Below are 72,089 nucleotides of genomic sequence, written 5' to 3' on the forward strand. Positions count from 1 at the left end.
TGCATCTAGGCTATGTGCTGGGAAATGAAGACAGGGAGGCTGCCTCCTGCCCCTGTAAACCCACACACATAGCAGCAGGAAGACGATAGGGAGGAGAGTCCCGCCCAGAGTATACAGACATACCTTGCAGATATTCTGGGTTCCAGTTCCCGACCACTGCAGTGAAGCAAGTCACAAGAATTTTTTTGGTTTCTCCCTTCACAGGTGAATGAACTGCAGAACTTAACCAGTGCAGAAGTCATTGTGCCTCGTGACCAAACGCCAGATGAAAATGAGGAAGTGATTGTCCGAATTATCGGGCATTTCTTTGCCAGCCAGGTACCTGTGCTGTGAGGGTCCAGTCTCTCCTGCTAATCTCTTTGCAAGTCTCTAAGTTCTTGGTGACCTGTCCGGTGGCCCCAGGCCGTGCACACACACCCCCACCCTGACCCCCATGCACAGATGGAACAGGACAGGGGCGACTGTTCCTTGGCTCACCACTGCTCTCCCAGGTCTGCTGGAGGAGCCTGAGGAAGGGTATAGAGCTTTGGAGTCAAGCCAGCACAGTTCAAGCCTCTGAAATGCTGAACTGCGGGCTCTCCTGTTCCCTCGTCCTCCCGCTCAGGCCTCAGTCACAGCCTTCCCCTGCTGGGAGCCATATACCAGGCAAGGGCCACCCTTGGGCCCTGAGGACCGGCCTAGGTGCCAGAATTCCACTATTATGGGTTAAACGCTCATGTCAGGAGACCCTTGTTTCTCTTTCGTCTCCTCTGCTTCACTGTGACAACCCCCATTAGGACTCAGGGCCCCACACAGCTGCTTCTCTTCCAGTCAGAAGGGCTAGTGACTAAGAATCACGTGACCTGGTTCTTTTTGATGCTTTTTTGTTGTTGGGGGAGGGGTTGGGTGTGGGGATAGAGCAGTCCAGTCCCTGTCCCAAAGGAGCAGAGGCAGTCTAAGCCAACACTGCAGGTTTGTCTGAGCGTCAGCCTGCTCTCTCAGTGCCGTGCCTTTGCCAGGACCTGCCACGCTGCTGTGCCCTGCACCCCACCAGCACCCTCTGAGACCATGCCTGGGGCTCTCCCATCCCAGCTCCTCCAGTGTTCCGGGCGTGGGTCTCAATGGCTGGGCTCCTGTAGGCGTTCAGTCTGCAGGGTTCTCCCTGCAGTGGGAGCAGCAGGGTGGGTGAGGGGACAGGTTTGGGTTCATGTGTTTTCTCCACTTGTTCAGGGTAGAGTGTCTGGCCCGTTTCTCACTTTCTCCCCATCCCATTGACTGTCCATCTTCCCTTGCCATACACCACTGTCTCTGCAGTAACTCTAGGAAAGCAGGGAGGAGGCGAAGCGTTGGACGTTGGAGCATGTGTTAGCTGGGAGGGAGGATGCCATCTGACCTCTGCAGGTTCCCTAGTCACTAATGCCCTGGTTCTGCTTCCTGGGGTCCCACCCTCTTACCCTCCACCCAGCAGCCTCGGCAGGGTGGGGGGTGGGGAACTCTGCCACTTTACTTCCAGGCAGAAAAGGCCTGGAGTCAGGGCCTCAGTAGGTAGATGACACTTTTCTGAGTTTACCGCCTCCTTCCCCCAAGTCCCAGCCCTGCTTCCCCACACCCCACTGCTTGTCCTCAGAACTGGGTTCCTTTTCTCCCCTGTCCCCCTCCTCTCCCTTGCTGCAGACTGCACAGCGCAAGATCAGGGAAATTGTACAACAGGTGAAGCAGCAGGAGCAGAAATATCCTCAGGGAGTTGCCTCACAACGCAGCAAGTGAGGCTCCCACAGGCACCAGCAAACAACGGATGAATGTAGCCCTTCCAACACCTGACAGAATGAGACCAAACACAGCCAGCCAGATCGGGAGCAAACCAAAGACCATCCTGAGGAATGAGAAGTCTGCGGAGGCGCCAGGGGCTCTGCAGAGGCCCTGAGAATCCGGGGGGCCAGGGAGGAGGCGGGAGGGCAGCCGTGCCAGGGCCCGGCCTCCCAGCTCCCCCAGGGCCTCTGCAGGCTTCCCAGCCATCCACTTCACCATCCACTCGGGTCTCTCCTAACCCCACCACGCTATCCCTTCTAGTTGAACTAACATAGGTGAATGCGTTCAAATCAAAGCAAAATTCACACCCTTTTCTTTTTGCGGAAAATTGTCTCTGTACATGTATGTACATATTAGAAGGGAAAGATGTTAAGATATGTGGCCTGTGGGTTACACAGGGTGCCTGCGGCGTTAATATATTTTAGAAATAATATATCAGATAACTCAACTAACTCCAATTTTTAATCAGTTATTCTTTTTTCTTTTTAAAGAGAAAGCAGGCTTTTCTAGACTTTAAAGAATAAAGTCGTGCTTTGGGAGTTCTAACGGTTTAGTAAGGAGCTTCAAGGCCACCCACACAAAATTCACCCGGAGGGAAATCTCGTCGAAAGGACACTCACAGCAGTTCTGGATCACCTGTGTATGTCAACAGAAGGGATACCGTCTCTCTGAAGAGGAAACTCTGTCTCTCTTCATCCCTGTCTAGCTCACACATCCATTTCTCTTTGCTTCACAGGTTTTAAACTGGTTTTTGCATACTGCTATATAATTCTCTGTCTCTCTCTGTTTATCTCTCCCCTACCCCCTCTCTCCCTCCCCATCCTCTCCATCCCCATTCTTGTTAATTCCCTCATCCCTCTGTCTCAATTCCCGTATCTACGCACCCCCCAGGCAAAGCAGTGCTCTGAGTATCACATCACACAAAGGAACAAAAGCGAAACACACAAACCAGCCTCAACTTACACTTGGTTACTCAAAAGAACAAGAGTCAATGGTACTTGTCCTAGCATTTTGGAAGAGGAAAAACAGTAACCCATCAAACCAACCAACCAAACAAAGAAAAATTCCACAAAGAAAGAATGTATTTTGTCTTTTTACATTTTGGTGTATAAGCCATCAATATTCAGCAAAATTATTTCTTTCTTTTAAAAAAAAATATGGAGGAACATAGCAATTTACACGAGGTCGTTGGCCCAGGGCGTTAAATTTACAGATTTTTTTAACGAGAAAAACACACAAAAAAAAGCTACCTCAGGTGTTTTTTACCTCAGCACCTTGCTCTTGTGTTTCCCTTAGAGATTTTGTAAAACTGATAGTTGGAGCATTTTTTTATTTTTTTAATAAAAATGAGTTGGAAAAAAATAAGATATCAGCTGCCAGCCTGGAGAAGGTAACAGTCCAAGTGTGCAACAGCCGTTCTGAATTGTCTTCCGCTAGCCAAGAACCTATATGGCCTTCTTTTGGACAAACCTTGAAAATGTTTATTTAAAAAAAAAAAGTGACAAAGAAAAACAGAGAGAGAATATTGGAGATGTCCTGAATTTCAATAGGGTACGCGCCATTAGGGCTTTTTGCGCTAAAGGATGAACATGTACTGGTTTATGTGAACAAGCCATTTTACCACCAGACTGCAATGCCAGTTTCCTCTACTGCAAACAGTGTTCTGTGACAAAAACAAAAACAAACAAAAAGAAATATATCCAGCTAACAAGATCCTGGTGTCTTGGTCTCTTATTTTACTAAGTATCACCCATCCCAAAGTGTCAGCTGAATTCCACCTCTGAGGGGACTTCAGGGAAATGGGTGGCATATACCGTCAGGTCTGGGAAGCTACACTGAGGAGGCTGGCTTCTCCAGGCAGGTCTTTGGGAGAGAAGCTAAACTAGGTCAGTGGTGCTCAGACAGTGCTCCTCAGACCAGCAGCACCAGTATCACCTGGGAACGTGTTAGATATGCAGGTTCTCAGGGTCCACCTTGGGACACAGATTCTAAGGGTGGAGGGTGGACCCCTGAGCAGTCTCCGTCAGTGAGCCCTCTGGGTGATTCTGATGTACACTGAGGTTTGAGAACCACAGAACTAGAGGGCTGGATACTGCACAGTAACTAGGTAAGGCCATCCCCTATCTTAAGAAACTTTAAGCCTGGCCAGGGAAGGAGCTTGCTTTTATGTGGGGGGAAGGAAGAGGACAATATGCCTGACAATTTACGGGAAGAGGTACTTCCTTCACCCCTCCCCAGAAGCCCAGTTGTAAGTATGTCAGGAGATGTGGTGAGTAGGCCTGGACATCCCTTCTATCCTGGTTAGTTTCCCTCCAAATTTGCCTCAAGACAATCTCGTTTTCTCAAACATGGAGCTATGGAAAGGAAGACGTTGTTTGCAAATTGGAAGACGATTCCAGCATAGAGAACTTAAAAACATGAGAAAAAGGATCGATAGAATAGAAATTTGGAGGGGTTTCAACAAAAGAGAGGAAATGATTAGCCCTAGACAGAAGTCATCTTGACAAGTAGCAAGGGTAGAAGAAAACACTGGATTTCTAAGGGAAGCAGGGGAAAATTGATTACCTGGCGTCAGCTAGGATGTGAATGACTCGGTGACTGAGTAGACAGAGATAGGATGAGGACTTACGGAGTATGAAAGCATTTGGCCTAGTCTTATTCCTGTATCCCTGGGGAAGGACATGGGCAACGGGTATCCCCATGTGAATGACGATGAGGGAAGCCCACAACTGTAGAAATTCAGAGACCAGCCTAAATTGTACACGCATCCAAATCTTTCACTGTCTTAAAGCCTAATGGAAATATCTTTGACCTGCTACCGCTAATGTCTAATACCACTGCTAGCAAATCTCCTGATGTTTACTGTCAGCTGTTGCCACCTTTTATTTCTTCTCTACATTCCCCTTAAGGTGCTGGTGAATTAAAATGAGACTTACCCCATATGCATGTTAATTTTCTATTCTAGCTCACATCAGCCACATAAGTCACTGTCTCTCTAGAAGCCATGAGTGCTCTTAATAGCTCTTGCTCTCACAGAAACAGCCAACATGAGGAGAAACCTCATGGAACAACTATATTCTAACTTGACCTCGATTCTCCTGCGTTCTCTTGTAAAAGCAGGGATCCAAGGTACTTGGTTTGTTCCCATTTTAAGAGCTAACCTAATCTCAGATGTGGCTGACAATAAACAGTGAAGAATATTCCCTTTTGTCTCCAGTAACCTCTAGTGATCAGGGCAAACTCTGAATGAAAAACCAAACTCAAACGGATCCCTGTATCAGTTTATCTGTAATTGCAACAATTCCTAATATGAAAGATTCCCGACTTCTGTGACTCCTGAATGTCCCTGATTCTCGATAGCTACAAAACTGCTTCCAGTCACCCTCACTGAACCTGGCAAAACCTTTTCTCAACTCTTAAGTTCACAGAACAGCAGCATTGGGAAAGGATTTTCGAGGTCATTTGGTCCACTTTCCTAATATGGGATAATGTCCTCTAAACTCTCTCCAAAGTCTGGCCACCACCTCCTCCCCCGGCGAGGAGAAACGCGGCTCCTAAGGCAGACAGTTCTGTCGTCACACAGTCCAGCCTCCTAGATCTTCCTTCCACTGATCTGAAATCCGCTCACCCCACAACCACCACACACTGAATCTGCTACATGTTACTTAGGACAACACCCCTAATGTTTGAAGACAGTTGTCTAGTTCTCCCTTTACTCAGTTCCTCCAGTCATCCCTCATCGCTGGGACTTGCTTTCCCTCGGCTGTGAAAAATCATTGTGGTGGAATACAGCTCCACCTCCTGCATCCGGCACCTTCAAAACCCCAGTAACTGGCTGTCAGCATGGGAGGCCTTGCTCAGCAAACAGAGCAAGGGGCTGTGAAGGGAACTTAACCAGGGCATAGCTCAGCTTTGCCCTAGGGCAGGCGTGAAGGCAGGGATGGGTGCCTCTTTCCCTGTACCAGATCTCTATCAGTCTCACTTTCTCATCAGGAGAATAAGAAAGCCCAGGCCCAGACGTTTTCTCCCTGGTTGCCTGTACACTAGCTAAATAACCTTGTGCATATCACAGCCTCCTGGAGGCCTGTCTCCTCATCTGTAAAATAAAAGTTTGAACACAACAAAGTCTTTGATTCTAACTGATGTATAAGAAGGGACTTTCAAGTCAAAAATGGCTTCTGGTTAGCAGCCTTCAATGTTCCTTCTTACAATTTCTCATTAAACATCAAGAAAGAGGATTTACTGGTGGCGCAGTGGTTAAGAATCTGCCTGCCAAAGCAGGGGACACGGGTTCGACCCCTGGTCTGGGAAGATCCCACATGCCACAGAGTAACTAAGCCTGCGCGCCACAACTACCGAGCCTGCGCGCCACAACTACTGAGCCTGTGCGCCACAACTACTGAAGCCTGCACGCCTAGAGCCCGTGCTCCACAACAAGAGAAGCCACCGCAATGAGAAGCCTGCGCACTGCAAACGAAGAGTAGCGCCCAGGGCTTCCCTGGTGGCGCAGTGGTTGAGAGTCTGCCTGCCGATGCAGGGGACACAGGTTCGTGCCCTGGTCCGGGAAGATCCCACATGCTGCGGAGCGGCTGGGCCCATGAGCCATGGCCGCTGAGCCTGCGCGTCCGGAGCCTGTGCTCCGCAACGGGAGAGGCCACAACAATGAGAGGCTTGCGTACCGCAAAAATATAAATAAAAATACAAAATAAAAATAAAAAAAATAAAGTGGGATATTTAAAAAAAAAAAAAAAAAAGTAGCGCCCAGCTCACTGCAACTAGAGAAAGCCCACACACAGCAATGAAGACCCAACGCAACCAAAAACAAATAAATTTATATATTTAAAAAAAAGAAAACATCATAGGGCTGGGCCAAGGAGGAGTAGGAAGACCGTGAGCTCACCTTCTCTCATGGGCACAGCAAAATTACAACCATTTACAGAGCAGCTATCAATGAGAAAACCCAGAAGACTAGCAGAAAAGATCTACAACTAATAAGGAACCAGAAAAAGATGGGTAGGAAGGGTGGAGTTGCAATATTGTCAAGACCCACACCCCTGGGGGGGTAACCTACAAATGGGAAGATAATTACAATTGCAGAGGTTCTCCCCAAGGAGCAAGTGGTCTGAGCCCCACGTCAGGCTCCCCAACACAGGGGTGCACTACAAAGATGAGCCCCCAGAACATTTGGCTTTGAAGGCTAGTGGGGCTTACTTTTGGGAGATCCAGAGAGACGCTACTCTTAAAGGGTGCACACAAAATCTCACATGCTCTGGGACTCCGTGCAGAAGCAGTAATTTGAAAGTAGCCTGGGTCAGACCTACCTGCTGAACTTGGAAAGTCTCCTGGAGAGGCAGGGAGCAAGCAGAGCTCACCCTGGGGACAGACACTGACAGCAGCCATTTTTGAGAGTTCCTTCTACCATGGGGACGCTGGTGCTGGCAACTGCCATTTTGGAATCCTCCCTCTAGCTTGTTAGCCTCAGGACCCAGCCCTACCCCCTCCCACCAGCCTGTAGGCCCAAGTACTGGGTCCCCTCAGGCCAAGCCACGTGGGGACACAGTCCCACCCATGAGCAGCCAGGCTGCCTTAAGACCCCCATAGCCCAGAGCCATCCCTGAAAACAGCTCTGTCCACCAGAGGACCCAGGACCTGAGACACTTAGTACACAGGCACTGCACTCAGGACTTCCAAGACCCTGCAGCCAGAGACCCTGGGAGCCAGCTCTGCCCACCAGTGGGCCAACACCGCAGGACCTCCTGGGCACTGACCCCACCCACCAGTGGGTAGACAGCAGGAACAGAACCACCATGCCCCACAGCCTGCCTTGTCAGGACTCAACTCAGACAATACACCAGTAGGACAGCACCACCCTCAGGAGCCCCAAGCTCCAGCCCTTTCCATCAGCAGGCCAACATCTCCTCTGGGACACCTTGGGCACCTCAGCCAGAGGCCTGTGGATCCAGCCCCACCCACCAGTGAGCTGGCAATAGCTCTGGGAGCCCCTGGGCTCTGGCCCCATGCATCAGCAGGCCAATACCACCTCTGAGATACCATGCACTATTCAACCAGCCACCCCGGGATCCAGCCCCACACACCACTGGGCCAGCACCGGCTCTGAGACACCCTGGAACCTACAGTGAGCCATTTCAGGAACTGGCCCCAACCACCAGCAGGCCAACACTATATCCAGGAATGCTAGCTCTGCAACCACCCACCCCAGAACCCAGTTCTGCCCAAGAGTGAGCCACCACTAGCCCCAGGGCCCTCCAGGCTTCTGTAGCCAGCCACATGACCTGGCCCTGCCAAACAGTGGCTGGCAGCCTGCACACAAGGCAGACCCTGGCAACCAACCAGACCAGGGGTCAGCCACTCCTACCAGACAGCCCACAATAACCAGCCCTCTATAATAAAAGGGCCCACACAGCCCACATAGGTTAGGAGCACATCTAGAGCATACAGTACTGGTGACCAGAGGAGAGTACACTTCTGGGATGCATAGGATGTCTTCTACAAAAGGCCACTTCTCCAAGGTCAGGAAACGTAACCAATCTACCAGACACATAGAAATAAAAACAAATTCAGAAAAGTTAGGTGACAAAGGAACATGTTATAAAAGAAGGAACAGGATAAAACCCCAAGAAGAACTAAATGAAGTGGAGGTAGGCAACCTATCAGATAAAGAGTTAAATTTTTACAATCATAAAGATGATCAAAGAACTCAGGAGAAGAATAGATGAACAGAGTGAGAAGTTAGAAATTGCTGGGAATTCCCTGGCGGTCCAGTAGTTAGGCCCTGGTTCAATCCGTGGTCAGGGAACTAAGATCCTGCAAGCTATGTGGCATGGCCGAAAAAAAAAAATTAGAAGTTTTAAACAAAGACTTAGAAAATATAAAGAAGAACCAATCAGAGATGGAGAATACAATAACAAATGACTGAAATGAAAAACACACTAGAAGGAATCAACAGATTGAATGATACAGAAAAATGGATCAATAAGCTGGAAGGCAGAGAAGCAGAAATCACTGATGCTGAACAGAAAATAGAGAAAAGAATAAAAGGAAATGAAGTCAGCTTACAAGACCTCTGAGACAATATCAAAATGTTATAGGTGGCACCTCCCTGGTGGCACAGTGGTTAAGAATCCACCTGCCAATGCAAGGGACACAGGTTCAAGCCCTGGTCCAGGAAGATCCCACATGCCACGGAGCAACTAAGCCCATGTGCCACAACTACTGAGCCTGCACTCTAGAGGCCACAAGCCACAACTACTGAGCCTGCGTGCAACAACTACCGAGCCTGTGTGCGACAACTACCAAAGTCCGCACACCTAGAGCCCGTGCTCCACAACAAGAGAAGCCACTGCAATGAGAAGAAGCCTGTGCACCGCAACGAAGAGGAGCCCCGCTTGCTGCAACTAGAGAGCCCAAGCGCAGCAACAAAGACCCAACACAGCCAAAATTTTTTTAAATAAATAAGTAAAATAAATTTATTAAAAAAAAAAAAAGTTATAGGTGCCCCAAAAGGAGAAGAGAGAAAGGGGCAAAAACATATTTGACAACACAATAGCTGAAAACTCCCCAAACCTGGGAAAGGAAACAGACATCCATGCCCAGGAACTACAGAGAGTCCCAAACAGGATCAACCCAAAGAGGACCACACCAAGACACACCGTAATTAAAATGCCAAAAATTAAAGATAAAGAGAGAATATTAAAAGCAGCAAGTGAAAAGCAATGAGTTACATGCAAGGGAGCTCCCATATGGCTGACTTTCCAGCAGAAACTCTGCAGGCCAGAAGGGAGTGTCATGATATATTTAAAGTAATGAAAGAGAAAAACCTACAACCAAAACTACCCAGCAAGGCTTTCATTCAGATTTGATGGAGAGATCAAAAGTTTTACAGACAAGCAAAAGCTAGAAGACTTCAGCACCACCAGATCAACTTTACAAGAAATGTGAAAGGGACTCTCTACATGAAAAAGAAAAGACCATTAGAAACATGAAAATTATGAAAGGAAGAAAAGCACAGTGGTAAAGACAAATATACAGTAATGATAGTAAACCAACTATGTAAAAAGCTAGTAGAAAGGTTAAAAGACAAAAGTAATAAAATCATCTGTATCCACAATAAGAAAGGGATACACAAAACAAAAAAATGTAAAATATGATGCCCAAAACAGTAATCACTAGGTGAGGGGAGTAAACATGCAGGGTTGTTAAAATGCATTTGAAGTTAAGAGATCAGCAACTTAAAATAATCACACATATATAGATGGTTATATATAAATCTCATGGTAACTACAAATGAAAAATCTATAATAGGTAAACAAACCCAAAAGAGAAAGGAATCCAAACATAATACTAAAGATAGGGGTTTCCCTGGCAAGGTTAAGGCTCCATGCTTCCACTGCAGGGGATGCAGGTTCGATCCCTGGTCGGGGAACTAAGATCCCACATGCTGTGCGGTGTGGCAAAAAACAAACAAAAAAACCCTCCAAAAAACTAAAGATAGTCATCACATCACAAGGGGGAAAGAGAGCAAAAGAAGAAGAAAGGAACAAAAGTGAACTACAAAAACAACCCCAAAACAATTAACAAAATGGCAATAAGTATATACCTATCAATAGTCACCTTAAATGTAAATGGACTAAATGCTCCAACCAAAAGACAGAGTGTGGCTGAACAGATACAAAAATAAGACCCATATATATGTTGCCTATAAGAGACTCACTTCAGATCTAGAGGCACATACAGACTGAAAGTAAGGGGATTAAAAAAAAAGGTGGACAGATCATCCAAACAGAAAATTGGTCTTAAATGACATGTTAGACCAAATGGACTTAATAGATATATATAGAACATTCTATCCAAAAGCAGCAGAATACACATTCTTTTCAAGTGCAACATGGAACATTCCCCAGGACAGATCACCTGCTAGGCCACAAAACAAGCCTCAGTAACCATATCAGGCATTTTTTCCAACACAACATTAAGAAACTAGAAATTAAATACAAGGAAAAAACTGCAAAAAAACCCACAACACATGGAGACTAAACAATACACTACTAAACAACCAACAGATCACTGAAGAAATCTAAGAGATCAAAAAATACCTGGAGACAAATTAAAATGAAAACACAACGCTCCAAAATCAATAGGACACAGCAAGAGCAGTTCTAAGAAAGAAGTTTATAGTGATACAAACCTACCTCAGGAAACAAGAAAACGCTCAAATAAACAACCTAACCTTATACCTAAAGGAACCAAAAAAAGAACAGAGAAAACACAAAGTTAACAGAAGGAAAGAATCATAAAGATCAGAGCAGAAATAAATGAAAGAGACCAAAACAAACACCAACAACAAAAAAAACATTTAAAAAAATCAGTGAAACTAAGAGCTGGTTCTCTGAAAAGGTAAAATTGACAAGCCTTAGCCAGACACATCAAGAAAAAAGAGGGCCCAAATCAATAAAATCAGAAATAAAAAAGAAGTTACAACTAACACCACAGAAATACAAAGTACTGCAAACAACTATATACCAATAAAACAAAAAACCTAGAAGAAATGGATAAATTCCTAGAAATGTACACTCTCCCAAGACTGAACCAGGAAGAAGTAGAAAATATGAAGAAACCAATTACCAGTAATGAAGTTGAATCAGTAATTTTAAAACCCCCAACAAACAAAACTACAGGACCAGAGGGCTTCACAGGTGAATTCTACCAAACACTTAAAGAAGCATTAACACCTATCCTTCTGAAACTATTCCAAAAAACTGCACAGGAAAGAACGCTTCCAAATTCATTCTACAAGCCCAGCATCACCATGATACCGAAACCAGGCAAAGATATCACAAAAAAGAGAAAATTACAGGCAGATATCACTGATGAACATAGATGCAATAATCCTCAACAAAATATTAGCAAACTAATCCAACAATTCATTAAAAGGATCATATAACATGATTAAGTGGGATTTATCCCAGGGATGCAGGTTCAATATCTGCAAATCAATCAAAATGTGATACACTATATGAACAAACTGAAGAATAAAAGTCATATGATCATGTCAATAGATGCAGGAAAAGCTTTTGACAAAATTCAACATCCATTTACGATAAGAAAAACTCTCCAGTAAGTGGGTATAGAGGGAACATACCTCAACATAATAAAGGCCATATATGACAAACCTACAGCTAACATCATACTCAACAGTGAAAAGCTGAAAGCATTTCCTCTAAGATCAAGAACAAGACAGGGATGTCCACTCTCATCACTTTTATTCAATATAATATTGGAAGTTTTAGCCACAGCAATCAGACAAGAAAAAGAAATAAAGGAATCCAAACTGGAAAGGAAGAAATAAAACTGTCACTGTTTGCAAGATGACATGCCACTATACATGGAAAATCCTAAAGACACCACTAAAAAAACTACTAGAGCTCATCAATGAATTCAGTAAAGTTGCAGAATACAAAATTAATATACAGAAATCTGATGCATTTGTATACACTAACAATGAACTATCAGAAACAAATTAAGAAAACAATTCCATTTACCATCACATTTTATTCCTAGAATAAAATACCTAGGAATAAAACTAACTAAGGAGGTAAAAGACCTGTACTCAGAGAACTTAAGACACTGATGAAAGAAATCAAAGATGACACAAACAGATGGAGAGATATACCATGTTCTTGGATTGGAAGAATCAATATTGTTAAAATGACTATACTACCCAAGGCAATCTTCAGAATCAATGCAGTCCCTATCAAAATACCCACAGCACTGTTCACAGAACAAGCAAATAATTTTAAATTTATATGGAAACCCCAAAAATGCAAAACAATCTTGAGAAAGAACAGAGCTGGAGGTAACTTGCTCCCTGACTTCAGACTATACACAAAGCTACGGTAATCAAAGCAGTATGGTACTGGCACAAAACCAGACACATAGACCAGTGGAACAGAAAAGAGAGCCCAGAAATAAACCCACACACCTCTGGTCAATTAATCTACAACAAAGGAGGCAAGAGTATACAATGGAGAAAAGACAATCTCTTCAATAAATGGTGCTGGGAAAACTGGACAGCTAAATGTAAAAGAACGAAATTAGAACATTTTCTCACACCATATATAAAAATAAACTCAAAATTGATTGAAGACCTAAATGTAAGACTGGAAACCATAAAACTCCCAAAAGAAAACATAGGCAGAACACTCTTTGACATAAATCAGAGCAGTGTTATTTTGGATCTGCCTCCTAAGGCAAAGGAAACAAAAGCAAAAATAAACAAATAGGACCTAATTAAACTTAAAAGCTTTTGCACAGCAAAGGAAACCATCAACAAAACAAAAAAGACAACCTACATAATGGGAGAATATATTTGCTAATGATATGACTGATAAGGGGCTAATATCCAAAATACATAAACAGCTCAAACAACTCACATCAAAAAAACAGATAAGCTGATTAAAAAATGGGCAGAAGACCTGAATAGACACTTCTGCAAAGAAGACATACAGATGGCCAATGGGCACATGAAAAGCTCAACATCAGAGAAATGTGAATCAGAACCATAATGAGATATCACCTCACACCTGTCAGAATGGCTATCATCAAAAAGAACACAAATAACAAATGTTGGTGAGGATGTGGAGAAAAGGGAACCCTCATACTCTATTGCCACGAATGTAAACTGGTGCAACCACTGTGGAAAACAGTATGGAGGTTCCTAAAAGAACTAAAAATAGAACTGCCATATGACCCAGGAACTCCACTCTGGAATAAAAGAGAACACTAATTCAAAAAGATACATACACCACAATGTTCACGGCATTATTTACAATAGCCAAGACATGGAAGCAACCTAAGTCCATCAACAGATAAAGGGATAAAGAAGACACACACACACACACACACACACACAGGAATATTACTCAGCCATTTAAAAAAAGAATGAAATTTTGCCGTTTGCAACAACATGGATGGACCTAGAGGGTATCATCCTTAGTGAAGTAAGTCAGAGAAAGACAAATACTCCATGTTATCACTCATATGTGGAATCTAAAAAATAAAACAAATGAATATAACAGATACAGACTGAGATATAAAGAACAAACCAGTGGGGAGAGGGAAGGGGGGGAGAGGGACAAGATAGGGGTAGGGGATTAAGACTTACAAATTACTATGTATAAAATAAATAAGCTACAAGGATATATTGTACAGCACAGGGAATAGCCAATATTTTATATAATAATTTTAAATGGAGTATAATCTATAAAAATTTTAAATCACTGTGTTATACACTTGAAACTAATATAATATTGTAAATCAACTATATTTCAATAAAATAAGTTTTTAAAAGTCATATTTTTTCCTAGTTGCAGTGCATTTCAGGGTAACCAAATTAGTTGAAAAGAAGTTTTTCTTTTATAGAAGAATTCAAGGTAATTAACATAGAGAAATGATAGAATTAGAAAATCACCATTTTGTACCTCTTAATAATGGATCATCAATTAAATTTAAAACCAAGAAGAGAAAGATGAATAGGAACTCTGACAGCCTGAATTACAGATCAATCTTAGCACCAGTAAGTGGAACAAGTAGACATTATGCATCATGTGATACACTACAGTATGACCACTAATGAAGTATCCTTGCCTAATAAATTCAACCTGAATCTGATCAAGCCTCTAGATCAAGCTTACCAGTTTACATGAAATACAAGGGATAGAGGAAGTAGTTAAAAACCACCAAGGAGTTGTAAGCCAAATTTAGAAGTAGGATTTTCCGCAGGAACACCCGGTTTCTCTAATAAATAATAGTACAAGGAAGGAGACTACTGTTGAATAAAAGAGCCTCAAGAGATATAATAACCAATGGCAACGTGTACATTTTACTGGATCCCATACTACTGTTCTGAGACTGCTGTAACTACCACAGATTTGATGGACTTAAACAGTAGAAATTTATTCTCTCACAGTTTTGGAGCCAGAAGCCTGAACTCAAGGTGTCATCAGGGCCAGGTTCCCTCTGAAGGCTCTTCCAGCTCTGGTGGCTCCAGGCTTCCTTGGCTTGTGGTAGCATCACTCCAGTCTTGCTTCTGTAGTCTCATTGCCTCTTCCTTTTTTTTTTTTAACTCCAAACACAAATTTATAAATTAGAAAGCAACAGGGCTTCCCTGGTGGTGCAGTGGTTGAGAGTCCACCTGCCGATGCAGGGGACACGGGTTCGTGCCCCGGTCTGGGAAGATCCCACATGCCGCGGAGCGGCTAGGCCCGTGAGCCATGGCCGCTGAGCCTGCGCGTCCAGAGCCTGTGCTCCGCAACGGGAGAGGCCATAACAGTGAGAGGCCCGCGTACCGCAAAAAAAAAAAAAAAAAAAAATAGAAAGCAACAGAGCCTGTCCAGCCAATCATTAACACTTGGGTGTCTTTTTCCAGATTTTGTTTATACCTAAAACTGGGTATAAAAATAAACACTGCCTAGGCCCATTTCAACGCCTCCGCCTTATCCATCTCAAAACTGTCTGCTTCTTTCTTATATGTCATGCGATTGCATTTACGGCGCACCCAGACAATCCAGGATAAATTCCTTTTCTCAAGATCTTTAATCACATCTTTTGCCAAAGAAAGAAATACAGGTTCCAAGGATAAGGATGCGGACATATGTTTTGGGGGGACACCATTCAACCCACTATATATCCTGATTAGAAGAATGTAATAAAACGTTTTAATCATCAGGGAAACTTGAATGTGAACTATTAGATGGTACTGGCAAATTCTTACTAATTTTGTTATGTGTAAAAATGATAAAGGCTTTTTGTTAAGTTATTATATGTTAGGGAGACATTCTTAAGTGTTTAGGTAGAAAGACATGTCTGGATTTTGCTTTAATATACTCCAGACTCTCCCCCTCCCATGAAAAAAAGGTGAATCAAGATTAGCCACATTTTAGTATAACTGCTGAAAGGTGGTGATGATTGTTTATGTCTTAAAATTTCCATAATAAAAAGTTTTTTGTAAAGTAGTTGAATAAAGATAAAATTGTCCACTAAAATGAGACATTAAGTCCTTCAGAATGAACTTATCCAGAAGACCTACACATGAAAAATATTATAAAACTTAAATCAATAGAGGTAGAAGTCATCAGCCTGTGCCAGTCAAAATACTAATGGGTGGATTTTTATCTCTGATTTTTAAAAAAATACATGTAACTCTAATTTAGAAATTTTAATTCTAAGAACTTCTCCTAAGGGAATAACTGAAAACACTGCAAGACAGTATGTCTAACAATACTGATTAAATAAATTATGTTATAACCATATGCTGGAACACTACACGGCAATTAAGATGTCAATATTTATTGCCGTGAAAATATGTTCAACATAAATTAAGTGGAAAGGGGGTTATATAGTCACATAGTGTGATTCCATATTTGTTAATAACAAAAAAATATATATACTTGCACAAGCGTGCACAACACACTTATTAATACACACGTGACAGAGTATATACCAAAGGCTAGGATATATACCAGAATGTTAATGTTAAGAGTTATTAACTCTGGGTGGTGAGTTTACAGAACTCTTATCTTTAACTTCTATCAGTATTTTATTTTTCTACTATGAACACCTATTACTGATACAATTAAAGAAAAATATAAGTGGCACCACAGACTATGATCACCACATGCCCTTAAGGAGGCAGTGTGTGTGCTTGGCGGGGGGGCTGAGATGGGGAGAGGGGATACTTCCCCAATGTATATTTGAAGCATATGCTTCCAAGAGTTCTATGTTGCTTCTCCTGGCACGTGCCAAACTGTATTTCACAAAACAGTTCCACAGGTGTCAACACAGAGGGCTCAACGTCCAAGTTTTTAGACATACTAGGTTAAGACAGTAATTTATTACATTTGCCATGCCTCCCCAGGAGGAAAAGACATGGTACACACATTCACTGGGCCATAGAACCCTTTGTTTTACATCCTACGTAGAAGTAATAGGACTTCTACTGAACATATTTCATGAAATTCCAATGTAAAAACCTGAAGAACAAGGATTGTTTAACCACGTATTTCCATTGAGGGTCTGAAAACTTCTGGCCCGTTTTCCTAGATTTAGATTGATTCATTTCAAAACAACCCCACATTTGTTGTATTTTTGTGGTCTCAAGCATTATAGTTTTGAACATAATTTGCATTTTGCTGTCAGTTCATTTAGAGCAGTGTTTTTCAAACTGGATTTCTATCCATTAGTGGGTTGAGAAATCAATGTGGTGGTCACAACTCACCTTAAAAAAATTTTTGTTTAAAGAAAACTATCAGTGTAGTAACGATAAGTAATATTTTTTGTAAAACTTTTGTGTCCATATATAATCACATAATATATGCATGTGTGTATTGGTCACAATACATTTATTACTATGAGTTGCAATCAAAAATATTTGAAAGCCACTGAATTAAAGAGATCAATTTATTGATAGATAAAATCAACACCTATTTCAAAACCCAAACCCTTCCTTGTATATATTAAATTAAAAAAAAAAAATCACCAAAGCAATAGACACCTAGATCCCCAACTTACAAACAATTACCAAAAATTTGTTTGAATATGGGTACCTAGAGCTTTTCTTAAAGAAACTATCATAAAGAGATTAGGTTCCCAATTAGTTCACGAAAGCCAATTTTTTAAAAAAAATTTTATTTATTTTTTTGGCTGTGCTGCTTGGCTTGTGGGATCTTAGTTCCCCAGCCAGGGATTGAACCCATGCCCTCGGCAGTGAAAGCGCAGAGTCCTAACCACTGGACCACCAGGGAATTCCCTCACAAAAGCCAATTTAAACTGTGTAGCTTAACTATAGTACTAAGGTTGTTACAAACTTAAATTTCTCCACCATATTTACTTATTTATATCTGAAGTTCAATATATATTCAAGGACACATTCTCCCTGCACCCACACCTTGGTCCCAGCACCAAGCAACGCCTCACAGTGCAGGCAAACATCCACCATTCAACATGGCATTCCCCAAGCTGTGCTTAGGAGGAAAAGATCAGAAGTTCTAACAGCCTTAGGTAACTGAGGTAGAATAAGGGGCTCTCCAGACATCTTCCACATGCCCCAAGTCTGTTTCCCTCCCACCCTCCTGCTGGCTCAAAGGTCAAAAATGAGAAAGTCATTTGCTCACCAACAGTTGTGGGTTTTTTTTTTTCTTCTTCATCAATCTTTAGGAGAGACTGCCTACTAAAAAAAGAACAATGGTTCACTCCACCTTTTTTTCAGACCCCCAAACTACTGCAATAGAGATACAGATATCTTTCTCACTGGCTTTAATGTTAATAATTTGCTACTGATAATTAGCAAATTATCAGTAGCTGGTGGCTTTTCTCATAAACTGTTTAGGTATTAAAATTCTATTACCAACAAGTATCTGTACAGAGAAATGTCAGTGCCTACAGAAGCATGGCTGTGTTATCTCCTATTAAATTCAGAAACTCAGGGTTAAGTAGAATGGCATTCTCCAACTTGACTCTCTGTTCTCATCAATTCATTATGTCCTAGAAGATTATTAAGAGCTATCCTGAAGAATCACATTAGTGGAAAGCTCAGTGAATGCTGCTCTAAGAAGCCCCTCCAAATACTTGTAATACAAATACATTAACCCCCAGCATCACTCATTTGGGCTGCCATTCCTAAAAGGATTTACCCCACATGGAACAAATCTTAACCAAGGTTCTAAATTCTCAGGTGAAACCTACTAGTGCCAAGTGGGAACCAGGCATTCAGTGCATTGCTGACCCAGTAAATCTCTGGCCTTTCTTGGCTGTGCCCGCTGCCTGAACCCAGTACTCACTGGCACAGCTCCAGAAGCCTCAAGAAAGGAACGGAGGCTGCAGGCAGGGTTCTCTGTACAGCCTAAGCTTGAGGGAGACTCAGCCCAACTGGCTCACTCTTTAATCATCACCTAAGCACACGTCCTCTGGTTTGACCATCAAGTAGGCCCAGCAGTTTCAATCCTCACCAGAGGCCCCAGGTCTTATACCAAGACTTTTACACATCTCAGGGAAAACTGCCTGCAAGAGTATGCCTCTGTAGGGCTTCCCTGGTGGCGCAGTGGTTAAGAATCCGCCTGCCAATGCAGGGGACACGGGTTCGAGCCCTGGTCCGGGAAAATCCCACATGCCGTGGAGCAACTAAGCCTGTGCGCCACAACTACTGAGCCTGCGCTCTAGAGCCTGCGAGCCACAACTACTAAGCCCATGTGCCACAATTACTGAAGCCTGCACGCCTAGAGCCCACGCACTTCAACGAAGAACAGCCCCCGCTCACCGCAACAAAGCCCACACACAGCAACGAAGACCCAATGCAGCTAAAATTAAATAAATAAATTAAAAAGAAAAAAAAAAAAAAGAGTATGCCTCTGCGACCAGAAGCCAGGGCCTCCAGATGGCAGACATGTTGATTCATAGCTAACAGATGCCCAGTTTTTCTGGTTTGACCTCTTACTTTTGTGAACGAGGAGAAGTGTGGGAGGTTTAAGTAGGGAAAGGGTTAGAAATCAGCGTATACTTTTCAGGTTCTGCCAGACAACCTTTTATTACATCAGAAAAGCAACACTAGGCACTAGATCTTGCAAAATATGTTCTGACCAACTCTAAACTTTCTGAAATTAAATATGCATAACCACTGTAAGGTTTTTAATGAACAAAACAGTTAAATACAAACTTTCATAGGCAAAATAGACTACTGTATGACTGGCAACCTCAGAGCCAAGTACTAAATTTTCTTGCACAGGTTTCAGTGGCGGTGGAATGGGGAGATGTAAATACTAATGAGTACAAAACTTAATTTTGGCTTTATATATAGAAAAAAAAACTTTGAGGAAAATAGCTTTAAACTGAATAGTATCTCTTGAAATAAACAGCTCAGGCCAGCCCTTACATATCTGAGGCTTATACTCAACCAGATCTGGGATGAAAATGAAGATTTAGGGTTTACAGTGACTTCAAATCCAGTTTTAAGAGTAGCTAAGTCACCTCATTTCCAGAAAGGGAAGTCTCTTTAGGATGACCATGACACTCTTCTGAAGACACTTGGATAGCCAGAGTTCCTTGGCCACATTTCCACTTTTCCACGACACCGTGCCAATGCTGTAGTGTGGAACTTCCTCTGAAAGGCAACCAGAGCCCTACACCACAGCGCTTCTCCTGGCATTTTCAAGCCTCAAAAGAAAGAAGACCTCCTGCTTCAAGTTGGCAGTTACTGCTCCAGCTAGAGAAGTTAATTAACCCTTCCGCCCCCCACTGATTTCCCTCCTGATCTTCAGCAGGGGCAGCTCCTTTCAGAAATAAATAGTTCAAATGAGAAATTTAGAGTTAACTTCAAAAGAGCAGCAGAAAACAGCCACTGCCCATTATGTTTGCAAATGAGTGAGTGAATGAATACACATGAACAAACACACAGAAAAATAATAGAATAAATCCTGCATTTCCCACATTCACAGGGAAAAAAAAAAAATCTTAAAAAAGTATTAATTAGCGTTTGTTCTTGTGTGGGTTGATAGTCCAGGGCTCTGAGCAGGCATGGCCTTATAAACAGGGTTGCAAGCAGCCCTCCACACACCAAGTGAGGACTAGGGTGCAGAGAGGGGCCTTCATGCACTTCTAACAGCTCAGTACCTGTGAGAGAACAGAGGTGATGCAGGGACTTTTTAACCCACAATGCATGAGGTATATGGAAACGTCCATCTGTGAAAGAACCACCAGCAGCGGGAGGGACTGCGGCAGGGTGTTCTCACAGCAACTGCTGATGAAGGATTTCCCACACCATCTTCTTCCGGAACAGAGGCATCTGGTGCTGCAGAGAATCCACAAGTAACACATACATCACACGTGAAAGTGCCCAGCATCAACAACCTTTAGTTGTAGCATGTAAATAAAGTAGGATGTCAATGTTCTTTGTGTAAGCCTTGACTTTTCCACATCATGGTACAGACTTACAAAGCCATAAAAAAAGGAGGTTATTTGTATTATTATATGTATCATAAGCATTTTTACGTGTTAAGGAAAATCAAAGCAGGATGCAGAATTATACAATAGAGTCCAACAACAACTTCATAACAAAAACGTGTACCAAAAAGGGAAATAGCTAAGTGGCGGCACAAAAAGTAACTTTTCTACTTACCTGTATTTCAAAACATTCTAAAATTAACATATTCTGCTCTCTTATGAGAAAAACATGAAGTCTATTTAAATAAAGAAAAAAACAAACCTGCAAATTACTCTGTGCTATATCAAATGTTGTCCATGGCCAATTCTGTTCAAATAGCAACATCCCCCCCTTCAAATCTCATGTGATTAGGTTCAGAGAATAAATAACTCCTTCTTTAGAAGCATCAAAGAATTCGAGGCTTTTCTTAATATATTATTCTGCTTTAACTGATAATCACTACATGGTCCAATTTTCAAAGCAACAACATGCAAGACAAATCCAAAATCACCTGTAACTCTTTTTGATGAAATCAGATACCCTTGAGGTACTCCTGGAGTTTCCTTATAAATAGTTGGATATACCATTTTACTATAAACTAGTGTGAAGAGGCCTAAAAAGTCTTAACACATGGATTCATAAATTATTTTAAATAGCTCAAAACTTGTGGTAAAAAATTACATATTTATTCTTAGTAAAACTGCTGAAGCTAACCAATTTTATTAATTCAGCATGGGAGCCCTAGTCAGTTCATGCTGTTCAAAAGCTTAGAATGGGGTTATTATTAGTCCTACTATTCAATATGTACAATTTGGTAGCTATCAAAATGAGGTCTGTTAAAGCAAACTATTTTTTAAAGGAGGTTGTCCTTGGTTGTAAAAAGACTGAGAATCCACTATTACAAACATAAATACTCAAGAGTTCTCAACATATTTGAATTTCCACTCAAATGCAGAGCTATGGAGAACCAAAAATAATCAGAACAGAAGGGAAAATCAGCATTCATAGTTACATCTTAGACCTGCAGCTTAAGTTCTCACAAGGCCTGATTTCCCCATGCTGTTACATATTCTGATGTGCCTCCTTCTTTGGCTAAAAATATTAGTAACACTCAAGAACCAGTGAACACTGGAGTTCAGAGATATGCAAATTGCCCCACTGGTCACCAAAGACTAGGATAAACGTGAGAGCAGATACAGTGACAAACCGTGATACTAGCAAGAGTAGGGCTATGGCCAAGGTTTACAGCGATAATAGTAGCACAACTACCATTATTAACAGTTTAATGTGTGCAAGGCACTGGTAACATGCTCTGAGTTTATCTTGTTTAATAACAAGTAAAAGGATGAAGAGGGGTCTCCACTCACCTGAGTAAATGTGATAGGTTTGTCCCTAGAAATATAATCTGCATATTTACAAGTAAACATTCCACAATCACTCCCATTCAACTGTTGAGGAATCTCCTAAAATTACAAAAAAAGAAGAGAGGAAGGGGTGAAATTTCATCAAATACAAACTCCTTTGACTTTTTCTAAATATTACTGTGGACAAACAATATTATAAAGGTAAATGTTAAATCTGGTATTACACAAACACAAACACAATTAGTCTTTATGTGGCATAAAAACCCAACCCATGACAATGGAGTATGTGAGCCTCATGGAAAATGTTTTTTAGAAGGAAAGAGAAAAGCAAAGTGAGAGTTCAATCTCTCAGCTCTCATATAAAGCAAACTGAAAGAAGGTTTATTACCAGGAACAGGAATTCTAGTCAGAATTGTTTCAAAGGCATTCATAAATTTTGAAAATGGCTAAGTGTGGTTCAACCAGAGATACGCTTACAATACAACTAACCTATTTCCTAACTGCAGAGTCTGACTTGTCTTCCCTAGCCGGAAAACTAAGACTACTGCTTTGGACCCCCACAGCTGCAAGCAGGAGAGAGAAAAAAGACTCTTTATAGGGTTTAACCAGTTAGGAAATCTTGCCATGATGTTCAGTTCTGTCCTGAAAAAAAAAACCACTACTGCTTGCAAGCAGCACTTAAAGGCACCATAAACGAAAGGTGGTGGATTCCAAGCCCAGGTGAAGTAAACTCACACATTCCCCAAGCCCGTGTTGCACTAATCTTGGCCAGCCCCTTACACACTTTGGCTGTCAGTTATAAGGGGAATAAGAGAGTCTAATTCCACTGCTGGAAAACATACTAGATGACAACAACTCAATTTTTATTCAAAAAAATACACATGATTATTGTAAAAAGGAAAAGATTGAAAATGCACACCACCCATACCTATGGTAGGTACCTTGAACTTCACTCCTGAGCCCAGCATCAATCACAGAGTGGAAAGAACTTTAGACTCCACCACACAAATGAAGAGAATTTGTCTTCTTTATTACATTTCCCATTCCAGAACACAGTTCCTCATCCTAACAAACTCTTCTTTTATCTGTGCTTTCCTCAGGAAATCTCAACACTTACTCTTCTAATTATTCAGCTTAGAAATGAAAATGCTTTTGGATAAAGATAGTCAAGCCATTATATAGAGGTTAGGGCTAAAATTGAACTCATGTAGCTTACTTTAAAAAGGAGCCATTAGGGGACTTCCCTGGCGGTCCAGTGGCAAAGACTCCATGCTCCCAATGCAGGGGTCATGGGTTCAAACCCTGGTCCGGGAACTAGATCCCACATGCCGCAACTAAGAGTTCACATGGGCTTCCCTGGTGGCGCAGTGGTTGAGAGTCCACCTGCCGATGCAGGGGACACGGGTTCGTGCCCCGGTCCGGGAAGATCCCACATGCCGCGGAGCGGCTGGGCCCGTGAGCCGTGGCTGCTGAGCCTGCGCGTCCTGAGCCTGTCCGCAATGGGAGAGGTCACAACAGTGAGAGGCCCGCGTACCGCAAAAAAAAAAAAAAAAAAAAAAAGAGTTCACATGCTGCAACAAAAGATCCCACTTGCTGCAACTAAAGATCCAGCAAGGGACTTCTGGGGAGATGGCGGAAGAGTAAGACGCGGAGATCACCTTCCTCCCCACAGATACACCAGAAATACATCTATCTACATGTGGAACAACTCCTACAGAACACCTACGGAACGCTGGCAGAAGACCTCAGACCTCCCTAAAGGCAAGAAACCCCCCACCTACCTGGGTAGGGCAAAAGAAAAAAGAATAAACAGAGACAAAAGGATAGGGACGGGTCCTGCACCAGCGGGAGGGAGCTGTGAAGGAGGAAAACTGACCACACACTAGGAAGCCCCTTCGCGGGCGGAGACTGCGGGTGGCAGAGGGGGTAAGCTTCGGAGCCACGGAGGAGAGCACAGCCACCGGGGTGCAGAGGGCAAAGCGGAGAGATTTCCGCACAGAGGATCCATGCCGACCGGCACTCACCAGCCCGAGAGGCTTGACTGCTCACCCGCCGGGGCGGGCGGGAGCTGGGAGCTGAGGCTCGGGGCTTCGGTCGGATCGCAGGCAGAGGACTGGCAGCGTGAACACAGCCTGAAGGGGTTAGTGCACCACGGCTAGCCGGGAGGGAGTCCAGGCAAAAGTCTGGACCTGCCGAAGAGGCAAGAGACTTTTTCTTCCCTCTTTATTTCCTCGTGCGCGAGGACAGGGGATGACGGGCGCGAGCCGCGGCTAACAGCGCGGACCCCAGAGACGGGCATGAGACGCTGGGGCTGCTTCTGCCGCCACCAAGAAGCCTGTGTGCGAACACAGGTCATTATCCACACCCCCCTTCCGGGGAGCCTGTGCAGCCCGCCACTGCCAGGGTCCCGGGATCCAGGGACAACTCCCCCAGGAGAACGCACAGCGCGCCTCAGGCTGGTGAAACGTCACGCCGGCCTCTGCCGCGGCACACTCGCCCCGCCCTCCGCGCCCCTCCCCCCCTCCCCCCCACCCGCCTGAGTGAGACAGAGCCTCCGAATCAGCGGCTCCTTTAACCCCGTCCTGTCTGAGCAAAGAACAGACGCCCTCCGGGGACCTACGCGCAGAGGCGGGGCCAAATCCAAAGCTGAGCCCCGGGAGCTGTGAGAACAAAGTAGAGAAAGGGAAATCTCTCCCAGCAGCCTCAGGAGCAGCGGATTAAAGCTCCACAATCAACCTGATGTACCCTGCATCTGTGGAATACATGAATAGACAACGAATCATCCCAAATTGAGGAGGTGGACTTTGAGAGCAAGATTTATGATTTTTTCCTCTTTTCCTCTTTTTCTGAGTGTGTATGTGTATGCTTCTGTGCGAGATTTTGTCTGTATAGCTTTGCTTCCACCATTTGTTCCGGGTTCTACCCATCCATTTTTTTGTTTTTTTTTCCTCTTAATAATTATTTTTTTATTTTAATAACTTCATTATATTTTATCTTACTTTATTTTACTTTGTCTTCTTTCTTTTTTTCCTGCCTTCCCTCCTTCCTTCCTTGCTCCCTCCCTCCCTCCCTCCTTTCTTTCTTTCTACTTCTACTAATTCTTTCTTTCTACTTTTTCTCCCTTTTCTTCTCAGCCGTGTGGATGAAAGGCTCTTGGTGCTGCAGCCAGGAGTTAGTGCTGTGCCTCTGAGGTGGGAGAGCCAACTTCAGGACACTGGTCCACAAGACGCCTCCCAGCTGCACATAATATCAAACGGCGAAAATCTCCCAAAGATCTCCATCTCAACACCAACACACAGCTTCACTCAACGACCAGCAAGCTACAGTGCTGGACATCCTATGCCAAACAACTAGTAAGACAGGAACACAACCCCACCCATTAGCAGAGAGGCTGCCCAAAATCATAATAAGTCTACAGACACCCCAAAACAAACCACCAGACATGGACCTGCCCACCAGAAAGACAAGATCCAGCCTCATCCACCAGAACACAGGCACTAGTACCCTCCACCAAGAAGCCTACACAACCCACTGAACCAACCTTAGTCACTGGGGACAGACACCAAAAACAACAGGAACTACGAACCTTCAGCCTGCAAAAAGGAGACCCCAAACACAGTAAGATAAGCAAAATGAAAAGACAGAAAAACACACAGCAGATGAAGGAGCAAGATAAAAACCCACCAGACCTAACAAATGAAGAGGAAATAGGCAGTCTACCTGAAAAAGAATTTAGAATAATGATAGTAAAGATGATCCAAAATCTTGGAAATAGAATAGACAAAATGCAAGAAACATTTAACAAGGACCTAGAAGAACTAAAGACGAAACAAACAATGATGGACAACACAATAAATGAAATGAAAAATACTCTAGATGGGATCAATAGCAGAATAACTGAGGCAGAAGAACGGATAAGTGACCTGGAAGATAAAATAGTGGAAATAACTACTGCAGAGCAGAATAAAAAAAAAAGAATGAAAAGAACTGAGGACAGTCTCAGAGACCTCGGGGACAACATTAAACGCACCAACATTCGAATTATAGGGGTTCCAGAAGAAGAAGAGAAAAAGAAAGGGACTGAGAAAATATTTGAAGAGATTATAGTTGAAACTTCCCTAATATGGGAAAGGAAATAGTTAATCAAGTCCAGGAAGCACAGAGAGTCCCATACAGGATAAATCCAAGGAGAAATACGCCAAGACACATATTAATCAAACTGTCAAAAATTAAATACAAAGAAAACGTATTAAAAGCAGCAAGGGAAAAACAACAAATAACACACAAGGGAATCCCCATAAGGTTAACAGCTGATCTTTCAGCAGAAACTCTGCAAGCCAGAAGGGAGTGGCAGGACATATTGAAAGTGATGAAGGAGAAAAACCTGCAATCAAGATTACTCTACCCAGCAAGGATCTCATTCAGATTTGATGGAGAAATTAAAACCTTTACAGACAAGCAAAAGCTGAGAGAGTTCAGCACCACCAAACCAGCTCTACAACAACTGCTAAAGGAACTTCTCTAGGCAAGAAACACAAGAGAAGGAAAAGACCTACAATAACAAACCCAAAACAATTAAGAATATGGGAATGGGAACATACATATCGATAATTACCTTAAATGTAAATGGACTAAATGCTCCCACCAAAAGACACAGAATGGCTGAATGAATACAAAAACAAGACGCATGTATCTGCTGTCTACAAGAGACCCACTTCAGACCTAGAGACACATACAGACTGAAAGTAAGGGGATGGAAAAAGGTATTTCATGCAAATGGAAACCAAAAGAAAGCTGGAGTAGCAATTCTCATATAAGACAAAATAGACTTTAAAATAAAGACTATTAGAAGAGACAAAGAAGGACACTACATAATGATCAAGGGATCAATCCAAGAAGAAGATATAACAATTGTAAATATTTATGCACCCAACATAGGAGCACCTCAATACATAAGGCAAATACTAACAGCCATAAAAGGGGAATTCGATAGTAACACATTCATAGTAGCGGACTTTAACACCCCACTTTCACCCATGGACAGATCATCCAAAATGAAAATAAATAAGGAAACACAAGCTTTAAATGATACATTAAACGAGATGGACTTAATTGATATTTATAGGACATTCCATCCAAAAACAACAGAATACACATTTTTCTCAAGTGCTCATGGAACATTCTCCAGGATAGATCATATCTTGGGTCACAAATCAAGCCTTGGTAAATTTAAGAAAATTGAAATTGTATCAAGTATCTTTTCGGACCACAATGCTATGAGACTAGATATCAATTACAGGAAAAGATCTGTAAAAAATACAAACACATGGAGGCTAAACAATACACTACTTAATAACGAAGTGATCACTGAAGAAATCAAAGAGGAAATCAAAAAATACCTAGAAACAAATGACAATGGAGACACAACGACTCAAAATCTATGGGATGCAGCAAAAGCAGTTCTAAGAGGGAAGTTTATAGCAATACAATCCTACCTTAAGAAACAGGAAACATCTCGAATAAACAACCTAACCTTGCACCTAAAGCAATTAGAGAAAGAAGAACAAAAAAACCCCAAAGGTAGCAGAAGGAAAGAAATCATAAAAATCAGATCAGAAATAAATGAAAAAGAAATGAAGGAAACAATAGCAAAGATCAATAAAACTAAAAGCTGGTTCTTTGAAAGGATTAACAAAATTGATAAACAATTAGCCAGACTCATCAAGAAAAAAAGGGAGAAGACTCAAATCAATAGAATTAGAAGTGAAAAAGGAGAAGTAACAACTGACACTGTAGAAATATAAAAGATCATGAGAGAGTACTACAAGCAACTCTATGCCAATAAAATGGACAACCTGGAAGAAATGGACAAATTCTTAGAAAGGCACAACCTGCCAAGACTGAATCAGGAAGAAATAGAAAATATGAACAGACCAATCACAAACACTGAAATTGAAACTGCGATTAAAAATCTTCCAACAAACAAAAGCCCAGGACCAGATGGCTTCACAGGCGAATTCTATCAAACATTTAGAGAAGAGCTATCACCTATCCTTCTCAAACTCTTCCAAAATATAGCAGAGGGAGGAACACTCCCAAACTCATTCTACGAGGCCACCATCACCCAATACCAAAATCAGACAAGGATGTCACAAAGAAAGAAAACTACAGGCCAATATCACTGATGAACATAGATGCAAAAATCCTCAACAAAATACTAGCAAACAGAATCCAACAGCACATTAAACGGATCATACACCATGATCAAGTGGGGTTTATTCCAGGAATGCAAGGCTTCTTCAGTATACGCAAATCAATCAACGTGATACACCATATTAACAAATTGAAGGAGAAAAACCGTATGATCATCTCTATAGATGCAGAGAAAGCTTTTGACAAAATTCAACACCCATTTATGATAAAAACCCTGCAGAAAGTAGGCATAGAGGGAACTTTCCTCAACATAATAAAGGCCATATATGACAAACCCACAGCCAACATCATCCTCAATGGTGAAAAACTGAAAGCATTTCCACTAAGATCAGGAACAAGACAAGGTTGCCCACTCTCACCACTATTATTCAACATAGTTTTGGAAGTTTTAGCCACAGCAATAGGAGAAGAAAAGGAAATAAAAGGAATCCAAATCAGAAAAGAAGAAGTAAAGCTATCACTGTTTGCAGATGACATGATACTGTACATAGAGAATCCCAAGGATGCTACCAGAGAGCTACTAGAGCTAACCAATGAATTTGGTAAAGTAGCAGGATACAAAATTAATGCACAGATATCTCTGGCATTCCTATACACTAAGGATGAAAAATCTGAAAGTGAAATCTAGAAAACACTCCCATTTACCATTGCAACAAAAAGAATAAAATATCTAGGAATAAACCTACCTAAGGAGACAAAAGACCTGCATGCAGAAAATTATAAGACACTGATGAAAGAAATTAAAGATGATACAAATAGATGGAGAGATACACCATGTTCTTGGATTGGAATAATCAACATTGTGAAAATGACTCTACTACCCAAAGCAATCTACAGATTCAATGCAATCCCTATCAAACTACCACTGGCATTTTTCGCAGAACTAGAACAAAAAATTTCACAATTTGTATGGAAACACAAAAGACCCCGAATAGCCAAAGCAATCTTGAGAATGAAAAACGGAGCTGGAGGAATCAAGCTTCCTGACTTCAGACTATACTACAAAGCTACAGTAATCAAGACAGTATGGTACTGGCACAAAAACAGAAATATAGATCAATGGAACAGGATAGAAAGCCCAGAGATAAATCCACGCACATATGGTCACCTTATCTTTGATAAAGGAGGCAGGAATGTACAGTGGAGAAAGGACAGCCTCTTCAATCAGTGGTGCTGGGAAAACTGGACAGCTACATGTAAAAGTATGAGATTAGATCACTCCCTAACACCATACACAAAAATAAGCTCAAAATGGATTAAAGACCTAAATGTAAGGCCAGAAACTATCAAACTCTTAGAGGAAAACATAGGCAGGACACTCTATGACATAAATCACAGCAAGATCCTTTTTGACCCACCTCCTAGAGAAATAGAAATAAAAACAAAAATAAATGGGACCTAATGAAACTTAAAAGCTTTTGCACAGCAAAGGAAACCATAAACAAGACCAAAAGACAACCCTCAGAATGGGAGAAAATATTTGCAAATGAAGCAACTGACAAAGGATTAATCTCCAAAATTTACAAGCAGCTCATGCAGCTTAATAACAAAAAAACAAACAACCCAATCCAAAAATGGGCAGAAGACCTAAATAGACATTTCTCCAAAGAAGATATACAGACTGCCAACAAACACATGAAAGAATGCTCAACATCACTAATCATTAGAGAAATGCAAATCAAAACTACAACGAGATAACATCTCACACCAGTCAGAATGGCCATCATCAAAAAATCTAGAAACAATAAATGCTGGAGAGGGTGTGGAGAAAAGGGAACCCTCTTGGTGGGAATGTAAATTGACACAGCCACTGTGGAGAACAGTATGGAGGTTACTTAAAAAACTACAAATAGAACTACCATATGACCCAGCAATCCCACTACTGGGCATATACCCTGAGAAAACCATAATTCAAAAAGAGTCATGTACCAAAATGTTCATTGCAGCTCTATTTACAATAGCCCGGAGATAGAAACAATCTAAGTGTCCATCATCGGATGAATGGATAAAGAAGATGTGGCACATATATACAATGGAATATTACTCAGCCATAAAAAGAAACGAAATTGAGCTATTTGTAATGAGGTGGATACACCTAGAGTCTGTCATACAGAGTGAAATAAGTCAGAAAGAGAGAGACAAATACCGTATGCTAACACATATATATGGAATTTAAGGAAAAGAAATGTCATGAAGAACCTAGGGGTGAAACAGGAATAAAGACACAGACTTACTAGAGAATGGACTTGAGGATATGGGGAGGGGGAAGGGTAAACTGTGGGAAAAAAAAAAAAAAAGATCCAGCACGCGGCAATAAAGATCCCATGTGACGCAACTAAGACCCAACACTGCCCAATAAATAAATAAATTTTTTTTTTTTTAAAGAAAAGGAGCCATTAGGGCTAAAGATGTATGCTTTTATTTTATTTTTTTTCCCGGTACGCGGGCCTCTCACTGTTGTGGCCTCTCACGCTGCGGAGCACAGGCTCCAGAGGCGCAGGCTCAGTGGCCATGGTTCACGGGCCCAGCCGCTCCGCGGCATGTGGGATCCTCCCGGACCGGGGCACGAACCCGTGTCCCCTGCATCGGCAGGCGGACTCTCAACCACTGCGCCACCAGGGAAGCCCTGCGTTTTTTAATTAATTAATTTTTTTTGGCTGCATTTGGTCTTTGTTTCTGCAAGCAGGCTTTCTCTAGTTGCAACGAGCGGGTGCTACTCTTCGTTGCAGTGCGCAGCCTTTTCACTGTGGTGCCTTCTCTTGTTGTGGAGCACAGGCTCTAAGTGCTCGGGCTTCAGTAGTTGTGGTGCACGAGCTCAGTAGTTGTGGCTCGCAGGCTCTAGAGTGCAGGCTCAGTAGTTGTGGTGCACGGGCTTAGTTGCTCCGCGGCATGTGGGATCTTCCCGGACCAAGGCTCGAACCTGTGTTCCCTGCATTGGCAGGAGGATTCTTAACCACTGTGCCACTAGGGAAGTCCCAGATGTATGCATTTTTAAACCCTGAATGAGATTCAAATCTGGCAAGATCCAAAGCACATTCACAAATAGCACACCTGACTGTTGAGGATTCACAGCATTGGACGCTTAAGATCTAAATATACAAATTTCTCAGATAAGTTTTGAACAGGAGCTTTAAAATTTCCATTAATGCCAACCAAGAAAAGTAGCTGGCTTGAATTTATTGTGTTGTATTTTTTTCTCAGTTTTTTGAGACATGCAGATATTTAACATTTATAGTTTAAGAAACAAGATAAAGGCTTAAAAGCAAACAACTTAAAAAAAAAAAAGCAAACAACTTGGTTAAATGAATTTCTGAAGATTCAGAAGTGATCATTCTAACGATGTACACCTCAGGAGAATGCATGCCTAAGGATGAGTGAGTAAGGGGAGGAAGGAAGCCAAGTCTAAATAATACGCTACTGACAGGAAATGCAACAAAGTATTTGAAATACAGATGATCACCACTTACATGTGGCTTCATGCTGTAGTGGGTCCACTCTAAAACATTCAGGTCAATATTTCTTTTGGTCTTACTTTCATCCTGTAAATACTGACTGAAAAAACAGCAAAGAAGGAATATACTGATGAATCCCTGTGGAGACTTAGCATTATGACTACAAAGACATCGTGATGTTTAATAGACCTGCCATTCTCAAAGCCATCTCTGTTAGATTTTTTAAAATATGATTGTTTTTGGCTTGTTACATTTTATTTTGTGTTTTTTCTGATTACAAAAATTATATATGGTTATATTTTAAAAATTAAAACATAATATGTAAAATGCAAAAGACCCCATAATAACCACTATGGAAATATTTACTATTAATGGTTTGCTGTTTGTTCTTCTAGTTCTCTACTCCATCCCATTTTAAAACACACATTTTATTCTATTAAAAAAAGTACTTCATTCTATAACTTGCTTTTTCTCACTTAAAAATAGATATAAAACAAGACATCTGGCCTGGAGTCTTAAAAAGAAAAGGCACTGCCATGGAAAACAAAAAAAAATGTAGGAGACTATTCTAAACTAAGGGAGACTAAAGAGACATTACTTACATGCATGAACCCTGACTGACTTCCTGGATTAGGAAAAAAAGCTATAAAAGATACCTGACGATATCAGAACATGAATCATATATTATTACACATTAGTGGTTGTCAACTTTCTTAAGTGTGATAATGGCATTGTGGTTATGTAAGAGAATTTCCTCATTCCTAGGTGATATATACTTAAGTATTGAGAGTGATTTAATTTTATCCAAATCTCCAGAGGGTTATCAAATTTAACAAAGGCATCTCAGTTCTCATCCTAACCTACATAAAAGGGAAACCAGTGCTATGCTAGGGCATGCGCTCACAACGGGAGCAGCAATATCACCCCCAAAGAGGTGAAAACTGGTTCTTAGAAGGCAAAAATCTTAGATATTTCAATGGTTTGTAGCCCTCTAAAGCTCAACCCAACAAACAAAAAAAGTCTCTTCCTTAATACTATTTTCTCTTGTCATGGAGAAATTAAATTAAAAAAAAAATTTGGAGTGGGGAGGTGATAATGAAAAAAATTGAGAAAAGTTGGACTAGGGGCATCAGGAAAGGGAGGGGGCCTCAGATACCCAAAGAAGCTGAACTCTTCATATATTAAAAAAGGGGGGGGGGAGAAAAGTATGAATGTTATAAAAGTATGGTTTTTTGGTATCCTATTATAAGCAACAGACAAAATTTTGCTGTATGATTCCAATGAAAACATTCGTAAGTATGTGATTATATGTATGTGTATGTGCACACGTATGTATGTATGCACATTTTACATACATCTTAAGCAGAAAAGACTAGAAGGAGGTAACTGCTTTATAAACAATTTGTATCTTATGATTTTAAAAAATTTCTTCTCTACATTTTTTATTCAAGATAAACACCCATAAATAAAAAGGATCTTTTACACTAAAACAACATCAAAAAAGAAAGAACTGAATTATTGTTAATTTTTCTTCACATCATTCAACAAGAGTTCCTTACTAAAGTATCCTTACTAAAATTAAAAACTGGAACCTGCAATTGCTTCCAGTGGTCATAAGTGTTTCAAAATAGACTTATTTCACTGATTTGCTTCCTCTCTGTGAAATTCTTCTCATCACTTTACATAGCTAATAGACGGCTATGCTTTAAAGGCAGGTTTCTAGCAATTACTATTAAAACAGTTACCTACAAACCATGTTTTAACTTAAAAATTACCTCCAGGTTCTATGAGATGAACCAAACCATCATGGAAAGCACAGAGACATCAGTGAGTGGGCTTAAGAATTCAGAGAACTAATGTATCAATCCCAGAGAAATCTAATTCAAATCACGGGATTCTCATCAAATATATTTTACATTATGACATATGACAAACTTGTTTTCAGTGATGCTATTAAATAAGATTTCTCAGTTAAGATCAGATTTTGGGGTTATTTTTAGACAAAAAGATGGATTCAGGTCAAGTTGTGAACAACTAGGAAGAGAGCTCTCACTACACATTAGACTACCATCCACCAGAGGATGGAAAGAAAGACCACTTAACAAAGGGCACACTGAGGCAACACTGAAGTTTTTAAGCCTTTACTTACAGGAGAATCTCACAGATCCTGTGGCCCTTTTGTCCCATAGAATCCAGATATTTAAGACACTTTTTTCTTAGGTCTATCACCTATAATGGAAAAATGCAACATCCAGAAACAACCATCAAAAAAAATGAGAATTTTATTTCTAAAAAGATAAGCATTTAAAAAAATATATGTACCAACATGAATGGATTTCTAAGACACATTTTTCATAAAACATCACAGATGATATGAGCTCCATGTCTATAAAATTATATTTTTCTATTCCTAGAGAAAGGCATAGAAACTTATTCCTTAAAACATTAGTGGTCCTCTCAGAGTGATGAGACTTTTTTTTTGCCTTTTTCTTTTTTTTTTTTTTTGCCTTTTTCTTTATACCTTTACTACAATAAACCCGTTATCATCTCGTAAACAAAAGTAATAAAATAACCCACGTGTATTAAAATTCCTATTAAAAATCAAAGCTCCTCCACTACAGACTGTCTTGTAGCTTTCTAAGTTGTTCAACTCAAGAACTAAGAAGGGACTCTGCAGAGTATGCCTTTAACATATACTACAGGACTCTCACTAGACAGAAGAGTCGCCTTCATTACCAGCACACTTCATTTTATTGTGCTTTGCAGACACTGCATTTTTCACAAATTGAAGGTCTGTGGCAACCCTGCATTAAGCAAGTCTATCAGCGTCATTTTTCTAACAGTGTTTGCTCACTTCATGTCTGTGTGTCATATCTTGGTAATTCTTCACAACATTTCAAACTTTTTCATTATTAATATACTTGTTATGGTGATCTGTGATCAGTGACCGTTGATGCTATTGTGAAAAGATTACAGCTCACTGAAGGCTCAGATGATGGTTAGCATAAGAAGTATTTAGCAATAAGTATTTTTTAATTAAGGTATGTAGATTGTTTTTTAGATATAGTGTTATTGCAGACTTAATAGACTACAGTGTAGTGTAAACATAACTTTTATATGCACTGGGAAACCAAGAAATTGATGTCACTCTCTTTATTGCGATATTTGCTTTACAGCGGTGGTTACTATGCCTGCATTTAACAAAACAGTCATTATCCAAACTCCAACAATTAAACCTCTCGACTTACCACCAGGCTCCAATGTACCTTCCGATGAATAGGCACCAGAATAAGTTCCTGTTCAAAGAGATTGACCCCTTTGGTCCATCTTTTCACTGCTTGGTAACCCCCAGACTTTAATTTTGGATAGAAGAAAGTACTGAATGCATAAAGTGCTGGATACCCTTGTTTTTTATTTCTTTCCACCAGGAGATTCATGTAAAAATTAATGACCTGTAATATCAAGAGAGTAAATGTTAGAATATGGCAAGTATATTATCAAAACTAGATTTCTACCTAACTCAATTAGGATGAATTAGAAAATAAGCTGAGGGAAGGGAAGGCACTAAGGAAGGGGATAAAAGGGCTGTCTATGACAGAAGATGGAAAACAAAAAATGATCAGTGCAGGGACTTCCCTGGTGGCGCAGTGGTTAAGAATCCACCTGCCAATGCAGGGGACACGGTTCGATCCCTGGTCCGGGAAGATCCCATAAGCCGCAGAGCAAATAAGCCTGTGTGCCACAATTACTGAGCCTGCATGCCACAACTACTGAAGCCCACGAACCTAGAGCCCGTGCTCCGCAACAAGAGAAGCCACCGCAGTGAGAAGCCAGCGCACCGCAACAAAGAGTAGCCCCCGCTCACCGCAACTAGAGAAAGCCCGCACGCAGCAACAAAGACCCAAAGCAGCCAAAAATAAAATAAATAAAATAAATGTATTAAAAAAAAAATGATCAGTGCAAAATGGGAGGGATTAAGGAGGAATGAGACTGTACTTTTGAGGCATGTGAGTAAGAGAGACAAGAGAAAGAACGCAAGGAGAAAGTCTGCAACAATGAAAATGTATATGTAACTATATCACACACAAAATATGCAAAAATATTAACTGGAAGTGAATTTTACTATATATAAATTACACCTCAATTAAAAAAAATTAAATGGAAGGAAATACACCAAAACATTAGTATTTTGTTTACTTTTAAGTTGTGCCACTTTCAAACAATGTTTTTCCTTCACTTTTCCTGTATTTTCTAAATTTTCTATAATAAACATATTACATTTATAATGTGAAACAGAAACATGCTAATTTTACAAGAATGTGTTTATATGTCACTAGTTATAGCGGGGAGGAAGGAAGGCAAAGGGAGAAAATGCAGGGGCTGAGCAGCTGGGTAAAGAACCAACTGGGAAATTGGCAAGAACCAAGAGCTACCTTTAGCTAAATACATAAGGATACAAGATGACAATTGGGCAAATTTTACAGTTATCACTCAAATGAAATAAAGAAAAAAATCACATAGTGTACAGTGATCAATATATTCCTTTATTATTGAAAAAATAAACTGGCTCCTATAAGAATTCATCTAAAATAAAGTATCGCTTGCTTCCTTCCATTTATCACTTGCACCCAGGATTTATAAAAATCTCACTTAAGACTAGTAAGTGGTGGATGAAACAAAGCACAAATGCAGAAGAGGGAAACATTGCTAATTAAAGGCAGCAAACAATCAGAATTAATCATGTTTTTAAGGTTTAAGATGTTTTTGTTTTAGAAAAACTAAAGCTGCTTTACCAGCCCCTTTTAATTGTGTAGAAACCACTATGGTTACAGACAGAAAATGACTAAGCATAATGATAGTCAAAGGGGGAAAAAAAGACAACTTACTTCATCATTGAGCCAGTGATAGTTCTTCAAGGTCTGGATATCTCCTCGAGTGATTCGTAATTTGAAAGCACTACTTAGGATCTCATCCTGTGGGCCATGGCCTAGAGCATTACTGATTTCCTTTTCCATGTCCTGAATTACAAAGTCCAGAGGTTGCTACTTTAATATGGAACCACTATCAGATACTGAAAGTCTGAGATTGAAAAAAGCTTTTCAGGGCTTCCCTGGTGGTGCAGTGGTTGGGAGTCCGCCTGCCAATTCAGGGGACACGGGTTCGTGCCCCGGGTCCGGGAAGATCCCACATGCCGCGGAGCAGCTGGGCCCGTGGCCCATGGCCACTGCACCTGCGCGTCCGGGGCCTGTGCTCCGCGACAGGAGGGGCCGCAACAGTGAGAGGCCCATGTACCGCAAAAAAAAAAAAAAAAAAAGCTTTTCATCTCTGTAATACCTGACCCTTAAGAAAAACAGATCATCAAAGACCTACTAAATTGAAGTAGGAAAGAATTTCAATTTAGGAGCACAAAGCAATCTTACTACTAATGGTTATAAAAAATGCTAGTTCAATTATTAACTTCTAAAAACAATAATTTGATAATAATATTTAAAGTATACTCTCAATTATCCCACTACCATGTGGGATACATGAGCCAAACATGTACCAGATGCTTGAAGCACACCATTAATCCCTGCTTGTGGGGAAAGTATTATCACCATTTTATAGAAGAGGTAAAGCTCAGAGAATTTTGGTTACATGGTCAAAGTCATATAGTGATTAAAAGGCAGAGCCAAGATTTGAACACCGGAGTGTCTCACTCCTTAGCCTTTGCTCCTTTCACAATACTATAAAAGCATTTTCATACTTTCCTTATCTACCTCCTGAACTTTTATTTTAAAACATCAAAGTAATAAAATTAGGAATCAAAGAGATCATTCTATCTACTTTTGACATGAAGAGAGTAAGCAGAAACTAGAAAACTAGGCAGCAGTCTAGCAACTGAGACCTTATTGAATAGATGGCATCATTCTAAAGAATTACAAAGAGAAATGCATATTTAAGCTATAAGCCTGAATCTATAAACCAAATAGAAGTTATTTCATCCAAATATTTTCAATACTGCTCCCCCCCACTAAACACAATTTTGTAATTTTATGGCTCTCTCTCTCTCCACCTGCATGTCCAACATATAGTAAGTGCTCAATAAATATTCACTGAATAGGACTGACTACCACAACAATGGAGGAGTCAAGATGTGGGCTCACCTTTAAAATGAGAATTTTTAACTACCTTCATTTCCTTGTTTTCTATAAGTTTTTACTTACAGAAACGTTTCAAATACAGTAATCATTGAAAGGGACATTTTAGTGAACCATAATCGCTTAACAAAAACCTCAATGAAGGGGAGTTCCCTGGCAGTCCAGTGGTTGGGACTTGGTGCTTTCACTGCCTGGGCCTGGGTTCGATCCCTGGTTGGGGAACTGGGATCCCACAGGCCATGCATCTTGGCCAAAAATAAACAAATAAAATTAAATGTTTAAAAAAAAAAAGAAAGAAAAAAAAAAAAAAAAAAAAGAACTGCAATGAACTCCTTCCTAATGTCAAACCCATACAGTGTAACTCAAAATATTTTAAGTTTAGAAAAAGAATCTAAAAAGAACCCATTATATTCCAAGATATGTGACAATCCTGTCTACTCACATTTGCTGAAATTAATCTAATTCCTTAGGCCACTTTCACAGATCACTAATGATCAGTGTAGCCAGTGACTGACCAGCCCTTGGGCATGATTTCCTTCATACATACATTCCCTAGCCTGGAGAAACTCTTCAAAACAAAACATTCACTCAAGTCTTAAATAACTGAGGTTATTTAAAAACATGCCTCTTATTCTGATCAACACAAGAAACAAGAAACAATACCTCTGTAAGTTCAAGAAGATCATCTGTCCTTTTATCCCTCTCTTTGCTTGAGCAATTTTTTTCTTTTGTCTCAAGTATTGACATCTTCCTCCTGAGTAAGCCATTGCTTCCACTGCCCAGGCGCAGTCGGGCTGACACCTCTTCAGATAAGTCAGGTTCCAGCTGGAGTCCCCTCCTCTGATCAAAAAAGTTCCCATATTCTACTGACATGTTTGATACTTGCACGTATAAACATACGTAACACATGAAATATAAAACAGCACCATTATCTTGAAAGAAAAGAGAATTAGTAAATCCCCAAATGAGTAAAGTAGATTAAGCATATCTGCCTGTCCCTGGAAGAGGGAACAAAAATGGTTCAAGACCTAAGGCTCACAACAGGACACCTCAGTTATAAACCATGAAGCAGAACATTTGTTTTCCCTGGAGATAGCAAGAAAAGTATTTTCAGTTTTCTTATTTCAATTAAAAATAATATAGTTAAAAGACATTTTGAAAAGCTTTAAAAAAACAAAAAATATGACCCATAATCCCACCACTCAAAATAAACCACTTCTATCCTTATACCAAGTAAACTTGTTCTACTTCATCCTTTTAAATAAGTAATTATATATTATAGAAAAATGCACAAAACATTAATGTGCCACTTAATTTTTGTAATATTAACACCTATGTAACCACCATTCAGGTCAATAAACAGAATTTTGCCAGCATCCCAGAAACTCTGATAAGAATCTTTCCTTATCATGACTCTACATAACTGTTAATACTGAACTTAAGTCATCTGGTAGGCAAATTTATCTAAAATTAGGAAATTTATTTAGAAATAGAGCATTGGGGGCTTCCCTGGTGGAGCAGTGGTTGAGAGTCCGCCTGCTGATGCAGGGGACATGGGTTCGTGCCCCGGTCCGGGAAGATCCCACATGCCACGGAGCGGCTGGGCCCATGAGCCATGGCTGCTGAGCCTGCGTGTCCGGAGCCTGTGCTCCGCAACGGGAGAGGCCACAACAATGAGAGGCCCGCGTACCAAAAAAAAAAAAAAAGAAATAGAGCATTGGACTAGAGCTACACTCTCAACACACGTAGCCAGTGCTCTTTACTCTAGCTAACTGCCAGGTATATTGGTCCTAGGAAACCAGTAGCTGCTGGCCCTTCCACATGGTCCCAGATCGCAATGCCTTCAGGTTCAGCAAGGATAGAAGCAGGATGTAGTCTTTAGCCAGGTAACAAATACATTAGAGAAGGGAACAATCTAAGACTTAGGACTTAAGATCATGACTTAAGACTATGACTTAGCCTTAAGACTAGTTCTTATGAAGATATCAAATGGGAAAAGAGAATCTTGATCAGACTGATACTTAACACAAAGCAGTTCCCTAAACTTTGGTATTTCTATTACCTAAAATATGAAATAATCTAAAACTTCAAATTTGCATTTAGTTTAGGAATATAATTCTTTTGGATGTGGAGTGCTTAGTAAACACTTTGCCACTATTATTTAAAATGCTGGTATTGCTATGGAGATCATTGGGACACTTCTTATTCTGATACTTATATAGAAAATGTAAAATCCAATTAAGCAGAAGAGTGGTAATATTTTCAAATAAATATGAAATCTTGAATCTGAAAAGTGCCGAACAACCATTTTCCCTAAAGATGTATGGTTTTAAAAAATTCTCCAAAAGAAGCCAGGCAACACAGATAAGGGTTGGGATGGAGGCAAGTTAGTCTCTCTTACAAAGGTCACGATAGCACAGAGATAAAAATCTTGCACTCAGAAGAAAGCCAAAGGTGTGTATCCTCAATGCCTGCTGCTTCTTCAAAGAAAACAATGGAATTAGAAATCAAAGTAACGTATATCGTATCTTTCTTATTTTTCATGGGCCCAAAATTTTAACATAAGTCAGGTGAAAGAGTAAAAGACATAAAATTTAACTAGGGTTTCTACTTACACCTTCATTTTCTAGTCTGATTCCAAGTGTCTTCTCTGTATCAGAAAGTTTCCCCTTTGAACACCTGAGGAAAAAAAGTGAGAGATTACAGACTGGATGACTGTAATCTGATACATATTAAACTAGTTTCAGAAAGAAGATTTAATAATTGTAAACAAATATTGCCTTGAGTTTATATAGTCCTCTAAACCAAAGGTTAGCAAAATTTTTCTAAAAAGGATCAAATAGTAAATATCTTAGCTTTGCAGGTCTTATGGTTTTTGTCACATCTTCTCAACTTGCATTGTAGTTTAAAAGTGGCCAAAAGTAGTATGTAAATGAATGAGTATGACTGTGTCCAATAAAACTTTACTTACAAAAACAGGCAGGTGGACCAGATTTGGTCCATGGGCCATAGTTTACCAAACTCTACTATAAATGAACCAACATCCAAAATCCTAAGGCACACAGAACTGCCTTCACTGTTCATATACTAGAGATGCTGACCACCAGAGATGCCCACCACACCCACGCTCTTATCTAAGCAGTACCTATGCCTCCCAACCTCTAATGCCTAGGGGAGAAGGGCACCCTCCCAAGCTAGGGTGGACATCTGACACAAGAGCTACCTATGTACCCACATATGCTGACCAGCTACCAGAGCTGAGAAGAGTTCACAATTCCTCAGACATGGTTACTCATAAATATAGTTTATAAAGTAAGAAAATAATATGTCAATAGATGGAGAGATATACCATGTTCTTGGATTGGAATAATCAACATTGTGAAAATGACTCTACTACCCAAAGCAATCTACAGATTCAATGCAATCCCTATCAAACTACCACTGGCATTTTTCACAGAACTAGAACAAAAAATTTCACAATTTGTATGGAAACACAAAAGACCCCGAATAGCCAAAGCAATCCTAAGTACGAAAAATGGAGCTGGAGGAATCAGGCTCCCTGACTTCAGACTATACTACAAAGCTACAGTAATCAAGACAGTATGGTACTGGCACAAAAACAGAAAGATCAATGGAACAGGATAGAAAGCCCAGAGATAAACCCACGCACATATGGTCACCTCATCTTTGATAAAGGAGGCAGGAATGTATGGTGGAGAGAGGACAGCCTCTTCAATAAGTGGTGCTGGGGAAACTGGACAGCTACATGTAAAAGTATGAGATTAGATCACTCCCTAACACCATACACAAAAATAAGCTCAAAATGGATTAAAGACCTAAATGTAAGGCCAGACACTATCAAACTCTTAGAGGAAAACATAGGCAGAACACTCTATGACATAAATCACAGCAAGATCCTTTTTGACCCACCTCCTAGAGAAATAGAAATAAAAACAAAAATAAACAAATGGGACCTAATGAAACTTAAAAGCTTTTGCACAGCAAAGGAAACCATAAACAAGACCAAAAGACAACCCTCAGAATGGGAGAAAATATTTGCAAATGAAGCAACTGACAAAGGATTTATTTCCAAAATTTACAAGCAGCTCATGCAGCTCAATAGCAAAAAAACAAACAACCCAATCCAAAAATGGGCAGAAGACCTAAATAGACGTTTCTCCAAAGAAGATATACAGACTGCCAACAAACACATGAAAGAATGCTCAACATCATTAATCATTAGAGAAATGCAAATCAAAACTACAATGAGATATCATCTCACACCAATCAGAATGGCCATCATCAAAAAATCTAGAAACAGTGCTGGAGAGGGTGTGGAGAAAAGGGAACACTCTTACACTGCTGGTGGGAATGTGAATTGGTACAGCCACTGTGGAGAACAGTATGGAGGTTCCTTAAAAAACTACAAATAGAACTACCATATGACCCAGCAAACCCACTACTGGGCATATACCGAGAAAACCAAAATTCAAAAAGAGTCATGTACCAAAATGTTCATTGCAGCTCTATTTACAATAGCCCAGAGGTGGAAACAACCTAAGTGTCCATCATCAGATGAATGGATAAAGATGTGGCACATATATACAATGGAATATTACTCAGCCATAAAAAGAAACGAAATTGAGCTATTTGTAATGAGGTGGATACACCTAGAGTCTGTCATACAGAGTGAAGTAAGTCAGAAAGAGAGAGACAAATACCGTATGCTAACATATATATATGTAATTTAAGAAAAAAGAAATGTCATGAAGAACCTAGGGGTAAGACAGGAATAAAGACACAGACCTACTAGAGAATGGACTTGAGGATATGGGGAGGGGGAATGGTGAGCTGTGACAAAGCGAGAGAGAGGCATGGACATATATACACTACCAAACGTAAGGTAGATAGCTAGTGGGAAGCAGCCGCATAGCACACGGAGATCAGCTCGGTGCTTTGTGACCACCTGGAGGGGTGGGATAGGGAGGGTGGGAGGGAGGGAGATGCAAGAGGGAAGAGATATGGGAACATATGTATATGTATAACTGATTCACTTTGTTATAAAGCAGAAACTAACACACCATAGTAAAGCAATTATACCCCAATAAAGATGTTAAAAAAAAAAAGAAAATAATATGTCAAAGAAAACTTAGAATAAACTGAACCATGTACCTCTTTTCACTTCTCACTGAACATAGAGGTCCCCTTGTTTCAACAACTCTATCTGTGAGAATGATAAAAAAAAAGAAAAAAAAGCATTTCCTTTATTAATCAATCATATAGCTGGAATTTCAATTTACGGTTTCCAAAGTATCAAGATATTAATTTACACTGAAATGCTAAAATGGGTTCCAAAGACATTAGCCTCCATACAAATTAATTTGCTTACAAACGCATAAATCTCTTTCTCCTTTAAGTATTATCTTTAGTGTAAACTGACTAATATCTGCTCATCTGGTAAGCTATCATTTAGTGTCATTTAGTGAACAGCAAGTGGAGAAATACAAGGAAATTAATATAAGGAATACAAAGAAATTAATTTTAGGCTCACAAAATATACACTACGATATAGAAGCTAGGAATAATAATCAAGAGGTATTTTATAAATTGGCTTTATTTTGAAATAGCATTTTTAATAAACTACTGGTACTGGTAGTACCCCATCAATGCCCTGGGGTCTGATAATGTTTTAAAGTTTGGTACACCATCTTTTACTAGTATGTCATTTTTCAATTTTATATGCACTTGAACTAAGTTCAATATATTAAGACTATTAAGATAGAGCTAAATCTGGGAACTCACATTGTTTTGGAACAAACTGAGTTGTTTTGACTCCATGACTTTGCTCTTGCCCCCAGCCTTTGGTCTTTAATGTGTCCATCTGACTTCTTTGAGAACTTAGAAACACAAAAAGTGAAGAAGATCAGATACAAAAGGAAAATCTATTATAAGTATTCATTATCTCTTTCTGGTAAGCTTCTCCAAACAGGAGTTATTGATAACCCAGAAACGTCAAATTACAAGAGAAAGGGTGCAACATAGCATCATCTGGGACTAGGATAAAAGGAGTCTAATCCTGATTCTAATATTCCAGCCAAGTTACCTAACCTCCAGTTTCTCCATTATAAAAGTGGATGTTCTCAATCCCCAGCACCACCTTGACTGAAAAAATCTCAGCATGATAACACCCAAGTTAAAAGATGAAAAATTTTAAACGATATACTGAAATGGATCCCAAAACAACACATTAAAAGAACATAAGAAGAAAAAGAACAACCAAAAAAACATAATAAGCAAAATAGTTTGAGGATTTTGCTGACATGACAAAACCAATAGTTCATGAAGTATACTGCTGCTTCCAACAGTGGCTAGTCAAAATGGAAAAAAATATGAACATTCTGATTGACTAAACTGAATTTCTTTTTAAATAAATTTCTTTATCTATCTTTTGGCTGTGTTTGGTTTTCGTTGCTGGGCGTGGGCTTTCTCTAGTTGCAGTGAGCAGGGGCTACTCTTCAATGCGGTGCGCGGGCTTCTCATTGCGGTGGCTTCTCTTGTTGCGGAGCACAGGCTCTAGGCACGCGGGCTTCAGTAGTTGTGGCACAAGGGCTCAGTAGTTGTGGCTCACGGACTCTAGAGCACAGGCTCAGTAGTTGTGGCGCACGGGCTTAGTTGCTCCATGGCATGTGGGATCTTTCCGGACCAGGGCTTGAACCCATGTTCCCTGCATTGGCAGGCAGATTCTTAACCACTACGCCACCAGGGAAGTCCCTGAATTTCTTTTTAAAGTTCACAACCAAAGTGAAAATTCCCAAAGTTAAAATTCTTGTTATTTCTGCATTCAACAAGCTAGACAGTCTCGTGACTTCTTCACCTTCAACTTACTGTTACATAATTTCTGGGACTCCCCTCTGTGTATTCTCACACCGCTTGTTAGAATTATCAAGTAGACCTCAAACCTGAGCTCACATATTTTTTGTCCCCTTGTTTACAGGGAAATAAAAGCCCAGACATCAATTCCTTCTGCCATTCTCATCTGTTTGGTCAACTCAGCACAGTTAATTAACAAGCAGTCTTGTAAGGAAAACTTCTTATGACCTGGGATGAGTTTAACCTTGTCTCTAGAGTGGAAGATTTCCGACTGTGCTAAGATGCATCCACTAGGATGCCTCAGAGACTATGTGTACGTGGCAGGGGTGGGGGTGGGGGCTGGGTGGGAGGAGATGAAGGGAGGGAAGAGCGGGGGAGATGAGGGGGAAAAAGAGAGGAAGACAGAGGTCATGAGAAACTTGTGTTGGGGAGGTTGAAAAAACTCTCTGCTCCCTGGGAACCTGACTTCAACCAGTGAATCCACTTTTCTGTGTCAGAGTTTTATGTAAGAGTTCACTTGAACAAAAGCTAACAGAAAATTCTATTTTGTAAAACCACTGTTCTATATAATCCATCAGTACAGACAAATTACAGGGCTCACTCTCTCAGTATTAATCTCTTTTTTCAACAAAGCCCTTCCCACCCATCCCTTCTCCAAAAATAAGGAAAAAGATGTCTGGCAAAGCATTGATCTTGGTAACGCATCTTTACCTATGATGAGTTGAAGTAACAGGAGGAACAGTGTTTCCATGACCACCTTCTTTAAGTCGCTCCAATAACCTTCGGTATTTCTCTCTCTCCTCTTTTTGAACACCCTAAATAAAAGAAAGCATTTAGATAACTACCAGCACATCAAACCTATAATTAAATCATAAACAAAGACTAAGAGGTCAAATGCAGCTCATAGATGTGTTTCATTCGCCAGCACAGTGTTTTTGTATTTTAGTGTTCTTTTAATTCCTTTAATTACCAACTTTATAAATTAAAAAGAAAAATCCAGTAACATCTGGTCTCTTTTGAAACACTGTATCAACAATCTGGAGCTATGTAAGACTATTTATTCCCTTTGGTCACCTATTCACTCCAGCCCATTTCACTCATTTACATTATCTGCTAGACCTTGATAGCATCTGAGTTTTTGACAGTGAAACTGGGTAAACCACAAAAAACTCAGCAGAAATAATCCACTTGCATATTCAGAACATTCAGCTTCCGAAACAGAACTGGTCTTACCAAAGTCACTAACGACCCTCTATGGCCAGATCCAATGGACACATTTTCAGCTCTTCTGTCAATTGACCTCTCTCTCCAGCATCTCACCCTGCTAACCTCGCCTTGCCTTCCTGGACAATACACTTTCCTGATTTCTTTTTTTTTTTAAATATTTATTTATTTTCTTTATTTTTTTAGCTGTGTCGGGTCTTAGTTGTGGCACGCGAGATCTTTGATGAGGCACATGGGATCTTTTGTTGCGGCACGCAAGCTTCTCTCTAGCTCTGGCGTGTGGGCTCCAGGGCGCGTGGACTCTGTAGTTTGTAGCACACAGGTGCTCCCATTGAGGCGCAAAAGCTCAGTAGTTGTGGTGCATGGGTTTAGTTGCCCCGCAGGATGTGGGTTCTTAGTTCCCCAACCAGGGATCGAACCTGCATCCCCTGCATTGGAAGGCGGATTCTTTACTACTGGACCACCAGGGAAGCCCCTCTCCTAACTTCTTCTTATCTTCTCAGTCTCCACTGAAGATTATTTCTTCTGCCTCCCTGTAAATGTCGATGGTTCTGCCCATTATCTTTTCTCACAGTACATACTCTCCCTGAATAATCTCTTCAGCTCCCTTGATTTATCTAACACCAATATGCAGAAGATTCAGCAATGTGTCCCTAAGCTTGCCTTCTTCTCAAAACTCCCATATATCCAAAAGTCTACGGGACAGGTCTTCTTGCGTGTTTCACAGGCACTTTAAACAATGTCCATAACTGAAGTCATCACCTTCCCCTAAACACATAGGGTATCCTGGTCAGTGACACATATTTATCCAAGATTGAAATCTGGGACTCAGGCTCTTCCATCTAACCTTATATCACACTTAACCAGTAAGTATATCCTTGCTAATACTACCTTCTAATGTTTCTAGAATATGGCCTGTGTATACCCCATACATATCTGCTCAGTCCCGTCCCTTATTTCTTATCTAGGAGGTACTGAAGCCTACTTTAATACCTCTCCTTAAAATCCCCTCCAGGGCTGCAGTCCATTCCTTTCTCTGCCTACTTGCTTGCTGATTACAACAATTAATGTATAAGCTCCTAGAGAACAGGGACCATATTTTATTCAATTCTGAATTGCTGAAAACTGGCAGAGCACCCGGGACCCAAATAAACATTTCTTTGATGAACTAAGCCAAGTGGCTCAGAAAACCATCTAGCAAATTGCAATAGGTGATGGTCCGGGGGAAATGCCAGAGACAGGAATAGTTCTAAATTCTCCTGGAATAAGTGAAGACTTCAAGAGGGAAGGGAAGATTGTTGATGAAGACATCATGCTAGGTGCCCTAAAAATGGAAGGAAAAAGCAGACATGTACACCATTTACTTCCCTTACTTAGTCACAGTTATTACAGCTTATACAAGAAACAAGTTAGAATAATTCAGGCACCCAAAGAGAAAGAATCTATAATTGTACCTTTTCCTAATATGATTCCTTTTTCTTTCCTTTACCTGAAAATTGACTACATATATACAGAAGAATACATATAAGCATTGGAGTCAAATAGGGGCCAGATATAGAAGGGAGACTGGGAAATTTACAGTCCCTGTACACCCATTTATACCTTTTGTATTTTGTACCACAGAACATATACTATTTATCCCCACCCCACCCGAATTCCTAAAATTGCTTTTAAAAGAGATCAGGCTAAAAGGGCTTACCTCCTCCACAGTACAACGGGGACGCCTCAGACCCTTGCCACCCTCTTCAGAAATCATCTCTGTTACAACCTGTTCCTGAGGCTTCCACGTTAAGGAACTCTCCAGATTGCCTTTGCTATGGCGACGGCCACCTGGTCTTCTATTATAGGCTTCTGAGCTCAAAGTAAAACTGAGAGGAAAAAAAAAAGAAAAAGTTATTCCCAAACGGCTTAAATTGCTGGAATTTAAGCTCCAGACAATCCTGTGATTAAGCTGTCTCAGGTTAAGCTTGCTCCTGGCAAATCAGACAACCACCATTCACAAAAATTAGATCTCTAGAGCAGAGGGCACCCCAGAATTCTGCTATGGAATGTCTATTCCCAGTCACCAGGGCTTCCACATGAAAGCCTTTGCCTTTTTCCTCATGCCCAATTTTCCAACTCCAACCCTGGCTTAGCTCGCTATTACACAACATACCCTCCTCTGGTACTACACTTTTCCTTTAGTCATTTGGCACCATTGAAGTTAACTATTGGTGTGATTGATTAATTATTGGTGCCACTGTGGGACTGCATCCCACACTAAACTTTAAAGTCCATGAAAACAGAGATTTCATCCTTCCACCACCGTATCCTGGTACATGATCTAAGCCAAAAGGCACTCAATCAGTATCTGCTGAATACTAAATTAATGAATACTAAATTAATAAATGCTAAAGAATGCAAAGCCATGAAGCCCTCACCTAGTCACTGTTGCTGGTTGATAGAGCCTGCCTCTCTTGGCATTACCGATAATGGAACAAACTGACATCATACCTCTCTTGATGTGAGGTTTAAGAAAGGACACATCACATATGCAGTATTTTTACCAAAAAATTTGCATAATCTAAAATAAATCATGAGTAAACATCAGACAAAATTAAGGGATTCTACAAAAGCAATGCTTTGTACTCTTTAAAAATATTCATGCTATTACAGACAAAGAGAGGCTGAGGCGTTGTTCCAGATTAAAGGAGATCAAAGAGACATGAAAATTAAATATAATACATGATCCTGCCCTGAATTGTGGGCCAGAAAAAAAGAATCTCTATAATAGAGAAATTTAAATAAGATTATATAATAGTACTATATCAATGTTAAATTTTCTGATTTTGGTAATCTGTGGTTATGTAAGTGAATGTCCTCATTCTGAGAAATAAACACACTCAAGTACTTATGATTAAAGGGGCCTGAGTCTAAGACTTACTCTCAAATGATTCAGAAAAAAATATTATGTACATATAACAGAGAATGATAAAGCAAACTGGAAAAATGATAACAACTGGTGAATCTAGGTCAAATGTATTCACCTACAGAGTTTCAAAATACTGTACATGAAGCAAAAACTGACATAACTGGATGAGAGAAATAGTCAAGTCCACAATTACAGTAGGAAACATCAACACTCTATACTCATCAACCAATAAAAAAGTAGACAGAAAATCAATAAGATCTGTAAAACATTATCAGCAAACTATTAATAAGATATTTACAGAACACTCCACCCAACAATAGCAGAATACACATTCTTTTCAACGAACATGGAATATCCAGACTGAATATATTCTAGGACATAAACAAATGTTAACAAATTTAAAAGGACTGAAATCGTACTAAGTATATTCTCTGACCATAATGAAATTAAACTAGAAATCAGTAACAGAAAGATATCTGGAAAGCCCCAAGTATCTGGAAATTAAACAATATAATTCTACCCTTCTAAATAATCACAGGTTAAAGAGGAGTATGAATGAAGAGTAAAATGAAGAGTATAAGCCTGATTGTAGAATTAACCTTAGTTTCAGCTTAACCAGTTTTCTCATAATTACATTCAGATTATTGATCTTTTCAGAAATACTACATTAGGTGATGATGTCCTGTTCAGTGCAATGTATCTGGAGGCCAGGATGTGAGTTTGCCCACTCTGGGTGATTTAAACTTTGATCCTTTGGTTAAGGTGGCGTCAGGCAGGTTTCTCCACTCTGAAGTTACTATTTTTCCCTTTATAATTAGTAAGTCATTTGTGGGGAAAAATTCTGAGTTTATGTAAATATTCCATACTTCATCAAACTTTTACTTACTAGTTTTAGCTCAACTGACAATTCCTGTATATATCAGTTATTACTGAGACAGTTAAAAGATGGTGATTTTTCTAATTCCATCATTCCTTCTACACTTACTAGCTGGCATTCTACTATAAAGACCTTTTCCTCCCACACTATGTATTTATTTATTAACATGTGTATTCTTGTCTTTATTCATCTGATACTTAAATTGTCCCCAACTGGCCAGTGAAAGCCCCTTCAAGTTTCCTCCTGTGTCATGTTGATAATGTCCCCAGGTTTTTAGGGCTCCTTTAATTGCTGGCACAGGACATTCCACAATCATTTTTTACTTTATCTCTCCTAATCCTACAATCAGCCATTTAGCCACCTCCAGGGAGCCTTACTTTTTATAGTTAGTGTCTCATTTTCAAACATGAGTGGACAGCCAAGGATTACCAGGTATTTGAATAAGAACTCGTAAGAAAGATAAAACCAAAATAAACCAAAGGGGGAGGAGTAACTCAAAGGAAGCAGACAAAGCAAGGAGGAGAAGAAATTTTAAAATAATTAACAGCTTTAGAGAGATAAGAAAAGATATTGTATCTCTATAATAAGAATTCGATGGTTGGAGAAAGAAAAAGCCATGGGGAATAGGAAGTGGGAGGATGCTTACAACTTAAAAACTATGAAGCCAAAAAAACCCACAAAAGTATACATATATGTTTATCTCAGTGGTAGAACATTTTTTTAAAAAAAGGGTAAGGACAAAAACAAAAGAGAATATATACAAAAATTAAATTAGATCAATCCATAGGGTCCAATATCCAAGCAACAGAAGTTCCAGAAAGTGGGAACACAGAGAGAAGAAAATTACTAATAAAATAATAACAGTTCATTGTATACATGATTTCTGCACTGTTCTGAATGCATATTATACTTCAAAAAAAAGTTTAGAAGTGAGTGACAATTCTTTTTTAAAAGGTTTTAAAGGGCATTCCCTGGCAGTCCAGTGCTTTCACTGTCGAGGGCCTGGGTTCAACCCCTGGTCAGGGAACTAAGATCCCGCAAGCTACATGGTGAGGCCAAAAAAATAAAAATTAAAAATAATTTTAAAAATTAAAGGTTTTCAAAATCAGATTATATAGGCATATGATATATAGGCATATGATAGAAAAAGTAACACACACTTGAGTACGTCTCTCACCACCTGTATGATATTTGGCAAGTTACTAACCTCAGAGTAGTTACTTAACAAGATTACATAATAGAATAAAAGTAAGAATGCCTAGCAAGAGTGAGGACCTAAAAATTACTAAGTTTCCATTTACAGAAAGGCAGAACTTAACACTTACCCAAAGGAAGGCAGGACTCTGCGTGGCTGATCTCGAGTTACTGTCACTCTGATCTTTGGATAGTCACTTATTCCATTAGGAGATTTATTACCTATTTTTGAAAACCATTTGTAATTGTAAAAGAAAAACAAAAAACACACACAAAAAAACCTGTGAACAGTCTGCATTAGAAAAGAAAATCTGGACTTCCCTGGTGGCACAGTGGTTAAGAATCCATCTGCCAATGGAGGGGACACAGGTTGGAGCCCTGGTCCGGGAAGATCCCACATGCTGTGGAGCAGCTAAGCCCGTGTGCCACAACTACAGAGCCTACGCTCTAGAGCCCGTGAGCCACAACTACTGAGGCCTCATGCCACAACTACTGAAGCCCACGCACCTAGAGCCCATGCTCTGCAACAAGAACAGCCACCGAAATGAGAAGCCCACACAGCACAACAAAGAATAGCCCCCACTCGCCGCAACTAGAGAAAGCCTGCTTGCAGCAACAAAGACCCAACGCAGCCACAAATAAATTAAATTAAAAAAAAAGAAAATCTGTGAGCAGTCTATACTGTAGAACTAAATATCTTATTTTTTCAAATTCTATTACTTTCTAGCACACATTTTGTAAAAGTTAAAGGAAAAGCTTAGTCTGTCTTTGCTCTCAGGTAAGTAGTAACAATTCACAGGAAAGCTTTACTAGTTTTGCTTGCTGGGGCCAACAAAAGGCATGAAGAACTCAATGATTATAAACTCTGTAATCTAATCAAATTGAGTAAATTTTTCAAACTGTTTCTTCTCCTCAAGAAAACAGAAGTATTTTTAAATGAAAATCTGCTTTGTTACTACATTTCCCTGGAAGCTTCTAATACCTACCTGTGAGATGGTTACTATACCTCAAAAAAGGGTAACAAAATTTTCATCAGCCACATTATCTGCTGGAGCTACTACAGGGGTTTGGAGTCCCTGAGGACTCCAAAATGAAAAGAGGTCTAAAGCTCAAAGTTTTTTCTTAAGTCAGTAGCAGCAAAACATGAACTGACCTGCATTCATTTGTTTGTAAAACCTGACTTGAATCAATGTTCAATCCTGTTGGGGTTTTTTAAATAATATTCAATAAACAACTAAAAAATGTGGAATTCCCAAACATATCTCCAAGCATTTCCGATTTGAGATTGTGGATTTCTTTATATAAGAAATCTGCCCTAGGAATACCCATGGTTCTCTGACTAGGCTACAAAAACCCACAGAAATATAGTGCTGGTACTTCAGGCACAAGATAAATCTACCATCCTCTCTATATGTCAATTTTCTGAACCCACAACTTCTCTAAAAGCTCTTTTTCCCCCTTCCTCTCAAACTTTACAAGCTTATCTGTGTGGCAGAGATCACAATCATTTTCAGGACTCTGGCTTCTTCCTATTTTTCCCCACCAGAGCATTTTATATAGTATATATAATAATTACAATTCAATTTCGGGGTCTAAGGATGATATAGAGGTTCCTAATCCACAAAACCATGAGAACTGGGAACCTAAGGTTGCTCCCCCATCAGATGATGTCCATCAAAGGCAGGATTTTATGAGTTTGTTATTTTATTATGTTGTTATTTTGCTATTTTGTTATTAAAGGTTTTATTATTTTGTTTTGTTATTTTGCTACTAAAGGTTTTATTATTTTGTTATTCCTGATAACTTAGCACAGTGTCTGACAGAGTAAGCTCTCAGGTAACACTTTTTTTTTTCTTTTTAATAAATAAACCCTGATCTAAGTCACATTAAAGACACTGATAAAGCAAACAGGAAACATAACAGTAAATTCAAAGACAATACTAAAGGAAAGCTATTTGCTTTTTAGAATGGTAGGGAGAATATATCTGTGTTCTCATCTGAAGCCAAATCAGTGTTTTCCTTTCACATTCCCAAAACTCAGAGAACACAGGCAGGAGGAGGTAGGGAAGCAGAAATGTTCTTGACCACCTCACCCAGTTTCAGCATGTTGTTCCAGGATCCGGAATCTGTCAGTTCAGAAGATGAAGAGTTCGAAAATACCTAAAAAATCAAAAAGAATCATCTCTGTATTCACTCTTAGAATTTAAATAAGTCTTAATATGAAAAAAAAATCACTCTATTGGTGATGATTTAGTTACCTCACAGAAGAAACTTCATCAATAAGACCAAAGGTTTAATTTGTGAAGACTCACAAAATGATGTAAAAAGTAACAATTCCAGATTCTTCACACATACTTAAACAAGAAAACCAGATGTAGAGCTGACTCTTGAACAACAAGGGTCTGACCTCTGTGGATCCAATTAAATGCGGATTTTTTTCAACAGTAAATACTAGTGTACTACATGATTACTGGTTGGGAATCCACGGATGCAGAACCTCAGATATGCAGAACCAAGGATCTGGAGGGCCAACTATGTGAGTTTTTGACTGTGTGGAGAGTTGGGGCCCATAACCCAAGCATTGTTCAGAGGTCAACTGTATTAGTAATTAGGCTCCTTATAAATATTTTTTAAATGTGCAATTTCTTAATCTTTCATTTTTTTGGTCTCTATATCAAGGCTAATTAAGACATGAACATTTCGGAAAGAAGTCATTCTACATATTAATTCCTAAAAAGAGAATATTTCTAAAATTTAACTTTAATGGTTAAGTACAAAGACCAGTAGCCCCAGTGAAGCCTTATCCCCACTGACCTCTCCTGAAGGGACAACATTCCGTGTTCCATTACAAGCAGAAGTCACCATGGGCTTTGTGGTCAGCTGGAATGGGAATCCAAATAAGCTGGCAGCATTGTAGAGACTGTTTTTCACTTGGTGAATAAAGCAACCTAGAAAGTGTAATATAGATTACATATACATATATAGAGTACTTAAACTTTTAGCAAAAAAAAAAATTATATCTTAGAAAAGGCCTCTCTCAATTTTTATTAGAAGTCCTATCTTCAACCATTGAGAGAAAAAGGTACCTGTAAAAATAATTTTTCTCATATCTGAATAACTGTAATTCCAGCATTAGCATTTTGGGGTTTTTTTTTTAGTAAAATATCTAGGAGGTTACAAAAGCATGAAACCATCATTTTAGCAAATCACATACTGATTCACAAAAAAAAGTCCTGAAATGACAGCTTTTAAGCAATGAGTTCCCCAAAATATATACTGTAAAATAAATCTTTTCTAGAGACATAAGGGCATAACTTAGACAACCTGGAACATATAGTTACTAGGTATGGCAGAATTCTAGGAAGCATTACCATTTACTCACTGGTTTGTCCTTACTTCTCAGGCAGGTTAACAATATAGCTGTCCTAAACAACTACTTACTACCTTGGTTATATCCAGGATGGAAGTTAGTGAAGTATAAGATATGTGGCTCCTAAACATCTAAGGAGGAAACAAAGCTATGCCTCTACTGGAGAAGATGTGTTGGAAGATCTCAGACTCACCCCTCCCTGCCACCAAAAATAAAGATTACAAAATAAGTAAGCAAATAAATAAGGGGGAGGGGTAGATTTCAATGCTTTCCCCACTTCCTCCTTTTATCACACTACGCACTTCTCACTTCCTACACTGCTGATTTGTTTTCTACAATTTCCTTTCTATTTCCTAATTAAGGTTTTCTAAAGCTCTAGTTTGAGATAAAAGGGTCATCATCTTAACCATATTCTGCTTTAGAGAAAAATACCCTGAAAGTGCAATGGTGGCTTTTAAACATCAAGCACTCCAGAACATATAAGATATAAAATACTTTCCAGGAAGATAGGGGAATAACTTAAACAACAAGAAAGATGTGCAAGATGCGTAAAGCAGAATCCAATTTGAAGTAATCTGTCACTATAGTTAGAAGTACCAAAATTTGCAAATGCCTTGTTTCTCATTTTAGGAACTGGAGAGAATTCCAGGTTATCCCTCTAATAATGTTGAGGGATATCACTTACATTCTACTGTGCTATAAATGGGAGAAAAGAAACTTTAGGGATTGGTGCTTATCATCCAGATTGGCATCCAGACTCCAAACGGCAGGAAGTACTCGTAATAACATAAATGCGTAATAACATAAGTGCGCACAAAAAGTATTGTGATATTTATTTTCCCATAAGTTTTGTCAAAATCTGAGTATGCCCCAAAATTATGTCAAAAGAGCTCATTGATTAAAAGAAAAAAGCAGGCAGGAAGGCCCACCTCATCTGTAAAATGAAGATAAGACCATCTTATTTTGCTGAGACTAAGTAGATCGCTTCAGATCCCTTTCATCTGTAAGATCATGAGTCTGCAATTCTAAGCTGCTTCTTCTTTTCACTCTTCCTTTTTTTGTCTCCAAAGCAGCCAACAGACTCATACTGTCCAATATAGGAGCCAGTATCCACAGGTAGTTACCTAAGTTTAAATTTAATTAAAATTAAATTCAGTTCCTCAGTTGCACAGCCCCACTTCAGGTGCTCAATAGCCATCATCTCAGAGAGTTCTATTGGCCAGCACTGCTAGAGATCTCTACACACTCTACCAGAAGTATTATCTCTGCTACCCACTGCTTCCCCCTTGGCTTAGGTTCCCTTCTATAGTTTCTAGTCAGAAAATCTTAATATACATTTCATGGAAATCATGGACGGAGAGAACCTTAACATACCAGAATTATTTCAGGAACCTTCTCTAATACCACCATCAAAAGTTTTTTGCTTTCTGTTTTTAACCACATACAGCTGTTTATTTATATTTTTCTATAAAATTGACTCACTTTTTTTTGCTAAACAAATGTATTTGTGAAAGGTAACTTTATATTACTACTGTTGATGTAAAGCAACCTTATTTGCCTTATGAAGAAATGAAAACAACAATATTAAGTTCTAGCTGGGCCTGTTAAAAAAGGGAAGATTAGCATGTATTAGACAAGTTTTAAATACATACTAGCATTAAATCAACATGTTTTCTGCTTAAAATAATCAGAAATTTAAAATAACTGAAAAGGATACAACATTTTTAGTTTATAACATAATTCAGATGATACTTAATGCTATGAATGTTGTATCTCCTAAAATCATTTATTTCTTGAATTGGTATCTATCCTGTGCTTTGGGAAATACTGTCCTAATGAATTCAGTATAAATTCCTGGCATTCAAAGTCCCTCTGTATTTTGAACTCTCTCTTTGGTCAACTTTTTCACTAAGTTCTATTTGCTATTTCCTGAATTACACAATTTCCCATACTGTTCCCTCTGCCTAGAATGCTTTTCCTTCCTATTGCTCTCTGTCAATACCCTATCTATCCTTCAAGACTCATTTCACATATTAGATCCTTCATCAAATATTTACTGAGACTCTTTTTTTTGTGTGTGTGGTACGCGGGCCTCTCACTGCTGCGGCCTCTCCCGTTGCGGAGCACAGGCTCCAGACGCGCAGGCTCAGCGGCCACGGCTCACGGGCCCAGCCACTCCGCGGCATGCAGGATCCTCCCGGACCGGGTCGCGAACCCGTGTCCCCTGCATCGGTAGGCAGACCCCCAACCACTGCACCACCAGGGAAGCCCTACTGAGACTCTTAACCAGAAGAAAAGTGGACAGAACTACCTTTCTTATATCACTTATCATATCCTCATAGACATTAGTATTATTTATGTCTTGTCTTAAAACCCCCCACTATATAATCATACACCCCCTACAACTTTAAGGTCCTTAAAAATAGAGACCCTGTCATACTGATTTTTGTATTTCCTGTGGAACAGAACACATTGCTCAACAGTAAGACAGGCTCAATAAGCACTCATTGGATTTAAATGAAGTCTTAACACAGACATGTCCACTCTACCTCATCCGGAGGTAGATTCAAATTCACATGCATTTTTGAGAAAGAGGAAAATATTACTATAGTATTCCACTGTGCCTTTTCCCTTTACTCTAATCTAGTTTTATTCTCTTCTACCAAGCAATGCCTAGCCCTTCAGATATAGGGAAGTAAACAATTTGAGGCAACAGATTACAGTGGTTCACTCAGCTATCTGAACTAGACGACTCAGTTTGAAGTAGTTTTTACAGTGTTTTCTCCCCCACATTTAAAAAGCACCTTTTCTTTATAGGAAGATTCGGAAATGTGAAATGCACTTTCAACATACAGGCTTATTTATCTGGAAAGATATTTACGTCTCTGCTAACACTGGTTACCTCTAGTGAAGATAACTGAGTAGAAGAGGGACAGGAAAGAGACTTACTTTTCACTGTATGTACTTTTTATCTTTTGAATTTTGTCCACACATAAACTTTTCTTATTTAAAAAACTAACTTTTAAAATTAATATTTAATACCTAATCTCGGTCTTTTGGCTGGTATTTCATCAGTGTCCACTGTAGAAAGCAGAGTGCTGAAAAAAGAGAAAAGAGATATATATGCATATATTCATATACACACATATGCACTCCTACAAGTAGGCTTACTATTCATGCAACACACCTCCTTCCATTCACTTTGTCATAAAATGAGATCCAACTAACGTTTATGCTATAATAGGCCTTTATCATTTGAGGATGTAACACTATGGTTTCAACTATATGAGATCCAAAACTCCCTATTATATAATAATCTGTAGTCTGGCTAAAGTAAAAACAGGAAACTGGTCAGAAATCACTCAACTAGTAAATGAATATAAGTAAAAGCTTAGGCCCATGCTATTCCTTTTCTCTCCAGAAATGATTTAAGAACAAATAATATCCTTTTGAAAGATGACACCCTCCCCAAAAAAAGTCACTTTCTACCTCAGATAGAAGTAGACAATACAAGAAGCCTCAAAAGATAGTTCTCAGCCAGAAAAAGGTGTTATATTTAACCTCATTTTTATCATGGAAACTATATTACAGTGATAACAAAGAATTTGGAAATTCAGGAAATTTTTGGACCTATACCTCAAGAATGTTAAAAGTTCATGGTATAATCATCTTTCTAAAGATGATTATGAATGATCATATTTACAAAAAACTGAACAGAATAAATCCCAGGAGAATACCATTCAGTTCATAACTTTAAACATCCCAACAAGACTTCCTATCTTCATCTGGACTGAAAAATGGCTTACATTTAAAAGAGTTGTTTTAGATAAAGGATGTGGTAAAGACCAGGAGTTTGACCTACAAGCCACTATTTCCCTGACCAGCAGAGATTCGCAGTAAAAATAAAGAACAGGGGAGAGGAAATTCACATTTCCTTATTCAATAAATATGTACCAAGTGCCTATCACACACCAGCCTCTGCACAAGGCCCTTGGGTCAGAATATACAAACACTACCCTTATATACCCTAAGCATCATTCTAGGTACTTTACAACTTGTTGTCAAATGATCCTTATATCAACCCTACAGAAAGGTAGAAAGAATACGTTAAAACCTTGCCCTCTCTGGAACACATGATGGAATTTAGCTCACAGCCAATTCATCAATGATCTGAATTCTCAGACTCATACATTAAGTAATCATCTTGTTTTCTCAAGCTCCAAGAAACCATCCTCCAATGATCTTGAGGCTTAATAAAAAAAATGAAATTAACCCTTGATCATTAAAAGTTGGGAGGTTATGTATAGAATTGGTATGGTACTTTATTCTCTAGGTTAATTCTTAGGGAAGGGGGTAGACACTATGAAATGGGACAAACCAACAGATAAATGCTGAGAACAACTTTTAGTTTCCCAAAAATTTTAACTGAATTTTAGAGTACAGACTAGTGATCTTTTTAAAGAAATGAAGTACCTACTTTTTTTTTCTCATACACTAATTCTAAAGCACAGAATCACTCTCCCTCCCCAGCAAAACACACACACACACACACATACACACACACACAGTTTGACAGTTGTTTCAAAACAAGACAGCTGCTGTCTCTTGGTGCTAAGAGAACAGTAAGTGTAATCGAAAGGGCTTTGGGCAAGCTTAACCGCACTTATTGAGCACAGATGACACTTGGGAGTGTGCCTTGTAAACAGGAGCCACACAAAGACAGTATTCCTTCAATTTTCAGTTTTCAACCTAAGAGCAGCAAAATATGATACAGCCCCATTTGTTGACAGCAACCAGCTTGGACTCTGACAAGAGAGATCCTAACCATCACCGACCACTAGCTCCTTCCATCATCAGGATTCGCATCTGCACAGCGCGGAGGAGCTACTACGTCACCAGGGCATCCGCGACACGCACCTCTACCGCCTCCGCCCAGCTACCTGTTTCTGCCGAGCGGGGCCCGCCAGCCAGGCCCGGATCAGCGCTATGCCGGCCGAGCCCGGGGTGGGGGAGGGGAACAGCCAGGCCGGCGCTCGGGCCCCTCTCCTCTCACCTGTTCGAGCGCCGCCTCTTCAGGAGGGCCCGGGCAGGAGGCACCGGCCGATCACAGAAACGGAAAATGGTGCCGAGAATCCTAACCAGCCATTTGTACATACCAGGCCCAAGCAGCAGCGGCGGCCGACACACCCCGAGACGCAAACCCCAGAGCTGTCGCCGCCGCTGCCGCCTTCGCTGCCTCGGCCACCAACGCCAAAGCTCAGTCGCCGACTTGTGACGCAGTCCTAGGGCCCACAGATACAACGTCACCTGAGCTACAGGACGCCTCCGCTTGCCACCGCTTCTCACGTCACCTCCTCCCGCCCGACCGGAAAACATCTTCGCCCTCAACCTGCGCAGGCGCAACCTAGGTCCCCACCTCCCGAGCCTAGCAACCAGAATGCCTGCGGGATGGTCCCGGCCCAATCGCTAACGAGATCGCAAGGGCTGTGGGCGGGGTTTTCTCTTCGGCGGAGCCAGTCCTGAGACTGCCCGCGGGACAAGGCTCTCGGGCCGCACGTGAGGGTTTTCCACCCGGGAGAGGGTTCTCCACCCGGTTCTCCTCCCAGCGCTGAAACACAGTAGGTGATCAGTAAATGTTTGAGTGCACCAAATAAAGGTTAGTCAGGTTAATTAACAAACGTTTACCCTGCTAGGCGCCCTTTACTTTTCACATACTTTATGTCTGGTATTTTACACGCAGTCACCTTCATTTCTCCCAGCAACCGCAGGCGATGCGGAGCCTTGTGCCCATTTTTAATAAGGAAATCCAGGCATAGAGCGGTTAAGTAATTGTCAAAAAGCTAGCTAGTGGCACAGCTGGAATTTGAACCACAGTCTGTAACAGCGCCACAGTCCCTCGCCCTTGAAGTCCGTCTACTGGCAGAAACATGATTACAAATTACAAGATAATTGGCTGTAAGTAAACTATACTTCAGTTAAATTTTTTAAAAGATAATTGGCTGCTGTGATAAAGGTGGGTAGAAAGTGCAGTAGGAGCCAGAGAAAGGAAAACCGTCGGCTAGGGAAGTTAAGGAAAGGGCACAACTAAAGGAAGGCTTCACAGAAACTTAAGGATGAAAAGCTACCTGTGGCCTACTAGTAGCTACTAGTCCCCCCACCCCCACCCCGAGCCGGCAGGGAGTGCTGCTAATTATTCTCCCTCTCTTATCTAGAGGTCCTACTTCAGGTTAATTATCAACAACAGAAAAGGACCCTCCCTCTTACTAAAGGAAAATCCACTCCCCTGGCCCAGCACTCCTGGGAATCCTGAAATGTTTTTATGCCCCACGAATCCATCCCTGAATGCACTTGATCCTTAATCTGTGATTCAATTAAGGTCAGACTTCTAGATTTGCTTGAACTTCAACACAGGCACTCCCCAGTAAGCCTCATCATTTGCTCAATAGACATTCTTCCTAGATTCTTTCTGCAGCAAGCCACCCACTAGAGCCCCAGAAGAAACAGCTACCCACCTGTGGCTACCAACGCACTGGCCTGGGGGGATGGGGGCAGGTCCTAGAGGGTAGAAGCAAATCCTAAGTGTGAACATGGGCTCCTCCCTCAATTCCCTAAAATTTAGCTAACACCTGGCTGTTACAGATAGTTTGGGAATAATAGGAGAATTATTAATATAAAGCTGAGAAGATTCAGAAGTGGCTATTACAAGTACAGCATCTATAGCCCATTGCCTCCCAAAAGGATTCTGGGCCCCTCAAGGTCATCTCTCCACTCTTCTCAACAACTTCTACATGTCACCAACAGAAGATAATTTCCCTTCCACATTTGCATCTACCCGTTTCAGGCTGGACTCACACGTTAACTTAAAAGATTACCATTGGCATTATTATGCAGGGCAGTTCAGCTGTGTCCCAACTGCCCATTCCACTATAGAAGTAAGTCTTTGCTTTTGCCAAACCAAGAAGACCACTCAAGTATTGGGAAGGAATTCTCCAAAACAAAAGAGTGGTCTTCATTAAAACATAAATCAGAAAACTGCAAGCTGCTTTAGTTAGAAGAGCAGCTTCTCCCAGGTTCTGGCCACCAAGATTTAAGAAACTTTGGCATCAAGTCTCAGAACAGACTACTACGACACCACAACACAATTTTTTTTTCTTTTCCGGACTCATTAAGAGCACCCTCACATACCCAATACTGAAACAGGTCACCCGCCATGAAAAGTAGGAGGCTTTGGGATTACAAACCTCAGTCCGAATCTCTGGACCTCATCAGCAAACTAACTCTGCCAGCCCCTCTGCGCACAAACACCACCTCTGTGTTCTCCTAGTTCTCTAGTCACCCTCTGAAATGGAGAAAGAAAGGGGATTCAGCCTTACAGTCGCTTCTGCCTGCGTCTTGTCTGCCAGTTGGTGCCTTCGATGTCCTGTCGTCCCCAGTAGAGGCGTGGACCACTGCCCATCCACCGACCAAGGAGTGGGATTATCCTTAACCCCAAATCCACTACTGACGGAGCCATTCCCAGACTCAGGAACTCTTCACTGGAGGCCCAGAGGAGAATCCCAAAATCACATGTAGTAACAAGGATGCTGAGATTTCTGCCCTTGGTTTGGATAACTTGCACCCATGTACCACCAGAGGACCACAACCTCATTGCTTCAGTTTTCATAGGGTATCCTAACCGGTTACTCTAATTTTCTAAAAAGACCTCTTCCTCCTCCTCCTGCGGAGATCCTCTCCTTCAAGCCTTTCCATGGCCCCTCCCCCATCCTCCTCAAAACCTACCACACAGAACAATGAAGACCCAGCCCTCCAATCCATTCTTTAGTCTTGCAAATTTTCCCTTTGCCAGCATTCTCGAAGTGTTAAAAATTTCCTACCAATTTCGTTTTTGCTGACCCCTGTCAGAAGAGAGATCTGGGCCATTCAACTGTAGCAGGGTATGAGCCCATAGATGAGGTGTTGTTGGTTTGGGCCTAATGTGCCTAAAATCTAACATAATTCACCACCATGAAAATTGACTTCCTTCTGGGGACCAACTCCTCTGGTACTCAAGAAAAGCGAGCCCTTCTAATAATGTGACTTTGGATCTTATTCAGTCTGTCCAATAACTTTGGCCATATTATGCCAAAAGCAAGTATAGCTTTCCGTGTCCTAGATTTTATTACAAAATTTGCTCACATCCACTACAAATGGCTTGTAGTTGCCTCATGTAGAGAAATAGTAGCATCTAGCCCTACCTAAGCCTATTTCCTCATCTGCAAAACATAATTCACCAAACCCGTCTCTCAGATCTGTGGGCACATTAAATGTGTTGATGTATATGAAGGGTCTACTTCAATGCCCAGCATAGCTAAGTGCTTAATGTTTCGCTTCCCTCTCTTTCTTTCTCATATCTAATAAGTCATTTAACTTGCCAGTTCTGCATCCTATGTTTTCTACCGATCTGCCCGTTCCCCTCTCCAAATGTTACCAAGACTGTTAGCCTTGAGCTCTAATCCTCCCCCTTCAGCTGCAGGGAGGTGTTGTCCTAGTCTTACAGGAAACCACCAGAATAGAAAAACAAGAGCCCACCAAACCAGTTAGAACCAACTACGTCCAAGGTGTTACAAAACCTGACCTTCAGTAGACCCTCATTATATGCTCATTGTAATACATTTGCATGGTAAATAACACACCTGATAGTTGACAATTGCCACAGGAAGAGCCAGAAGAGCCCATAAAAGGACTGAAAACGGGTGTTGTAAAACTATTGTTGTCCCAGTTCCTAGCATACCACACCTCTGTTCTCAGATAAGTCATAAATATTCCTCCCTCTTTTTTTTTTTTTTTTTTTTTTTTTGCTGAGCTGCTCAGCATGCGAGATCTTACTTCCCTGAACAGGGATTGAACCCATGCCCCCTGCAGTGGAAGCATGGAGTCTTAAGCACTGGACCTCCAGAGAAGTCCTCCTCCCTCACTTTACTCAGTTCCCTCCTTTTACCTCGACCTTCCTGTATATATGGTGTCTCAAGCAGGTTGAGAATTTGATTTTATTTTCTTTTCTTTTTTTAAATAAACATATTATTTTGGAGTAATTTTAGATTTACAGAAAAGTTACAGAGAATACAGACTTCCCTTATACTCTTCACCCATTTGCTTCTACTACATAACTGTGGTACATTTATCAAAGTAAGACAGTAATACTGGCACATTACTATTTTTTTTTCTCTTTTTTTGAATTTTATTTTATTTTTTTATAGAGCAGGTTTTCATTAGTCATCCATTTTATACACATCGGTGTACACATGTCAATCCCAATTGCCCAATTCATCACAACACCACCACCAACCCCCGCCGACTTCCCTGCTTGGTGTCCATACGTTTGTTCTCTACATCTGTGTCTCAGTTTCTGCCCTGCAAACCTGTTCATCTGTACCATTTTTCTAGGTTCCACATATTTGTGTTAATATATGATATTTGTTTTTCTCTTTCTGACTTACTTCACTCTGTATGACAGTCTCTAGATGCATCCACGTCTCTACAAATGACCCAGTTTCATTCCTTTTTATGGCTGAGTAATATTCTATTGTATATATGTACCACTTCTTCTTTATCCATTTGTCTGTTGATGGGCATTTGGGTTGCTTCCATGACCTGGCTATTGTAAATAGTGCTGCAATGAATATTGGGGTGCATGTGTCTCTCTGAATTATGGTTTTCTCTGGGTATATGCCCAGTAGTGGGATTGCTGGGTCATATGGTAATTCTATTTTTAGTTTTTTAAGGAACCTCCATACTGTTCTCCATAGTGGCTGTATCAATTTACATTCCCACCAACAGTGCAAGAGGGTTCCTTTTTCTCCACACCATCTCCAGCATTGTTGTTTGTAGATTTTCTGATGATGCCCATTCTAACCAGTGTGAGGTGATACCTCATTGTAGTTTTGATTTGCATTTCTCTAATAATTAGTGATGGTGAGCAGCTTTTCATGTGCTTCTTGGCCATCTGTATGTCTTCTTTGGAGAAATGTCTATTTAGGTCTTCTGCCCATTTTTGGATTAGGTTGTTTGTTTTTTTTCATATTGAGCTGCATGAGCTGTTTATATATTTTGGAGATTAATCCTTTGTCTGTTGATTTGTTTGCAAATATTTTCTCCCATTCAGAGGGTTGGCTTTTCATCTTGTTTATGGTTTCTTTTGCTGTGCAAAAGCTTTTAAGTTTCATTAGGTCCTATTTGTTTATTTTGGTTTTTATTTCCAGTACTCTAGCAGGCAGATCAAAAAAGATCTTGCTGTGATTTATGTCAAAGGGTGTACTTCCTATGTTTTCCTCTGAGAGTTTTAGTGTCCGGTCTTACATTTAGGTGTCTAATCCATTTTGAGTTTATTTTTGTGTATGGTGTTAGGGAGTGTTCTAATTTCATTCTTTTACATGTAGCTGTCCAGTTTTCCCAGCACCACTTATTGAAGAGACTGCCTTTTCTCCATTGTATATCTTTGCCTCCTTTGTCATAGATTAGTTGACCATAGGTGTGTGGGCTTATCTCTGGGCTTTCTACCTTGTTCCATTGATATATATTTCTGTTTTTGTGCAAGTACCATATTGTCTTGCTTACTGTAGCTTTGTAGTATAGTCTGAAGTCAGGGAGTCTGATTCCTCCAGCTCCGTATTTTTTCCTCAAGACTGTTTTGGCTATTCGGGGTCTTTTGTGTCTCCACACTAATTTTAAGATTTTTTGTTCTAGTTCCATAGAGAATGCCATTGGTAATTTGATAGGATTGCATTGAATCTGTAGATTGCTTTGGATAGTATAGTCATTTTCATAATATTGATTCTTCCAATCCAAAAACATGGTATATCTTTTGATTTATTGGTATCATCTTTAATTTCTTTCATCAGTGTCTTATAGTTTTCTGCATACAGGTCTTTTGTCTCCCTAGGTAGGTTTATTCCTAGGTATTTTATTCATTTTGTTGCAATGGTAAATGGGAGTGTTTCCTTAATTTCTCTTTCAGAATTTTCATCATTAGTGTATAGGAATGCAAGAGATTTCTGTGCATTAATTTTGTATCCTGCAACTTTACCAAATTCATTGATTAGCTCTAGTAGTTTTCTGGTGGCATCTTTAGGATTATCTATGTATAGTATCATGTCATGTGCAAACAGTGACAGTTTCATTTCTTCTTTTCCAATTTGTATTCCTTTTATTACTTTTTCTTCCCTGATTGCCATGGGGAGGAATTCCAAAATTATGTTGAATAATAGTGGCGAGAGTGAACATCCTTGTCTTGTTCCTGACCTTAGAGGAAATGTTTTCAGTTATTCACCATTGAGAATGATGTTTGCTGTGGGTTTGTTGTATATGGCCTTTATTATGTGGAGGTGGGTTCTCTCTATGCCCACTTTCTGGAGAGCTTTTATCATATATGGGTGTTGAATTTTGCCAAAAGCTTTTTCTGCATCTACTGAGATGATCATATATGGTTTTTATTCTTCAATTTGTTAATATGTTGTATCACATTGATTGATTTGTGTATATTGAAGAATCCTTGCATCCCTGGGATAAATCCTACTTGATGATGGTGTATGATCTCTTTTAATGTGTTGTTGGATTCTGTTTGCTAGTATTTTGTCGAGGATTTTTGAATCTATATTCATCAGTGATATTGGTCTGTAATTTTCTTTTTTTGTAGTATCTTTGTCTGGTTTTGGTATCAGGGTGATGGTGGCCTCATAGAATGAGATTGGGAATGTTGCTTCTTTGCAAATTTTTGGAAGAGTTTGAGAAGGATGGTGTTAGCTCATCTCTAAATGTCTGATAGAATTCACCTGTGAAGCCTTCTGGTCCTGGACTTTTGTTTGTTGGAAGAATTTTTTTTTTTTTGCGGTATGTGGGTCTCTCACTGTTGTGGCCTATCCCACTGCGGAGCACAGGCTCCAGACGCGCAGGCCCAGTGGCCACGGCTCACGGGCCTAGCCACTTCGCGGCATGTGGGATCTTCCTGGACTAGGGCACGAACCTGCGTCCCCCGCATTGGCAGGTGGACTCTCAACCACTGCACCACCAGGCAAGCCCCTGTTGGAAGAATTTTAATCACAGTTTCAATTTCATTACTTGTGATTCATCTGTTCATATTTTCCATTTCTTCCTGGTTCAGTCTTGGAAATTTACACCTTTCTAAGAATTTGTCCATTTCTTCCAGGTAGTCCATTTTATTGGCATAGAGTTGCTTGTAGTAGCCTCTTAGGATGCTTTGTATTTCTGTGGTGTCCATTGTAACTTCTCCTTTTTCATTTCTAATTTTATTGATTTGAGTCCTCTCCCTCTTTTTCTTGATGAGTCCGGCTAAAGGTTTATCAATTTTGTTTATCTTCTCAAAGAACCAGCTTTCAGATTTATTGATCTTTGCTATTGTTTTCGTTGTTTCTATTTCATTTATTTCTGCTCTGATCTTTATGATTTCCTTCCTTCTACTAATTTTGGTTTTTGTTTGTTCTCCTTTCTCTAGTTCCTTTAGGTGTAAGGTTAGATTGTTTATTTGAGATTTTTCTTGTTTCTTGAGGTAGGCTTGTATAGCGATAACCTTCCCTCTTAGAACTGCTTTTGCTACATCCCATAGGTTTTCGATCATCATGTTTTCATTGTCATTTGTCTCTAGGTATTTTTTGATTCCCTCTTTGATTTTTTTACTGATCTCTTGGTTATTTAGTAACGTATTGTTTAGCCACCATGTGTTTGTGTTTTTTACGTTTTCTCCCCTGTAATTGATTTCTAATTTCATAGCATTGTGGTCAGAAAAGATGCTGGATATGATTTCAATTTTCGTAAATTTACTGAGGCTAGATTTGTGACCCAAGATGTGATCTATCCTGGAGAATGGTCCATGTGTAGTTGATAAGCAAGTGTAATCTGCTGTTTTGGGATGGAATGTCCTATAAATATCAATTAAGTCTATCTGCTCTATTGTGTCATTTAAAGCTTGTGTTTCCTTATTAATTTTCTGACTGGATGAACTGTCCATTGGTGTAAGTGAGGTGTCAATGTCCCCCATTATTATTGTGTTACTGTCGATTTCCTTTTTTAGAGTTGTTAGCAGTTGCCTTATGTATTGAGGTGCTCCTATGTTGGGTGCATATATATTTATAATTGTTATATCTTCTTCTTGGATTGATCCCTTGATCATTATGTAGTGTCCTTCCTTGTCTCTTGTAACATTCTCTATTTTAAAGTCTATTTTATCGGATATGAGTACTGCTATTCCAGTTTTCTTTTGATTTCCATTTGTGTGGAATACCTTCTTCCATCCTCTCACTTTCAGTCTGTATGTGTCCGAAGGTCTGAGGTGGATCTCTTGTAGACAGCATATATATGGGTCTTGTTTTTGTATCCATTCAGCGAGCCTGTGTCTTTTGGTTGGAGCATTTAATCCATTCACGTTTAAGGTAATTATCGATATATATGTTCCTATTACCATTTTCTTAATTGTTTTGGGTTTTTTTGTAGGTCCTTTTCTTCTTTCGTGTTTCCCACTTAGAGAATTTCCTTTAGCATTGTCGTAGAGCTTGTTTGGTGGTGCTGAATTCTCTTAGCTTTTGCTTGTCTGTAAAGCTTTTGCTTTCTCCATCGAATCTGAATGAGATCCTTGCTGGGTAGGGTAATCTTGGTTGTAGGGTCATCACTTTCATCACTTTAAGTATATCATGCCACTCCCTTCTGGGTTGTAGAGTTTCTGCTGAGAAATCAGCTGATACCCTTAAGGGAGTTCCCTTCTATGTTATTTGTCATTTTTCTCTTGCTGCTTTCAATAGTTTTTCTTTCTCTTTAATTTTTGTCAATTTGATTACTATGTGTCTTGGCGTGTTTCTTCTTGGGCTTATCCTGTGTGGGACTCTCTATGCTTCCTGGACTTGGGTGGCTATTTCCTTTCCCATGTTAGGGAGATTTTCAACTATAATCTCTTCAATTATTTCTCAGGTCCTTTCTCTCTCTCTTCTCCATCTGGGACCCCTATTATGTGAATGTTGTTGCATTTAATGTTGTCCCAGAGGTCTCTTAGGCTGTCTTCAGTTCTTTTCATTCTTTTTTCTTTATTCTGTTCCACAGCAGTGAATTCCACCATTCTGTCTTCCAGGTCACTTATCCGTCCTTCTGCCACAATTATTCTGCAATTGATTCCTTCTAGTGTATTTTTCATTTGTTATTGTATTGTTCATCTCTGTTTCGTTGTTCTTTAATTCTTCTAGATCTTTGTTAAACATTTCTTGCATCTTCTCGATCTTTGCCTCCATGCTTTTTCCGAGGTCCTGGATCATCTTCACTATCACTATTCTGAATTCTTTTTCTGGAAGTTTGCCTATCTCCACTTCATTTAGTTGTTTTTCTGGGGTTTTATCTTGTTCCTTCATCTGGTACATAGCCCTCTGCCTTTTCATCTTGTCTATCTCTCTGTGAATGTGGTTTTTGTTCCACAGGCTGCAGGATTGTAGTTCTTCTTGCTTCTGCTGTCTGCCCTCTGGTGGATGAGGCTATCTAAGAGACTTATGAAAGTGTCCTGATGGGAGGAACCAGTGGTGGGTAGAGCTGGCTGTTGCTCTGGTGGGCAGAGCTCAGTAAAACTTTAATCTGCTTGTCTGCTGATGGGCGGGGCTGGGTGGGTCCCCTCCCTGTTGGTTGTTTGGCCTGAGGTGACCCAACACTAGAGCCTACCCGGGCTCTTTGGTGGGGCTAATTGAGGACTCTGGGAGGGCTCACACCAAGGAGTACTTCCTATAACTTCTGCTGCCAGTGTCCCTGTCCTCTCTGTGAGACACAGATGTGGCTGTGTATTTGGATGTGGGGTATCTTTTTTGGTGAGTTCCAGTGTCTTCCTGCTGATGATTGTTCAGCAGTTAGTTATGATTCTGGTGCTCTCATAAGAGGGAGTGAGTGCAAGTCCTTCTACTCTGCCATCTTCAACCAATTTACACGTGTGCAATTTTTTGCTAAGATGGATCCCACTGCAGAGGTCTGTGGGTGCATGTCCACACTTATTATGGGGTGGCACCTCCTTCCTTTTTGACCCCCAAGTAGTCTTCCTGCACATGTGCAGACAGTGAAATTTTCTTTGACCTCAGCAGTGGTCATCTTATCTCTTTACTTCAGCAGAGCTCAGCTTCTGCCATTACCTTTGTCCTTGGAGTGTCTGGGTGAGAACAAAGCTTTAATTTTACTCCACTTGACAAACACAGCTGTTTGTCCCAGGGGCCCATCTATCTTCTACCTCACCCCCACTTGGGCCCTAGCCCAGACAAAGCCCCCTGCCTTAGCAGGGAGGGTTCTTTTTCCATTCAGATTTACACAGCCAATAACAAAATGGATGCTAAGACTGAAATAGCACAGGCTTTAATCAATGGCCAGAGAATGGAGAAGTAGGAACTTAGTTTGAAAATCAACTTCTCCTTGCAAGACCACCAGAATCACAACTAACTGCTGAACAACTATTGACACAGTGAGACGGGAGGAGCGGTGCAATCACAATAAAATCAAATCCCATAACCACTGGGTGGTGACTCACAAACTGGATAACGATTATACCACAAAAGTCCACCCACTGGAGTGAAGGTTGTGAGCCCCACGTTAGGCTTCCCAACCTGGGGATCTGGCAATGGGAGGAGGAATTCCCAGTGAATCAGACTTTGAAGGCTAGCAGGATTTGATTGCATGACTGACAGGACTGGGGGAAACTGGCGTCTCCACTCTTGGAGGGCATACACAAAGTAATGTGCACATCAGGACCCAGAGGAAGGAGCAATGACCCCACAGGAGACTGAACTAGATGTACCTGCTAGTGTTAGAGGGTCTCCTGCAGAGGCGGGGGGTGGCTGTGTCTCACCATGAGGACAAGGATACTGGCAGCAGAAATTCTGGGAAGTACTCATTGGCGTGAGCCCTGCTGGAGTCCGCTATATAGCCCCACCAAAGAGCCTGTAGCCTCCAGTGCTGAGTTGCCTCAGCCCATACAACCAAAGGGAGGGAACTCAGCCCCACCCATCAGCAGACAAACGGATTAAAGTTTTACTGAGCTCTGCCCACCAGAACAATACCCAGCTCTACCCACCACCAGTCCCTCCCATCAGGAAGCTTGCACAAGCCTCTTAGATAGCCCCATCCACCAGAGGCCAGTCAGCAGAAGCAGGAAGAATGACAATCCTGCAGCCTGTGGAAGGAAAACCACATTCACAGAAAGAGAGACAAAATGAAAAGGCAGAGGGCTATGTACCAGATGAAGGAACAGATAAAACCTCAGAAAAACAATTAAATGAAGTGAAGATAGGTAACCTTCCAGAAAAAGAATTAAGAATAGTGATAGTGAAGGTGATACAGGACCTTGGAAAAAGAATGGAGGCAAAGATCAAGAAGATGCAAGAGATATTTAACAAAGTCCTGGAAGAATTAAATAAAATACACCTAGAAGAATTAAAGAACAAACACACAGATATGAACAGTACAGTAACTGAAATGAAAAATACACTACAAGGAATCAATAGCAGAATAACTGAGGCAGAAGAACAGATAAGTGACCTGGAAGACAGAATGGTGGAATTCACTGCCACGGAACAGAATAAAGAAAAAAGAATGAAAAGAAATGAAGACAGGGCTTCCCCGGTGGCTCAGTGGTTAAGAATCCGCCTGCCAATGCAGGGGACACGGGTTTGAGCTCTGGTCTGGGAAGATCCCACATGCCGCGGAGCAACTAAGCCCATGTACCACAACTACTGAGCCTGCGCTCTAGAGCCTGTGAGCCACAACTACTGAGGCCGTGTGCGACAACTACTGAAGCCCGCGTGCCTAGAGCCCATGCTCCGCAACAAGAGAAGCCACCGCAATGAGAAGCCCACGCACCGCAACAAAGAGTAGCCCCTGCTCGCACCAACTAGAGAAAGCTTGCGTGCAGCAACGAAGACCCAATGTAGCCAAAAATAAATTAATAAAAAATAAATTAAAATACAGAATTATAAAAAGAAAGAAAGAAAGAAAGAAAGAAATGAAGAGAGCCTAAGAGCCCTCTGGGACAACATTAAACGCAGCAACATTCGCATTATAGGGGTCCCAGAAGAAGAGAGAGAGAAAGGACCCAAGAAAATATTTGAAGAGATTATAGTCAAAAACTTCCCTAACATGGGAAAGGAAATAGTCACCCAAGTCCAGGAAGTGCAGACAGTCCCAGGCAGGATAAACCCAAGGAGAGACACACTGAGATACATAGTAATCAAATTGACAAAAATTAAAGACAAAGAAAAATTATTAAAAGCAACAAGGGAAAAATGACAAATAACATACAACAGAACTCCCATAAGGTTAACAGCTGATTTCTCAGCAGAAACTCTACCAGCCAGAAGGGAGTGGCACGATATATTTAAAGTGATGAAAGTGAAGAACCTACAACAAAGATTACCCTACCCAGCAAGGATCTCATTCAGATTCGACGGAGAAATCAAGAAAAAGCTAAGAAAATTCAGCTCTACAGCAAATGCTAAAGGAACTTCTCTAAGTGGGAAACACGAAAGAAGAAAAGGACCTACAAAAACAAACCCAAAACAATTAAGAAAATGGTAATAGGAACATACATATCGATAATTACCTTTAATGTGAATGGATTAAATGCTCCATCCAAAAGATACAGGCTTGCTAAATGGATACAGAAACAAGACCATATATATGCTGTGTACAAGAGACACAC

General features: G+C 40.4%; 2 protein-coding genes across 3 annotated transcripts in view; one reads left to right on the forward strand and one right to left on the reverse strand.

Moving 5' to 3' along the window:
* The window catches only part of IGF2BP2 (insulin like growth factor 2 mRNA binding protein 2), a gene marked incomplete at its 5' end in the record, with an annotated part of 162,391 nt that extends 160,316 nt beyond the window's left edge, over positions 1-2,075 (forward strand). Inside the window, 2 exons of the mRNA XM_082840524.1 lie at positions 205-318; positions 1,654-2,075. Of these exons, the coding sequence (XP_082696650.1) occupies positions 205-318; positions 1,654-1,746 (207 nt within the window). The 3' untranslated portion in view covers positions 1,747-2,075. The remainder of the gene's footprint in view (positions 1-204; positions 319-1,653) is intronic.
* A 16,868-nt stretch (positions 2,076-18,943) lies between these two features.
* Positions 18,944-59,635, reverse strand: SENP2 (SUMO specific peptidase 2). 2 transcript variants are annotated; one of them, XM_082840466.1, is made up of 17 exons: positions 59,445-59,635; positions 57,434-57,489; positions 53,836-53,969; positions 53,115-53,181; positions 51,153-51,243; positions 47,739-47,907; positions 45,527-45,630; positions 43,748-43,842; positions 43,118-43,169; positions 40,561-40,624; positions 38,609-38,785; positions 36,692-36,823; positions 35,054-35,257; positions 33,955-34,034; positions 31,821-31,905; positions 22,144-22,239; positions 18,944-20,644 (listed from the first exon to the last, which is right to left on the reverse strand). In XM_082840466.1, exons 1-17 carry the CDS (start codon positions 59,543-59,545, stop codon positions 20,582-20,584), a joined length of 1,770 nt encoding a protein of 589 aa, XP_082696592.1. In that variant the 5' UTR covers positions 59,546-59,635; the 3' UTR covers positions 18,944-20,581. The 2 variants fall into 2 exon arrangements, with proteins under 2 accessions (XP_082696592.1, XP_082696593.1); XM_082840467.1 differs by lacking the exons at positions 57,434-57,489; positions 59,445-59,635 and adding an exon at positions 55,321-55,531.
* Between the last annotated feature and the right edge of the window lie 12,454 nt (positions 59,636-72,089).

This window comes from Leucopleurus acutus (assembly GCF_964270905.1).
Source record: "Leucopleurus acutus genome assembly, chromosome: 5".
Lineage (NCBI taxonomy): Eukaryota > Metazoa > Chordata > Mammalia > Artiodactyla > Delphinidae > Leucopleurus > Leucopleurus acutus.

What these genes read in the sequence shown, in the direction of transcription:
- SENP2 (XM_082840466.1), bottom strand. Translation starts at nt 59,545, where the DNA reads ATGTACAAATGGCTGGTTAGGATTCTCGGCACCATTTTCCGTTTCTGT. An exon ending in TCAGTTTGTTCCAAAACAAT is followed by an intron (nt 43,170 to 43,747) that starts GTGAGTTCCCAG and finishes TCATTCTCACAG; the next exon opens with ATAGAGTTGTTGAAACAAGG. An exon ending in TCAGTGAGAAGTGAAAAGAG is followed by an intron (nt 40,625 to 43,117) that starts GTACATGGTTCA and finishes TTTTTTCCTCAG; the next exon opens with GTGTTCAAAGGGGAAACTTT.